The sequence below is a fragment of the Suncus etruscus genome, chromosome 4 (assembly GCF_024139225.1).
Source record: "Suncus etruscus isolate mSunEtr1 chromosome 4, mSunEtr1.pri.cur, whole genome shotgun sequence".
Taxonomy (NCBI): Eukaryota; Metazoa; Chordata; class Mammalia; order Eulipotyphla; family Soricidae; genus Suncus; species Suncus etruscus.
The window spans coordinates 144,488,616-144,560,704 of NC_064851.1; the positions used below are offsets into that span (position 1 = coordinate 144,488,616).

At 35.5% G+C, this 72,089-nt stretch overlaps 2 non-coding genes across 2 annotated transcripts; both read right to left on the reverse strand.

Annotated features, from left to right (window-relative positions):
* Positions 1-15,252: 15,252 nt before the first annotated feature.
* On the reverse strand, positions 15,253-15,420 carry LOC126008112 (U1 spliceosomal RNA). The gene has a single exon (XR_007495511.1). It is a non-coding gene; the product is annotated as a U1 spliceosomal RNA (small nuclear RNA).
* Positions 15,421-16,911: 1,491 nt separating this feature from the next.
* Positions 16,912-17,018, reverse strand: LOC126008415 (U6 spliceosomal RNA). The gene has a single exon (XR_007495748.1). It is a non-coding gene; the product is annotated as a U6 spliceosomal RNA (small nuclear RNA).
* Positions 17,019-72,089: the final 55,071 nt, after the last annotated feature.

A 72,089-nucleotide genomic window follows, 5' to 3' on the forward strand; every position in this document is an offset into this window, starting at 1 on the left:
GACCTCCCCCAGCCTGCATCAACCTGGGAACTTTGACCTGATTCAGCATTAATCTCTTCAAGGCGTGTCTCGCTGGGGCTGTGAGTTTTCTGTTGGAGTTGTGGATTGTGCTGGTTTCTTTGCTTGGCAGACACTTGGGGGCCTCCCCAGGCATCCCCTGACGGCTTGCCTCGGCTGAGGTGAGTGTTTGGGGGCCGGAGCGCGGCCGCTCCGCTGCGCTTCGCGGCCGCGCACTCCACCTCGCCAATGAGTACCACCACAACACGTAGAAAAACCCACAGCGTAAGCGAGACAATGGGGAGACTACGCAGACCAACTTCAACCATAGAGAATGAAGATGGAAACTCTGATGACCCAACAACGACCAACTACCTAAGCAGTCTTTCAGAAATGGAGTTTAGAGACGAAATATGGAGGTTGCTATCAGATATCAAAGAAAGTATAAATCAGAGCACTAATAAAAATCAAGAGAATATGAAGACAGAAATCAGAAAACTCCAAACTGAAATATCAGATCAGATAACAGGTCTGAAAAACTCAATAGACGAATTGAAGAACATAATGGATGAGTTTTCCAACAGGTTAACAGCAGCTGAGGATAGAATTAGTGCTTTAGAAGATGAGATGCATAACAACTTTACACAGCAGAAGAGATTAGAAAAAAACCTCAAATCAAATGATCAGACAATGGAAAATTTACTCAAAGAATATGAGAAGATGAAAATAGAAGTCTTTGATAAGCTCAACAGAAACAACTTCAGAATCATTGGAGTTCCAGAGACCCAAGAAGAAAATCTTCAGGAAGAATCAATGGTTAAGAACATCATCACAGAGAAACTACCAGAGCTAAAGAAAACATGTGACCAAATCCTGCATGCCCGAAGAGTACCAGCTAAAAAAGACCCCAGTAGAAACACCCCAAGACACATCCTAGTCACCATGATGAAACCCACCGATAGAGATAGAATACTGCAAGCAGCAAGATCGAAAAGGGAAATTACATTCCACGGAGCATCCTTGAAATTTACAGCAGACCTGTCACCAGAAACACTCAAGGCCAGAAGGCAGTGGTGGGACGTAGTGGCAAAACTCAATGAAATAAATGCTTCGCCAAGAATATTGCACCCAGCAAAACTAAGTTTCAGGTTTGACGGATGTATACACGGCTTCACAGATAAACAACAGCTCAAAATCTTTGCAGACTCAAAACCAGCCTTAAAAGAAAAACTGAAAGATCTACTCTAAAAACAAGACAGAACAAAAAACACACCAAACTTCTACACAAAGATGGCAATAAATCCCATGACAATTATTTCTCTCAATGTCAATGGACTAAATGCACCAGTTAAGAGGCACAGAGTGGCGAAATGGATCAAAAAACTGAAGCCAACCTTCTGCTGTCTACAAGAAACACACCTGAATAGTCAGAATAAACATAGACTCAAAATCAAAGGCTGGAGGAAAATCATTCAAGCAAACAACACCCTTAAAAAAGCGGGGGTGGCCATACTAATATCAGATGACACAAACTTTATACTCAGAAAAATTGTAAGGGACAAAGATGGATATTATGTACTAATCAAGGGATTTGTACAGCAAGAAGAAATCACTCTCCTAAACATATACGCACCGAATGAGGGTCCAGCAAAGTATTTAATACAATTGTTGACAAATCTGAAGAAGGATATCAATAATAACACAATAATTGTGGGAGACCTCAACACAGGCTTGTCAACACTTGATAGGTCAACCAAATGGAAACCCAACAAAAATATACTAGACCTGCAAAAAGAAATGGATGAAAGAGGCCTAGTAGATATATATAGGGCACTCTATCCTCAGAAACCTGGATACACATTCTTTTCCAATGTACATGGATCATTCTCCAGGATAGATCATGTGCTGGCACATAAAACATACCTCCATAAAATAAAAAAGATAGACATTTTGCAGGCTGCCTTTGCTGACCACAAGGCTCTGAAGTTAGATGTGAACTGCAAAGGGACACAGAAGAAAAAATTTAACACCTGGAAGTTAAACAGCCTCATACTCAATAACCAGTGGGTCCGAGATGAAATCAAGGAGGAAATCAAAAGGTTCCTGGAAACAAATGACAATAAAGACACAAACTATCAGAACTTATGGGACACAGCAAAAGCAGTACTGAGAGGAAAATTTATAGCTTTGCAAGCACACATCAGGAAGGAAGAAGGAGCTTACCTGAGTAGCTTAATGACACAGCTAATAGAACTAGAAAGTGCTCAACAAAAGGACCCAAAAATAGGGAGACAGAAGGAAATAACAAAGCTGAGAGCAGAAATCAACGAAGTGGAAACCCAAAAAACAATCCGAAAGATCAACGAAAGCAGAAGTTGGTTCTTTGAAAAAATAAACAAGATTGATAGACCATTGGCAAAACTCACAAAGCAAAAGAAAGAGAGAAACTTGATAACGCGTATTAGAAATGAGAAGGGGGAGATCACTACAGATACTGCAGAGATTCAAAGGGTATTCAGAGAATACTTTGAGAAACTCTATGCCACTAAATATGAGAACCTGGAAGAAATGGATAAATTTCTGAACTCATATAACCTTCCACGGTTGAATAAAGAAGAGGTAGCATATCTAAACACCCCCATCACTATTGAGGAAATTAAAACTGTAATCAAAAATTTACCCAAAAACAAAAGCCCAGGCCCTGATGGATTCACGAATGAATTCTTTCAAACCTTTCAAGAGGAACTACTACCAATTCTGGCCAGGCTCTTTTATGAAATCGAAAAAACAGGAATACTTCCAAATAGCTTTTATGAAGCCAACATCACCTTAATACCAAAACCTGATAGAGATGCTGCCAAAAAAGAAAATTACAGACCAATATCCCTGATGAACACAGATGCAAAGATCCTCAACAAAATCCTGGCGAACAGGATCCAGTGCCTCATCAAGAAGATCATTCACTTTGATCAAGTAGGTTTCATCCCAGGAATGCAAGGATGGTTTAACATCCGTAAATCTATTAATATAATACACAACATAAACAACAACAAAAATAAAAATCACATGGTCATATCAATAGATGCAGAAAAAGCATTTGATAAGGTTCAACACCCATTCTTGATTAAAACTCTCAGCAAGATAGGAATAAAAGGAACCTTTCTCAATATAGTCAAAGCCATCTACCAGAAGCCAGTGGCAAATATTATCCTCAATGGAGAAAAACTAAAATCCTTTCCTCTAAATTCTGGTACAAGACAAGGCTGTCCTCTCTCACCACTCCTATTCAACATAGCACTGGAAGTACTTGCTATAGCGATTAGGCAAGAAAAAGATATCAAGGGAATTCAGATAGGAAAGGAAGAAGTCAAGCTCTCACTGTTTGCAGATGACATGATACTCTACTTAGAAAACCCTAAAGACTCTACCAAAAAGCTTCTAGAAATAATAGATTTGTATAGCAAAGTGGCAGGATACAAAATTAACACACAAAAATCAATGGCCTTTTTATACACGAATAATGATAGGGAAGAAATGGACATTAAGAGAACAATCCCATTCACATTAGTTCCACACAAACTCAAATATCTTGGAGTCAACCTGACTAAAGATGTGAAGGATCTATACAAAGAAAACTACAAAACACTGCTCCAAGAAATAAGAGAGGACACGCGGAAATGGAAACACATACCATGCTCATGGATTGGCAGGATCAACATCATTAAAATGGCAATACTTCCAAAAGCATTGTACAGATTTAACGCGATTCCTCTAAAGATACCCATGACATTTTTCAAAGAAGTGGATCAAATACTTCTGAAATTCATCTGGAACAACAAACAACCTCGAATAGCTAAAGCACTCCTTGGGAAAAGGAATATGGGAGGCATTACTTTCCCCAATTTTAAGTTGTATTACAAAGCAACAGTTATAAAAACAGCATGGTATTGGAATAAAAACAGACCCTCAGATCAGTGGAATAGGCTTGAGTACTCAGAGAAGGTTCCTCAGACATATAACCACCTTGTTTTTGATAAAGGAGCAAAAAATCCTAAATGGAGCAGGGAAAGCCTATTCAACAAGTGGTGTTGGCACAACTGGTTAACCACTTGCAAAAAAGCGAACTCAGACCCCCAGCTAACACCATATACAAAGGTAAAATCCAAATGGATTAAAGACCTTGATATCAGAACTGAAACTATAAGGTATATAGAACAACATGTAGGTGAAACACTCCAGGACATTGAGACTAAAGGCATCTTTAAGGAGGAGACAGCACTTTCCAAGCAAGTGGAAGCAGAGATAAACAGATGGGACTATATTAAGCTGAAAAGCTTCTGCATCTCAAAGGAAATAGCGCCCAGAATACAAAGGCCACCCACTGAGTGGGAGAAATTATTCACCCAATACACATCAGATAAAGGGCTAATATCCAAAATTTACAAGGTACTGACAGAACTATACAAGAAAAAAACAACTAACCCCATCAAAAAATGGGGAGAAGAAATGAACAGACACTTTGAAAAAGAAGAAAGGCAAATGGCCAAAAGGCACATGAAAAGATGTTCAACATCACTAATCGTCAGGGAGATGCAAATCAAAACTACTATGAGGTACCACCTCACGCCACTGAGATTGGCACACATCACAAGAAAGGAAAACAAGCAGTGCTGGCGGGGATGTGGAGAGAAAGGAACTCTTTTTCACTGCTGGTGGGAATGCCGTCTAGTACAACCTTTATGGAAAGCGATATGGAGATTCCTTCACAAACTGGAAATTGAGCTTCCATACGATCCAGCTATACCACTCCTAGGAATATACCCAAGAAACACAAAAATACAATACAAAAAACCCTTCCTTACTCCTATATTCATTGCAGCGCTATTTACAATAGCCAGACTCTGGAAACAACCAAGATGCCCTTCAACAGATGAGTGGCTGAAGAAACTGTGGTACATATACACAATGGAATACTATGCAGCCATCAGGAGAGATGAAGTCATGAAATTTTCCAATACATGGATGTACATGGAATCTATTATGCTGAGTGAAGTAAGTCAGAGGGAGAGAGAAAGACGCAGAATGGTTTCACTCATCTATGGGCTTTAAGAAAAATGAAGGACATTTTTAACAATATCTCAGAGACAAGAGAGATGAGGGCTGGTAGGTGCAGCTCAGGACATGCAGCTCATCACATAGAGTGATGAGTGCAGTTGCAGAGATGACTACACTGAAAACTATCATAAAATGTGAATGAATGAGGGAAGTAGAAAGCCTGTCTCGAGTACAGGTGTAGGGGGGTGGGGAGGAGGGAGATCTGGGAAATTGGTGGTGGGAATGTTACACCGGTGAAGGGGGGGTGCTCTTTACATGACTGTAATCATACAACTATAATCATGTTTGTAATCACGGTGTTTAAATAAAGATATAAAAAAAAAAAAAAAAAAAAAAAAAAAAAAAAAAAAAAGATCCATAATATTTTCAATTAATTAATATCATTATTTTGAAGTGTTCTTATTATATATCGATTCATTATTTAAAAAAATATTAACATTAGTCTAATAAAGATAGAGTTTACTAGAGTTAGGCCATTATTAAACATAAGTAGGTTTTGAGAAGATTTTATTAAGAACCTGAATGTTTATTCATTACACTTTGACATTTATTAGTGGTTTTGTGATTTGACTAATTTGTATAAATATTGTAAGTAGAGAGGCTTATATTTAATTTTAATTTCTTGATGTTGTGCATGTACTTTTTAAAAGATGGATTATTTGAATATTTAGGGCATCTGAAAAAATACTTACTAATAAAACTTAGAATCATTAAAAAATAAAAATATAAACTAAAGTAGGTTTTGATGAGCTATGATGAGTATGGAAGATATAGGAAGGATAAAAAGCCAAAGGATGCAAAGTTGTCTTTTGTAGGATCATAAATGTAGTGACCTAATATACAACAATATTTAATACAGTCTATTAATTATAAAATAGTAATAATTTCACTATATTTCAGAAATAAGATAACATATATACATTTTAAAGGGTGGAGTTTGTAATATCTAGTGTAAATTAAAGGATAATTTAAATATCAGAGCTGTAAAGATTGACTGAGAGGTCTAAATAATTTACTAAATGACTATTGATTGGACACACAAAAAAAGTCATTCAAAGAGTGGATAATGGCAATCAAAATATAACACATATAGAAAACAAAAATGACAATAGGGGTGTGAGAGAGACAGTACAAATTTAGGTCTATAGTCTAGTTACAAATATGACTGAGATCCTGGTTTAAATGCTGACACTGCCAGGTGTAACCCTAACATCACCAAACCAATAAATAAATGGCAAGTAAATCCAACCTTATAAATAATTATATTGAATACAAATGCATGAAAAATTAAAATCAAACATCACAGAATAGTTAATATGAGTTTCTATAAGAAAAAATTTTATAAGAAGTTATATATGAAACATACTTTAAATTCAAAGTCCCAGAGAGATTCAAAGTTAAAGAATGAAGAAGATATTAGAGGAGCTCTGAAATGACTTGATTAAAATAGTAATAAAAGTTTTTTATTTTAAGTATCTATGTTTATAAAAATATGGAAAGCATTTTCGCAAATATTTAAACATATTAAAATCTAGTTGTATTATTTGCAAGTTCAAATGCTGCAATATATGTTTAAATTATATTGAGGGATATGGGAATATTGAAATCTGCTGTCGTACAAATCTTGTCATCAGATAAATAAATTAATTTTCATAATGTTCTAATTCAAAATCAAAATGTGTAGTGAAGTTATTATTAGAAATTTTAGTCTCCTTCTTGGTAGTTTATTTCTTGTTCTTTTTAAAGAGGCATTGTAGTATTATAATTAAGTTAGAAAATTTTGCAGCCACATTAAATATATTCTAACTCCAACCCTTGTCAGCAATGTAATCTTATAAAAATTTTCTTAACTTCTATATGCTTCCATGACCTCATATATAAATGAAGAATAATAATGTGTGTATCTCATAGTAGTTTTTTTTTTTTGAGGTATTGCATGTAGAATGTGGAAAACCATACCAGATACAAGGCAAATTTTACATAAACATGGGTTATTTTTATTTAAACTTGGAATGTTCCAAAAGCCTGCTATGGATAAATCATTATCACATCTGCCAGCACATTTCCATGGTGCTGGCACAAAATTTAGAGCTCCTGACTCATGTTGAATCTACATCTGGACATCAAGCCATTTTAGCAGTCAGCATTAGAGAGAGATTGAGTTGCAAAGAGGCAGCACTGAAGGGAAAACCTTACTAACAAGATAAAATGTGCTGAACTCAGCAACTTTGCCACACTGCTGATGAAGGGGAGAGAGCGTAAAATGTGAGAGATGGACAATCAGAGGAAAGTCTGTGTGTTGCATGTAATTTATTGCCTGCTGGAAGACTAGAAATGGGAAACTAGGTCAGCAGGATGACCATATGGCAATTCACCTACCTCAGAAATTCTTTGTAGGAGTAGCTTTGTACCCCATCCCTCTTTTGCCCACTTTTGTTTCTGAACTATTATGCCTAGTCTCCCCAGTGCAAGCAGCATTGATTTAATTCTGAGATGTTTATTTACTAAAATCACTCCTGCAATATCTCCCCAAAACTGATCATTTTCCCCTTTTCTTTTTTTTTAAGAAATATTTATTTGGGCCCGGAGAGATAGCACAGCGGTGTTTGCCTTGCAAGCAGCCGATCCAGGACCAAAGGTGGTTGGTTCAAATCCCGGTGTCCCATATGGTCCCCCGGGCCTGCCAGGAGCTATTTCTGAGCAGACAGCCAGGAGTAACCCCTGAGCACCGCCGGGTGTGGCCCAAAAACCAAAAAAAAAAAAAAAAAAAAAAAAAAAAAAGAAATATTTATTTAAGCACCATGATTACAATCAAGTTTGTAGTTGGGTTTCACCCCTTTCACCAATGCCACATTCCCACCACCCCTTTCACCTTTCTTCGGTCTAGTTAATAAAATGTAATACATTCAACTGAGCATGTTAGGGTGTAGGGTATATTTAACATAAATATTTGCACAGCTGTAACATTAAAGGCTACAGAGTGCCCTTATGACATTATTATGATGTCTACAACAGAGTTAGGTTCAGGTGTTATGAATGAAGATAAGTTGTCTTGTACATCATGGAATGAACAGCAAACAGTTCTTGAATTATTTAGTGAGTTTCAGGTAAGAACATAATTAAAAAAGGAAAAAAAGACAATAGCATATGCTCCAGATAACTGGAAATAAGATACTTGGTAGAAAAGATTTTGAGATCTTTGCTCAATGAGGACTGGATAGGTTAAGGAGAAATTGTTTACTCTGCAGAAGGCTATGATGGTGACCAACTTCAAATAGTTAATTCTGTTAGAATTACAAGGGTAAAACTGGTATCAATGAGAGAAAGTTACAGGGAGAATTGTATGAAGTCTGATAACTCTGAAGTTCTGCAGAGTGAGTCAGCAAGCTAGAGGCCCAGGAGAAATTATAGCAGAGGTTCAGTTTGAAGGTCAGTAGGTTTGTAACCCAGGAAGAGCTGATCTTTCACTTTGTTTCCAGAGGCAGGAAAAAAGATGATGTACTGCTGTGATGACTCTTGGGCAGAAATAAATCTCTTACCTAAGCTGCTGAATCTTTTTTTTTTATTCATTTAGGTATATTCACTGGATGTGACTCACGTAGAATAGAGGGCATTTCTCTATTCAGTTTGATTGCAAATGTTAATGCCATTTTTAAGTCCAAATAGAAAGAACCAAATGCTAGATGACATATCCAGGGACAGCATAACCCCAAGAAAACAGAAACTTACCATCATAAGTGAAAATTGTTTCTATTCAGTTGCATTCCAACTATGGGTACATAGCAAAACAAGCAAATTGTCTCACTTCAGAGATTTAGCTCAAAAGTCAGTTCTTCATAGTTTCTCCCATTCTGTGAGTGGCCTTTGTATCCTAGTCACTATTTCCTTTGAGGTGCAGAAGCTTCTCAGCTTAATATAGTGCCATCTGTTTATCTCAGCTTCCACTTGTTTGGGAGAGTGTTGTTTCCTCCTTGAAGATGCCTTTAGTCTCAATGCCATGGAATGTTTTACCTACTTGTTCTTCTACATGCCTTAGAAAAAAAACTAGCCCCATCAAAAAATGGGGAAAAGAAATAAACAGACATTTTGTCAAAGAAGAAATACAAATGGCCAAAGAAATACAAATGACACGTGAAAAAATGCTCCACATAACCAATCATCAGGGAGATGCAAATCAAAACAACAGTGATGTACCATCTGACACCAGAGACTGGCACACATCACAAAGAATAATCAGTGCTAGGGAAATGTGGGGAGAAAGGAACTCTCGTTCACTGCTGGTGGAAATGCTTTCTGTTGTATATGAAAATATTTCCAGAAGATTATTCAGTGACTGTTGTCCCACCTTGACCATCCAGGTGGAGATGCTGTTGAGAGCCGAATAAATAGTTTGGGAGCAAGGTGTTCAGAGTCTTTTGCCAGAGTTGGCTGACTGGCTCTAGGTGTGTTTTGGAGCTAGCAGTAGACTGACAAAGGACTTTCTTTACCCAACCTTTTACCCCTTAACCCTCCTGTCTGTGTGGATTATTTGCTGCAGATAGATATTACAAAGATCTCCCCCCCAAAAGGGGGGCAAGGGGATGGGAATCAATTTCTCATTCTGGGAGCTCTTTGCGGATACACAACCAACCAATAAAGGAATAAACTGAACCCAACAAATGGGCAACACTGTCTAGTCCAGCCTTTATGGAAAACAATATGAAGATTCCTCAAAAAACTGGAAATTGAGCTTTCATATAATCCAGCTATACAACCTAGGATATACCCTAGGAACACAAAAACACAATACAAAAGTGCCTATATTCACTGCAGCACTAATTACAATAGCAAGATTCTGGAATATAACTACACTGTCTTCTAACATGACAATGGTAGCAAGTGAGAGAAATAGAATGCCTATCTCACATACAGGCAGGGGGTGGAAGAGGAGGGACATAGGAACATTGGTGGTGGGAATGTTGCACTGGTGAAGGGTGTGTTCTTTTTATGACTGAAACCAAACTACAAACATGTTTGTAATTATGATGCTTAAATAAAAATATTAGTTAAAAATAAATATGGAATTCTTTGCAAAAAATGTAGAATCTTAAAAACAGAGAGAAAACCCACATCATGTTTAAAAGTTTCTCTAGTCTCAGAGATCAAGCACAAACATACATGTCATAATTGTCAATGGTGCATAGTACTTTTCAATTACAGTCTAATTTCCCAAAACAAATATAGGAGCAAAAGGAAAATTCTCTAAGAATGAATGAATTTAAAGTTCTTTTACTTTTGGGGGGGAGTCTGATCAAGTATCAGAAAAAAAAAAAGAAAAGAGAAACTGAGAAATGACGTATATTTCAATAAGATTTTCATCTGATCCAAAGCACAGTAAAACTTAACAGTTCTGACAGTACCTAAGTTTGCATTTAATCTTCATTTCTCTATTTCTCATCAGCTGTGCATGCAGATGCTGAAATCGTGTTTGTTTATCATGGGGCCAAGAAGATTTATGGTTGGGTGCATGTTCTGCTGTCTTTCCCACTCTCTTGGCACAGCTCTTGAGCTGCACAGCATGGGAGACACTTAAACATGTTTAATAGGGAAGATGGTCCCACATGCTCCCTGTAGTTTTCATCTGGTTATTTTTCAGCTTGTGCTTTGGTTGGAGTTAAAGTAATTACAAAGTTATTATTTGTCATTTCCATTATCTTTCAGGTCAGAAAGACATCTGTTGGAATTTAGCATCATCTGTCATTTTTGCCAGCTGGTGGTCAGCACCTGAGTGGACTTAAATAATGAGGGAACGAAATAACTGCATGTGCTTATAGGCGACCAGGGTGTATGTGATGTGGTGTCTATGTACCTTTACTCACATGTATGTGTGTGTATACACACACCTGGGAAAGAATTCATTCTTGTTTTAAAGTCTCAGGAAGTCAGCCTTATAGTAATGATTTCTGATAAAGAAACATGGAATGTGTATGTCTATAACATTCTCAAGTTACCAATATGAAGAAATATAGAAGAGTTAGATGAAGTATTTGGAGATCCCTTATTCAGGGGACATTTATTTTCTTCCCTATCACATCACATATAGTTCTTTATATAGAGTGAGAAGACCATCGAGGGTTGGAAAATTCTATCATTTAATGAAGACTATATTCTGCATATAATTTAGTGCTAGTTTCTTGAATCAGTAAATGTCTTAAAGTTTACAAATCAATTTACTTTTCAGCTCTTACTATTTTAGTAAAGGGCAAAAGTGGAAATATTGTCAGCTTTGTAGGCCATATAATCTTAGATTTGTATGCCATATAAAACTCTACTCTTGAGGACTAAAGCTGTCATAACCAATTGTGCTCTAAGTTTCCCCCTAAATTTATTGGCCATGGGATTGAGATATTTCATCCTGTAAAGAGAGAAAGACAGAGAGAAGAGGTAGGGACATAGAGAGAGAGACAGAGATACAAAGAGAATAAAAATCTTAAGCCAAACTATTAGATTTCTTTGTCATTGTTTTTATTACTTCATTATTTTACTTGAACTACAAACTTACTCACTTTCCCAAAGTTCCCACCTACTAAAGCATGCAAATTTTATTTTATATTATATTCTACAAATTCAATTTTGCTTTATACACGAGAAATTTGTTTATATATTATCTTTTACTCTTATGAAAATGAGTGACATTTAAATTTCTTGAGTAATTAGAACATAGTTTTAATCTAAGCAGTAACCACAAACAGATATTTTTAAATCACACCATTCATCAAGTGGGAAACAAATAGTTGTGGAGTGTGTTGGTAGTCCACATTTCTTTTAGATTGGAAGAAACCTAAACCTTAAAATAATAATCAATATTTGCAGCTCTGTGAATTTATTTTAAATGTCAACTCAGAGAATGAACATGCCAAACCAAAGACCATTGTTGAGCCTTTGGTATCTAAAGCAGTTGCCAGGTTTTATAGTGCAGAGAGTGACTTTGAGCTCAGTTTTTATAGATGTCTTTAACTTTTCTCAGATGTTGCTTTTCACTGGGTAAGTGTAAGGTATTTTATTCTATTTTTGTAGATTTGTTCTGCCAGAGAAGTTCTTAAGAGGCATAGGAATTAAGGATTTGATTAAACTTTTAATAGCTATTAAATAAAACCAAAGAATTGTCCTTGCATGTTAAAATTAGAAGAAAAGAATGAAAAAGATATTAAACTTTGATGAAACTCAACAATAAAGTAAGAGACTGAAAAGATAGCTTAAAGTGATAAGTGCAAACTTTGCATGCAGGAGGTCTGGGTTCAATTCCCAGCTTTGTAGGAAACCCTAAGCTCAGCCAGGTGTAACTCTTGCACACAGAACAGGTAGTCACATCTGAATGTCACCAAGTGTAGTCTAAAACAAAAAAAAAGAAAAAGGGGGGAGAGAAGAAAGCTAAGTGTGAACTACTTTAAACTTTGCAGTTAAAGATTAGTTCAGTAAAAATTTGGTTCTGAGGATGTTTTTCTAAAACAGAAAAATCAAGATATATAGAACAAGATGAGTGCCCTTTATCTGATTACCACTAATAAATATGTATATAAGATCTCATTTATCAGGTCTGGATGAATGCTTGGACACACTAATTGGAAATATTTCTCCAACATCTTCATATATATCATAAACTTCACAAACTTAACTACTTTCCATGGAAATCATGGACAGACTAAAATGCTTTATAAAAACATTCTTTTTATTAGGATTAGTAATTACTTGCTTTAATTAGAATATAGTGGCCAGTTGGTATCTAAACAAGATTTAATACCCTACATCACATATGTCCTCTTAAAAATGTCCAGATATAATTCTGGAGGCTCCAGCTTATCATTGGGAGTTGCTCTGGAGGCACCCAACACTGTTAGGGTAGCAGGGCAATCTCTAGCACCTATCAGAGCAGTCTTTCATCCTCAGGTCCTATCACTTAATTTTAGTACAGTTAGCTGAGTATTAGCCATAATTTCCTCCAGAACTCCTCTAACATACACTTAGGAGTGGTACAACCAATAATTAGATACAATATAAATAGTTTATGTATATATCTCAGAAGAAAATTGAAGAACTATGGGGCCAGTGAGGTGGCGCTAAAGGTAAGGTGTCTATCTGCCTTGCAAGCACTAGCCAAGGAAGGACCGCGGTTCGATCCTTTGGTGTCCCATATGGTCTCCCCAAGCCAGGGACAATTTCTGAGCACTTAGCCGGAAGTAACTTCTGAGCATCAAATGGATGTGGCCCCAAAAAACAAAACAAAAGAAGAAAAAAAAGAAAATTGAAGAACTATATGCATTTGTGCATTTAAAATTCCCTTAATAAACTCATCACATCTATTTACTCAATAGTATTAACTTGATTTAGTAAAAACCCCACATAAATTGACTTCTTATTAAGTGATCTTGGCTATACATCTATTATTGTGCATTCTAATAAATTACCTCCATATTTATTTATTAATGAGTGCATAAATATGTAAATAAAAAGATGATCATTCATATCAAAGACAGGCTTTGCCTGAATTAAAATTTGGTCTAGCAATAGGTTAATTGCTATGGTAAAGTATGGTAATTGGCATAACATGAATGTAATTGTAATATGATTACAATTGCAATTGTAATCAGATATAAAACATCAAGTTAAAATAATATCATCTAAAAATATTTGACATTTTGAGTGTTAACAATTTGCATAAATTTTCAAAAGTATATAAAACACTTTCATACACCAAAATTGGTCTAAATGGCAAGTTTTATTACAGTATTTTTGAAATAATGTTTATTTTCTTACTATTACAACAGGTTTCTATTATGTAAATCGTTTTGCTTATTAAAGATAGACCTGCACATATTCATCCCATGTATCTGCATGACTTTAAAGAAGCATCTCTAAAAGGGAATGGGCAAACTGATGAAGATTTTAGAATGATAAGCCATTCACATAAATATATCAGACTAAAATTTCTGAGAATAAAAAGACACAACTCATATTTTTGTAGTCTACACTGTACCTTGCTTGGCAAAATGACCCTTTATTGTTTCCATGGTCATTATTAAGATTTCCCCTGTTATTATTAGGGAGCTTTCATCTTATTCATGGCAGGACTTCAAAGTCCTATCTTAATAAAAATGTATGTAACTTCATGACATTTGGAATAACATAGGACAAAAGACATCTTTCATTCAAATGCCCAAAATGTCTGCATGCTAGGAATGTGAGAGAAAAGGCAGAGTGGCATAATTGAAAAATTAGTAACCCTGCCATAAAGATAGTTATTTTCCAGTGTCAGCTCTGCTGATAGTAACTTCTGGATCTGTGTAAATCCATGACTTCTCTCAGTTTTAGTTTATAACATACAAAATGTCATGGTTCAGATCTTGGTTTCTAGTGATATTATTCAAAAAGATGAAACCAGACCACTTAGAAAAATTATCTGATTAGACAACTGAAGGTGACTATAGGATATCTTATAGTACCTAAAGCAATGAGCTCAAATACTAGAAAGATAGTTTTAAGGGTTGGAATGATGCTGTGCATGTGGGAGTCCTGGTTTTAATTCCTGGCATTGTCTGGTTCACGGAACACTTCTATGAGCAACTTCTGAGCACAAGAAGAGAATAACCAGTAAACAACCTTGTATGGCCCAAAATAAAGACTTCAATTAACAGTAAGAGGCCCTGAAAAAGATTGCATGTCTTCAGACAGTTGCTTTGCACACTACTGACCCAACTTTGAATTTCAGCACCATTTATGATTTCCCTAAGCATTTCTAGGAGTGATCCTTAAGCAAAGAATTAGGACTATACCCTGAGCACCACCAGGTGTTCTCCAAAATCCCCCACCAAAGGAAACAGTATGATAAAATATGGGAACCTTTTGAAGGAGCCCCTAATGGCTGAAGTCAGATGAATTTAAATGGCAAAAATTGCATTGGATTATAATTCAAAGTATAAAATGTCCATCCATGAATTGATGCTATAAAAAAAACTAAATAAGTAGGGAATGGGGAGTAAGAGACAAACCTTTAATATGGGCATTTTAAAATAATTTATAGAGTTTATTCTCTAAGAAGGTGGAATTTAAGGGGCTATAACAACTACATGCAAATAATCAAAAGAAATCTTAGAACGGAAAAGGGAGGGGAATGAAACAATAAAATTTAAACTCAGTCTCCCACTACCACAAATTATGCATTGGAGTTTCCCAGGAAATTGCAGGGGTCAGCACATCCAGAATGCAATGGAAAAGTCTCACCTGGGAAAAACCAGCTTTGTGATCATGGTATCTCCCTTGCCAGGTAACTATGTGTAAAAGCTTCTTAATCTTCCAAAGCCCTCACCCTGAGAAGTGCAAAGACTTTTAGTAGTTAACACATGTACCTACATTAAAAATTTAGCAAAATTCTTAAATTGTTATAGCTGCTTATCTGTACTCATAAATAACTAAGAGTAGCTATAAAAAAGAAGCAAAAACAAATCCATTTTTCATACTGTTTATTCAGATTTTGACACTTAAATAGCTTACTCTATAGGGGAGTGTTCTCTCTTTGTTAAACTACGAATTTCTTTTAATAATATGATAGTGACTTCAAGGGTTAAATTGTGGCAACAGAAATAAATTTTGCCTCAATACAGAAAATCAAATATGGGGAAAGGCTTCTCATACAAGCAAACAAAATGAAAAATGTATGCCATGAAACTTTTCCATTTGTAAATGATTATAAATAGAAAGAATTTTTGAGGCTATAAATTTAGAAGTATAATTTGACTTTGGACATCTTCCAACATTTCTAATTTCTTTTGGTGGTTTTGCTTTGTGACATTCCATTGTGCTGTCTTTCCTTGTCATCACTATATCCACATGGATCTCTAATTTCTCTACTCCAGGGCATGTTTAGCCAAACCCTGTCTTCCCCTGAAATATTACAAGGATGAATAAGTCACGAACTGTCAGGGGTCTTGTGACATACAACTATTTATATATGAGGATATTATTGAAATTTTTACCACCTGGTTGGTGAAAGCCAAAATCCCAGAGCAGCAGTCACATTTGCCATTCATGTCAAATAGATTGAAAAGCAATGCCCAGTGAAGCAGGACACATTGACTATAAAAGAGTAAAAGAAATATACACAATTTTTCCCTAGTCTCAAAACAATTCTATGTAATGTTAAAACAGATAAATAAGGATCTTGAATGCACATATTCAATTATTAATTTTTATATATTCCTTACAATAATATTTTTGTTGTGGTTTTGCATTATTTTGTTTTGAGTTAATACCTTCATTTCATAGATTTGTTCAATTATAGTTTACTAGATCTAAACTGGTTATAAGACTAATTGTAATTTACTTTAATATCATCTTCATTGTTTGTTTGTTTTCTTATAAAACACTTCTATTTGGGGACTGGAAAGAGTACAGCTGGTAGGTTTGATCCCCAGCACTCCAAATTCTGCCAAGATTGAGCCCTGAGCACGGAACAACCACTGAACACCTTCGGGTATTACTCAAAAAGAAAAAAAAAAAGAGCCACCTCTCTATATTTGGAGGCAGACAGCAGTACAGCAGGTAGGGTTCTTAATTTGTACATAGTTGACCTGAGATCTATAGTCACATGCACCATCTGGTCCCCAAACTTTACCAGCACTGATACCTGAATACAGAGCTAGTAGTAAGACCTATGTAAGACCTGCTGGATATGGCAAAAAAAAAAAAGTTCACTCTATTTTATAAAAAAATTTTTTTAAGAAGTATCAAATGTCTTTAAAATTCTTATTATTAGCCTTAATTTTTTTAAATATGGAACACTTCACGAATTTGCATGTCATCCTTGCGCAGGGGCCATGCCAATCTTCTCTGTATCATTCCAATTTTAGTATATGTGCTGCCGAAGCAAGCACCTTAATTTATTCTTAAATGTATAACTCTATGTTAAAGATTTCTTCTTCACACTATAATCAGAATTGCTAAGGTATTGACAATAAAATTGTATAGGTTTAAATCATAAAATCAGCACTTTTAATATGTTTAATTTACTTTATCTTAAGATTTTATATTTGCTACTATATACATGCCTGCATGTAGATGTGTTGTGGGCATTTTAAGTGCTAGAGAATTGAATTCACATAATTTTTCTTTTCATTTTGATTTTCTGATGTTTTTGTGCTGTGATGATTAAGGTGTAATCACTGTAAGAGCATTAATCAGCAGAATTTATTTTTATGGATAAAGTTTCCATCTTTTTCCCCGCTACAGATTTCAATGATATACCCACCCACTGTGTGTGTGTATGTGTGTGTGTGTGTGTGTGTGTGTGTGTGTGTGTGATATTTAAAGCAAAAGTTAAAGCAATAATAGTTTGTAATGATGGTCTCAGCTGTTCTGGAATAATAAGGATTTCAAACAGTTTCCTGATTTTTGTTTTACTACTGATAACATTTAAACTCAACAATAAAGCCAACTAAAACTATTTTTTTAATTCCCATTCCACAGTAATCAATCTGATGCATTTAAATCCAAGTTTCTCCCAATCATGCACATTGTGCTATTAATGCTTCTCAAAACCTCTCTTGGAGTCATGCCTACAATACTTCCTTGTCATTTCCATCATAATAATGATGTCACTATTTGAAAGTTTTCAGGAAGAAAACTTGCTAAAATTTGTGCTGGTTCCTTTTTTTTTTTTTTTTGCTTTTGTTGGTTTCATTACTGTATTGTCATTGTTGTTTCCTTTCTTCTTCTGTGCTCCGCTTTGACTTTTTTTCAGAAGCGTGATTATTGTGTGGTGCATGTGTCTATTGCTGCAGTGTTCATTGGATTTCTAGTTTGATTTTTCTTTTTGTATTGTTGTGGTGATCCTCATCCTCTTTCCCTTTCTTCGTCTCAAAACTGATGTTTAGTTCCTCAAGAAGGACTTTGCCCACTTTTGACCTATGGCATTTTTACCCCATTCTATTTCTTTCTTTTTTGTTTTGTTTTGTTTTTCTTCTTTCTTTTTTTCAAACAGAACCACCTAACTGGTAACCATATCGCTCTGCCCTCAAATTGAGAGGGAAATAACAGAGGGTACCAAGTCCAAATAACTGTCTGATCATTAAATAGTAATAAAAATGATCAGACTTTATCACCAAACCCAAAGCCAACGACAACAGAATCGATACCCAAGCTACAACAAGCTAGATACAGAGGGGATCACTTATACTAGCAGCCCAGGGGTGTGGGGGTGGTAAGGGAGGAGAGTATCGGAGGCATGCTGGGAATGGGAAGGAGGGAGGTCAACTTTGGAGGTGGGAATTCCCCTGATTCAGTGTTAATATGTACCTAAAATATTACTATGAAAGATATGTAATCCACTTTGATCAAAAACAAAAAAGATAAAAAATAAAATAAATATTTAAAATAAAAACAAAACAAAAAAAGAAAACTTGCTCTCTCAGATAAAGATGCCCTTCACTCAGGTATTTTGTTATAGTGAGAAGTTCTGTTATTAAATACTAGAAAATTAGAAATGATAGGCGACAGTGGGATGTACAATACCTTACGATTATTAGATTGCTGTTGATTCCCTTCTTCAGATTTAACAGTTACTTTAAATAGTTTGATATTCCTTCTTTTGATGTGTAAATGTTGAGTATTGCAGTACTCAGGGGTTACTCCTGGATCTACACACAAAAATTGCTCCTGGCAGGCTCTGGGGACCATATTGGATGCTGGAATTTGAACCACGGTCCTTGTGCATGCAAGGCAAACACCCTATCTCCATGCTGTCTTGCCTGCCGATCTCTTAAAGTTTTAATTCATTATTCATTGTACAATATATATTTCTAACTTTGGTACCGTTTCATGTCATCAAGTTAAAAATATTAATCACTATTTTTGCCATTTTTTCTTGATTTATAAGGTCTATCATTTTTCAGATTTAATTTGCATTTGATTCAAAGATTTTTGAAATTTAATTTTGAGATTTGAATTTGATTTATACTACATATAAATATATGTAAATAGTCAATAAATTAAAACAGGATTTTAAATGTTAATATTTAAATTATTAACACAGACAAATGAGTTACTTATCTAAATCTACTCGCTACATCTTGTTCTTTTATAACAAGATTGAAATGCTGGTCATGCAAATGATGATGACAATGATGATGCTAAAACTCAGGGCTCGAGCAATAGCACAGCTGTAGAGCATTTGCCTTGCATGAAGCAGACCAGGGATGGATCTAGGTTCAATACCAGGCATCCCCTGTGATTTCCCAAGACTGCCAGGAGTGATTTCTGAGTGCCAAGCCAGGAGTATCCCCTGAGTGCCTCCAGGTGTTTTCATAAAACAAACAAACAAACAAAAAAACAGTATGAAATGAAAAACAAAATAATACATGATTGACTTAATCTTTATTTCAATCTCAGAAGCTACATAACAAGAAGAAAGATTATTCTTTGAAATTGACTCAGGAAATCTTTGTGTTTCTTTATTCCAAAATAAATTTTATCTCAAAAGGAATGCAGAGAAGTCAAGTATAACTGTTTTGTGCTATATTCCTTCATTTCTCTCTTTAACCATTTAATATTCATTTTTTTCTTATGTCACTCTGATTATCAACACCACCATATATTTCAACTTTCTTATATAGATATATTTTAATCATAATTAATTTTATTGCCATAATCTACATAACCTAGCAGTAATTGTTCAAATTTTACAAAAGAAAGAAAAAACTTGGACTGATAATAAAATAATATCTACTACAGAAATTTAGGCAGTCATGACATATACCTATGATTCTGTGATCATAATTATGGTCACAGAAGTGTTTAATTCATTCATTCTTTTTTAAAGTTTTTTGTTTCTTTGTTGTTGTTGTTGTTGTTGTTGTTTTATCACACCCAGCAGCACTCAGGGATTACTCCTGTCTTTGTGCTCAGAAGTAGCCCCTGGCAGGATCCTGGGACCATATGAGATGCCAGGAATCGAACCCAGGTCTGTTCTCAGTTGCCTGAGTGCAAGGCAAAAGCCCTACCACTGTGCTATCTCTTCGGTCCCCTTTATAAAATTTCTAATTGTAGGGTTTTCATTCAGCAGTTCTCAAGGAGTCATGTAGTAGCAAGTATTGTAACCAGGACTTTGTACATACAAAGCATATGCTAGTTGCACTTCAGCTGTGTCCCATATCAGCATTTTTAAATTAATCCTTGCTACTAACATCTATTTGATTAAGATGATTTCATAAATTAGAGAATGTGGCCATATTCTTGTACTAGGTCTATTTGAATATTCCCTCTAAGTTTAATTTTCATACAGTTATATTGTGCTGCTTCTTTATATGGGAGCCACTTTGGCATATAAGTCAATGCTTTCTAATCTTTATTTCACTTAAATTGTAATAAAGAAAACTACTCAGTGCTTCCTAGGACTATGCAGTATGTTCTCAAAAATGCTCTAAAATACTGTATTGCTAAGTGATTGGGAAAAAAGTTGATGCTTGTGTAATGTTCTATTAATATTTACTTGGTCACACTGCAGAAAATCTATGTGATGCTTCACAAGAAATAAAAAATTGTGGGTAGTTAAAAGTACACTTTTGCAAAATTAGAGTGTATCTAATAGAATTCTTTCTCATTGCTTCTTGAAGTTTATAAGATTATCACATACATATAAATTGAGAATATTAATATAGTTTCAAAGGTTCTCAGTTTTAATTTATTTCCTATGAAGTTCAAGAAATATCATTTAGTTACTGATGTGAAGGCTTTAGATGGAAATTGAAACTGTATTTAATTCCTAACTACAGATAGTTTTCAAAAAAATGAAAAGGCTATAATCTTTAACCAAGCTTTTAGCTTTGGGAGGAAAACACAGAATATCAAAGAAAGGAGAAAGTCACTCTAGAAGAATTTTATCAATCTCTGGGGTCATATTAGAATGTACCTAAATCATAGATTCTTATTTTTAAAACCCAGATTACAAAAATTATTTAAATCTAAATTACAGTGGTATGATCATATACTTTAAAGATTATGCTTTCCTAGTATGTCTTATCATCTGACCTCAGATGTTCAAAGGTTTTTTTATTTTTAACGAGGCTGAGATACTTTGTAAACAAAGTAGAGATGCTGATAAAATGCCTAAACTTTGTGACCTTTTATTTCCCCAATCTTAGATTGTCATGCAGTGCAGGTGTGGGGTTCCATATATTATGACCAATTTTCTTTAACAAGGAAATACAGCTAGTGTTCATTAGTCTCAAATGCATGCTCCTCAGTGATTTGTCTCCCATCTTTATTTCTTCCCTGAAAATTTAAAATTGTGTCTTGAGGTTGGAGCAACTCAATTCAATGTGAGTTGGGCAGAAAAAAATAATGAAATGGGTTTTGTATATATTCATTAAAAGAAAGAAAGAGGCTTAAACAGCTTTGTGTTCCTTTTCAAAAATACACTTTGGTTAAAATTAAGTTAGTGCTAGAAAAAAATTTTAAAAACAAATGCAACTCATTTTAATAAGCACGTATAATTAAAATTATGAAATGACACTTCATTTTCATTAAGATAACTCTCCATTCTTTAAGAAGAGTTGGAGATCAAAAGTTGAGAATTAAAAACAATTAATGAAAAGACACAATTTTTGTTTTTATCCCAGTGAATTAAACCCTTTATTACTTAAAAAATGCAGTTGTTTTGATTGACAGAGTCAAATCTTTGTGCAGAAGTCTTTGTTTATGAAGGTAATTTACAAATAAAAACATATTTTCACATTATTGCCAATTAAGCTGCTTAAAAGTGTCTTAGTCCTATTAGTTAGAAGAGAACTCATGAAGAAATATTATAAATTAATATAAAGTCTAACTCAAACTAAACCAAAATAGCTCATAATTGAATTCTGATATAATTTTAACCAGTCATTTTGTCCATGTAACTTGGAACTAATTCTCTAGGACTTGCATATGAAAAAAATAAGACCTCCTATAATTTAATTACTTCCTGCCTCTTGCCCTTTTTTTCACTCAATACACAAATAAATTAAGCACACTAAAATTCTCACCATAATTTCCTTCCCTCCCCATGAACACAGGTTTGGCTATTGTCAGAAATAATTGCCTTTTTTCTTTTAACATGCATCAATAAACTGAGCGACTGTGAACTGACATTGGATAGAGGAGAGGAAAGTTTCAGGTTCAGAGGTTTTTTTTGTTTTTTTGTTTTTTTTTTAAAGCAACTAAGTGTCCCTGCTTACATTAGCTTTAAAGAAACAATACCTGAACCACATATGTATTGAGCTGGTGTTAGCAAAAGTAGCTTTGCAAACTGAATCAGTTGTGATGCATCATATATTCCTGGACCCAGAAAGCATGTCCTTCACTTACTCTTTGAGTTGGGAGGACTGTTATTGAAGGTTGCAGTCTAACAAATACCCATTAGGTATGGCAAGGAGAGAATCATTGGCATGTCAGCAGTGTTGATCATCAAGGGCTTTTTCTGTTTCAATGTGGATACTGTGGAATCATTCTATTGATTCTAATAAAAATTCAGCTGTTTTTTCAAGATAAATGAGCCCTAAGTACTTTTACTAAGAAAAAATAAAGAAAGGAATAGAGAATAAACAAAGACCAAATTTATACCCACGTGTCCTTGCTAAACTTGAGTAAAGGACATTTAAAATATTCACCATCAGAGAAATTGTGAGTGCTGCCTGTGTGTGTCTGTCTCCTGTCCTGTCGCCTGAACCTCTTGGGAGTGGGCTAAAAAGAGGCTCCAGAAAACTGGCTCTCCCAGAGGCTCATTCAAGGGCAGGAACACCAAGCAACTGCTTTATAATGTAAAAACTGGCTATAAGCAGTACTTTGCATAAGTAAGGTCCCCTGTATGTGACATCAGGCTGGGAAAAATCTACCCAACTACACCTGCAAAGTGGGGGCTGACCTTGAGAAATTGTGAGTGCTGCATATGTGTGTCTGTCTCCTGTCCTGTCGCCTGAACCTCTTGGGAATGGGCCAAAAAGAGGCTCCAGCAGAGCATGGCCACTCCGATTTGCTACGTGGCTGTGTGCTCTTTCTAATGAAAGAATGGCATTGAAACGAGAAGAAAAAAATCACACTAAGAACTGTGCTGCATTACTGAAGCCCAGCATTTCTCCTCATACTGTCTTCTCTGCTGTATGCTCGGGCCTAAGATTTGATCCTGTTCCAGGCTTCATCCACAAAGGACACCCCTTCCTTGGAGGCATGTCAACCCACCCATAAAGGGTGAAGCCAGAGGAGTGTGTCCACGTATAACATTTAGCCAATGAATACCACCATAACATGTAGAAAAACCCACAATAAAGAGTGACAATGGGGAAACAATGCAGGCCAGCATCAGACATAGAGAAGAAGATGACAGTTCTGATGACCAGAAAATGACCAATCGACTAATCAATCTCTCAGATAAGGAGTTTAGACAAGCAATATGGAAGATGCTCAAACTACTCAAAAAAACCATGAATTGAGTTGAACAAAACATTAATAAGAAACAAGAAAATATGAAGACAGAAATCACAAAATTTCAAACTGAAATAACAGGTCAAATAACAGGCCTGAAAAAATCAGTAAACAAATTGAATGACAAAATAAATAAGCTCTACACCAGGGTAAGAGAAGCTGAGAATAGAATTGCTGCTGTGGAAATGAGATAAATAACAACTCCATACAGTCGGAGAGATTGAAAAAAAAAATTAAAGTAAATGTACAGACAATAGAAAAATTAGTCAAAGAATGTGAACAGATGAAAATAGAAATTTATGATAAGCTCAACAGAAACTACTTAAGAATCATTGGAGTCCCAGAAAATCAGAAAGAAAATTTTCAGGAGGAATCAATGATTAAGAACATCATTAAAGAGAAACTTCCAGAGCTAAAGAATATATGCGATCAAATCCTGCATGCCTGAAGAATACCAATCAAAAAACCCCAGAAAAAATACCACAAGACACATCCTAATCACAATGACGAATCCTAATCACAATGACGAATCCCACAGATAGAGATTGAATTCTGAAAACAGCAAGATCAAAAAGGAAAATTACATTCAAGGGAGCATCCTTGAGATTTACAGCAGACCAGTCACAAGAAACACTCATGGCCAGAAAGCAGTGATGGGGCATAGTGACAAAACTCAATGAAATGAATGCTTCACATAGATTACTGTACCCAGTTTGAAAGAAGAACACATGGCTTTGCAGACAAATAAGAGCTCAGAAACTTCACAGACTCAAAATCAGTCTTAAGAGAAAAATTGAAAGATCTAATTTAAGACTAACCAAAAGACACACCAAATTTTGATATAAATGGCAATAAATCCCAGGACAATTCTTTCTCTCAACATCAATGGACTAAATGCACCAGTTAAGAGACACAGAGTGGCTAAATGGATCAAAAACTCAATCCAACCTTCAGCTGCCTACAAGAAACGCACCTGAATAGTCAGAACAAACATAGACTCAAAACAAAAGGCTGGAGAAAAATTATCCAAGCAAACAACACCCATAAAAAAGCTGGAGTGGCCATACTAATATCAGATAATGCAAACTCTACGCTCAGGAAGTTTGTAAGGGACAAAGATGGACATTTTATATTAATCAAGGGATATGTAGAGCAGGAAGAAATCACTCTACTAAACATATATGCACTAAATGAATGTCCAGCAAAATATTTAATACAATTGTTGACAAATCTGAAAAATAATATCAACAACAACACAATAATTGTGAGAGATCTCAACACAGCTTTCTCAACACTGGATAGGTCAACCAGACTGAAACCCAACAAGAATATACTTGACCTGAGGAGAGAAATGGAAGAAAGAAGCCTAGTGGATATATACAGGACATTCTATCCCCAGAAACCTGGATACACATTCTTCCACAATGTACATGGGACTTTCCCCAGGATAGACTACATGCTGGCACATAAAACATACCTCCATAATATCAAGAGAATAGAAATCTTGCAGAGTACCTTCGCTGACCACAGACTCTGAAATTATATGTGAATTCTAAAGGGACACAGAAGAAAAACTTTAACACCTGGAAGTTAAACAGCCTCACAATTAAAAACCAGTGGGTATGAGATGAAATCAAAGAGGAAATAAAAACTTTCCTGGAAACAAATGATAACAAACACAAAATATCAGAACTTATGGGACACAACAAAAGCAGTACTGAGAGAAAAATTTATAGCTTTGCAAGCACCATCAGGAAGGAAGAAGGAGCTTACCTGAGTAGCTTAATGAAACAGCTCATAGAACTAGAAAGTGCTCAACAAAAGGATCCAAAAATAGAGATACAGAAGAAAATAACAAAGCGGAGAGCAGAAATCAACAAAGTGGAAACCCAAAAAACAATCCAAAAGTTCAATTAAAGCAGAAGTTGGTTCTTTGAAAAAAATAAAGAAGATTGATACACCACTGGCAAAACAACAAAGAAAGAGAGAGAGAGAAAATTGATAACTCGTATTAGGAATGAAAAAGGAGAGATCACTACTGATATGCAGAGATTCAAAGGGTAATCAGAAACTACTTTGAGAAACTCTACGCCACTAAAAATGAGAACCTGGAAGAAATGGATAAACTCTTGGACTCATAATCTTCCAAGGTTGAATGAAGAGGATGTAGCATATCTACACACCCTATCACTATTGACGAAATTAAAATGGCAATCAAATGTCTGCCCAAAAGCACAGGTCCAGATGGATTCATTACTGAATTCTTTCAAACTTTCCCAGAGGAACTACTACCAATCCTGGCAAGACTCTTTCATGAAATTAAAAAAATGAAAACACTTCCAAATAGCTTTTATGAAGCCAACATCACCTGGATACCTAAACCAGGCAGAGATGCTACAAAAAAAAGAAAATTACAGACCAATATCTCTGATGAATGCAGATGCAAAGATCCTCAACAAAATCCTGGCAAATAGAATTCAATGCCTCATTAAGAAGATCATCCACTACGATCAAGTAGGTTTCATCCCAGGAATGCAAGGACAGTTTAAAATCTGTAAATCTATCAACATAATACACAATATCAACAACAAGAAAAAAAAACCACATGATCATATCAATAGATGCTGAGAAAGAATTTGATAAGTTCCAACACCATTCTTGATCAAAACTCTCAGTAAGATTGGAATGAAAGTAACCATTCTCACTATAGTTAAGGCCATCTACCACAAGCCAGTGGCAAATATTATCCTCAAAGGAGGAAACCTAAAAGCCTTCCTTCTAAATTCTGGCACAAGACAAGGCTCTCCTCTCTCACCACTCCTATTCAACATAGCACTGGAAGTACTCACTACATCGATTAGGCAAGAAAAAAGTCAAGGGAATCCAGATAGGAAAGGAAGAATTCAAGCTCTCGCTATTTGCAGATGACATGAAACTCTAGAAAATTCTAAAGACTCTACCATAAAGCTTCTAGAAACAATAGACTAATATAGCAAGGTGGCAGGCTACTAAATTAACACACAAAAATCAATGGCCTTTCTATACACCAATAGTACTAAGAAAAAAATGGACATTCAAAAATAACCCATTCACAACAGTGCCATACAAACTCAAATATCTTGGAATCAACTTGACTAAAAACGTGAAGGACCTATAGAAAGAAAACTATAACTTTGCTTCAAGAAATAAGAGAGGACACGCAGAAATGGAAACACATACCCTGTTCATAGATTGGAAGGATTAACATCATCAAAAAGGCAATACTCCCCAAGACATTGTACATATTTAATGTGATCCCTGTAAAGATACCCATGACATTCTTCAAGGAAATGGATCAGGCACTTTTGAAATTCATTTGGAATAATGAACACCCTTGAATAGCTAAAGCAATCATTGGGAAAAAGAATATGGGAGGAATTACTTTCCCCAACTTTAAAGTGTACTACAAAGCAATAGTTATCAAAACAGCATGGTATTGGAATAAACACCAGCCCTAAGACCAGTGGAATAGGCTTGAATACTCAGAAAATGTTCCCCAGACATACAATCACCTAATTTTTGATAAAGGAGCAAGTAATCCTAAATGGAGCAAAGAAAAGCTCTTCAACAAGTGGTGATGGCACAACGGGCTAGCCACTTGCAAAAAATTGAACTTAGACCCCCAGTTAACTTCATGTACAAAGGTAAAATCCAAATGGATTAAAGACCGCAATATCAGACCGGAAACCATAAAATATATAGAACAACACGTAGGCAAAACATTCCAGGACACTGAGACTACAGGCATATTCAAGGAGGAAACTGCACTCTCCATGCAAGTGAAAGCAGGGATAACAGATGGGAATATATTAAGCTGAGAAGCTTCTGCACCTCAAAGGAAATAGTGCCCCGGATACAAGAGCCACCCACTGAGTGGTAGAAACTATTCCCCCAATACCCATCAGATAAGGGGCTAATCTCCAAAATATACAAGGCACTGACAGAACTTTACAAGAAAAAAACATGTAATCTCATCAAGAAATGGGGAGAAGAAATGGACAGACACTTTGACAAAAAAGAAAAACAAATGGCCAAAAGACATATGAAAAAATGTTCCACATCACTAATCATCAGGGAGATGCAAATCAAAACAACTATGAGGTACCACCTCACACCACAGAGATTGGCACACATTACAAAAAATGAGAATGAACAGAGTTGGTGGGGATGCAGTGAGACAGGAACTCTTATCTATTGCTGGTGGGAATGCCGTCTAGTTCAACCTTTATGGAAAGCGTTATGCAGATTCCTCCAAAATCTGGAAATCGAACTCCCATATGATCCACCTATACCACTCCTAGGAATATATCCTAGGAACACAAAAATACAATAAAAAAATTCCCTTACTTACACCTATATGCATCGCAGCACTATTTATTTATTTATTTATTTATTTATTTATTTATTATTTATTGCAAGACTCTAGAAACAACCAAGATGCCCTTCAACAGATGAATGGCTAAAGAAATTGTGGTACATAAACACAATGGAATATTATGCAGCTGTCAAGAGAGATGAAGTCATGAAATTTTCATATACATGGAATCTATTATGCTAAGTGAAATAAGTCAGAGAGAGAGAAAGATGCAGAATGGTCTCAGTCATCTATGGGTTTTAAGAAAAATGAAAGACATTCCTGCAATAATAATTTAAGATACAAAAGAGAAATGAGCTGGAAGTTCCAGCTCACCTCATGAAGCTCAGCACAAAGAATGATGAGTTCAGTTAAAGAAATAACTACGTTCTGAACTGTCCTAATAATGAGAATGTATGAGCAAAATGGAAAGCCTGTCTAGAGTACAGGCGGGGGTTGGGTGGAGAGGAGGGAGATTTGGGACATTGGTGATGGGAACGTTGCACTGGTGATAGGTGGTGTTCTTTACATGACTGAAACCCAAACACAATCATGTATGTAATCAAGGTGTTTAAATAAAATAAAATATATTAAAATAATTTAAAAAAACTAAAAAAATATTCACCATTTTTTAGTATAATCTAGAGTAGTGATTATAATCTCATCATGTTAACTTTTGAGAGAAACAAAACAACAGTTCACTTAAGGTTTTATTATTTTTTCATTAATATAATGGAAGGCAAAAATAATTATAGAGACTCTATAGAGACTCTCTGAATTATGAAAAGGACTGTTTTTTAAATGTAAGGGAATTAATTTTGGGGCCTGAACGGTGGCATGGAGCACTAAGGCATCTGCCTTGCCAGTGCTTGCCTAGAACGGACCTTGGTTCGATTCCCTGGAGTCCCATAAGGTCCTCCAAGCCAGAAGAGATTTCTGAGCGCTTAGCCAGGAGTAACCCCTCAGCATCAGCGGGTGTGGCCCTCCAAAAAGCAAACAAACAAACAAACAAAAATGTAAGGGAATTGATTTCAAAGTTGTTAGATGTGCCAGAGAGTTGGTACCATTGTAAGGCTTTTGCCTTTCTCGCAGCTGATCCAGGACAGACTGTGGTTTGAATTTTGCCATCCCATACGTTCCTCTGGACCTACTAGGAACGATTTCTGAGCACAGAGGCAGAAGTAAACCCTGAGCGATGCCAGGTGTGACCCAAAACAAACAAACAAAAAAAAAAAACAAAAACACCAAACCAAAAGTTGTTCGATATAAATCCAAAAGAAAAAAATAAATGACATCAATGGAAAAACTAGTAAAAATAAAAACACATTTGTCCTTTAGATGTGAGTTTCTCATTTATACAAGTGTACCATAAACAATGTAAGATGAGAGACTTGGGGAACTGAAACTGAGTGAGGGAGATATAGGGATTCTGCAACTTTTCTCTACATCCAAAATTATCACAAAGATGTTTGATTTATTTTATTCCAAATAAATGTGATAGGCAGATTATACAGAAATTGGACCAATCATGAGAGGCCTAGAAAAAGGAAAATCTTTATATCAGACTTGCCAGCTTTATCTTATCTTATTTTATTTTTATGCATTCTTTCTCATGTCACCTGGGACAGCTTTTTGATTGCAACCTATGGATCAATCCTCTGTCTGATGATGTATGTCCTCTATACGAATGTCTGTTTAACTAACATCTGCAATGTATATTGTCCTTCACCTCCTTTGCTTACCACCTTACAAACTTTTCTAGTCCTTCACTCTCTCACCGCCATCTTTTATTACCCCACATTTATCCCTTTTTTACCCTCAGTTCTTGGCTCCTCATAAAGCAGATAATTCTCCCCAGTCCAGCTGCCAACCAGCTCCCAAAGTGAAAAGATAGACTCTCAGCCCAAAAAGAAACCAATACACTTTTGCTATTGATTTGCTCTTCACAGCCTCCTTTGCTCCACCTCCCTTCATTGTGGATCTTTGCTTGCTACCTGATTCGGTTTCTGAGAATTCCCCCTGCTGGAGGACATTTCCTGATATGTGACTACTGGGAGCAGTTTTTCAGACTCTACAAGGCCAAAACACATGTCAAAGCAGTGCTCTGGATTTTACACCAACCTTGACTATTTCTAAAGACTTAATATTTGATATTTCCTTAGATGTATTCCTTTAACAGGTATAATCCTTATTGAATATCCTCTTATATAGCAACAATTTCTCCCATTTTTTTGTGATTTGTTTAATAAGAAATTCTGATAGAAAAGTCTATCTTTAGAGTTCATGTTAGAACCAAGTTACAGGATTTGTTTGACTTGTTCCCTTGGCCTTTGCATAGGCACATTAAAATGGGAAAATATTACATATGCAAACAAGTTCTTATCTAATAGTGATAGAAGCACACAAATTTTATAATGCAATGGGGCCTTATACCCTGAACATTGTCATAATGACTTGGCTCAGGCCTCAGAAGAACAAACATTGTCCATTCATCCCTGAATCATGGACACCATCTATGGAAACAACCAAGGTTGGCTACACCATCACCAGGAAGGAAACCTCTATCAGGGAAGATCCTACTGCTGCCCTTGCATCTATTTATTTTAAAGAGGGTTTTTTTGACACCCAGACGACTTAGCAATAGCAACTACATGCTTTCAGGGTTGGGTTCTCAACATTGCTTTCAGGGTTGGGTTCTCAACATTGACCTCTAATGGTGAAATGGAACCAGAGAATGCTCCACATCATCCTGACTTCGATGTAGGATCTGCACAGAAAGCAGGATCTCTAACTACAGAAACCTGACATCAACAACTGCGATTGTGTGAAAAACTTTTAAAGGAACTACAAAGAATGACTCAAAAGTTAGAAAACTGAGTATGCCTGAAGCCCAGTGTTGGTCTTATTCCAGAATACTTCAGGGTTAAGGTTTCCTGTATTGAGGCCAAATGCTTCTTCTTTCTATTTCTCCCATATTTTGCTGGGCCTATCCAAACAACAACTGCCACACACACACACACACACACACACACACACACACACACTTAATTACTGTATTTTTTCTCTTATATTTAAAAAAAAGAGCTTACTAAACATTTTGCTATTTTTTTTAATTTTTATTTTGATCATATTGGCTTACATATCTTTCACAGTAGTATTTTAGGTATATATTAACATTGAATCAGGGAAATACCCATCACCAAATTTGTCCTTCCTCATCCCTGTTTCCTTCCTGCTACTCATATCCCCCACAATCACCCCCTGGGCTGCTAGAGTAGGTGGTCCCCTCTTTGTCTAGCTTACTATTAGTGATCATATATCTGTTTGGTCCTGGTACCCTCTCTTGTTTCCCCTTCTATTTGAGAGGCAGAGCTAGATAATTGGAGTTATGTGGTTTTGTTTGAAGGAAATAAAAGCAATAGAATAAATAGAATAATAAAAAATAAATAAAAAAATAAAATAAGTAAAAAAGGCTGAAAATGGGTGGAGCCCTTCTTGAGGCTTTCAACCTCAGTTTGAGAGAGGACATGAAAAAGGTAATTGAAACACCACAACAATACAGAAGAAATATCAAATAGTCTCGGTTCTGAAATCAAAATGAGTTAATCGGTGATACAATAATTTTCACAATTATACTTGGTACTGAACTTTTTCTTCTTTCTTTTCTCTTCCATTTTTTTTAAGTTTTCTTTCTATTTTCTATTTTTTAAATAACTTTGCTTTCTCTCATCTTGAAACAAATATATTATGATCAGTTATGTCAACTATGTGATGCACTTTCTTTAAATAAATTTAAAAAATAAAAACTAATGAAATAAATATAATGGCCTTGTAACCATATGTAACATTAAAATTAGAATTGAAAGATAATGCTGAAAGTTAGGAATATTTGTGAAAGTGTCAAGGATCTCAGGAAGTGTATACCAAGATCATAATTGTCCAGTGAATGAGACACCAATCATATTTAAATCTCATGGTAAGGTATATTTTAAATATTGTCAAAGTAAACTCAAAGAAAGCTGATGATCTTCTAGGACAAAACACTCCCTTCTAGTGAGCTTCAGTTTCCCAGGTGACTAAAGAGAATAAAGATGCTTGTAAAATAAAAATAATCTTTTAAAAAGCAGTTAAATCTATTATATACTCCTTTCTGTGGTAAAAGAATTTTCCTCAACATCATGCAGCCGCAGAGTCAACCTGGCATTGTATAGAGGTAGAATGGACAATTATCCCCGTAGGGTGATGTGGGCAAAGGCAAAAGACAGGTGTGCCAAAAAAAAAAACACCATCCTGAACTGGATTAGCTGTTACTTTTAGTTGGGCTCATTTCCAAAGAACCTCTTTTAAAATGTTGGTTTGAAACTTTACATAGTTCAGAGTATACACAAGAACCCAAGGTTATTTCCCAGTATGATTTAGCCACCTGTGTACCACTGGGTGTGTTTCTGATGGAACATAGCCCTGCTCTGCTCAGTAGATTCACATACTTAGACCAAACACCAAATCTTCAGGCCTGCAAAATATCTCTGGAAGTGCCCTCTAGGTTCCTGATTTGTTCTTGGGAGCCCTTACCTAACGGCGTAAAATGTTGGGCTGAAATGTTAGTATACTATAGAGGGTAGGGTGCTTGTCTCATATTCAGTTAACCCATGCTTAGTCCTCAGCAAACCATATGATTCCCAGAAATCTACCAAGAGTAATCCCTTAGGGTAGAGCCAGGAGTAATTTCAAGCATAGCCCAGGTGGCTACAAAAAGTAAAATGTTTCTTCAGAGAAAGAATATATCAACAAAATTTTTTCTGTTCATGAAGCCAAATTAAGAAAGATTCAGAATCTAAAATTATTTTTTTATTCATGCTAATTAGGAAAGGAGAATCATCCTGAAGATTAGAGCATGATTTATCCTCAACTGGTATGTTGCCTTTCACTCATTTAGAAGTTAAATCATACCCAAGTTCATTCTTGATGAATTTGGAATGGAGGAGCAAATTAGTACCAGAAATGTTCTATTTTGACAAAGTATAGTCTTGAAAAAAAAAAAAAAAACAGCAGAATAATGCTAAAGAAAAGAAAAGAGAAAAAGACAGATTAGCCTTAGAAGCAATACTTTGTAGTACTAAATACTTTTTACTAAATAATAAAGACTTTGTAGTACTAAATAAAAGTGTGATTGCCTATAACCTTCATTTATAACAATGGATCCCCTTTTCTTTTCTTTGGGCTTTTCAACAAATGATGCAGTGCCTCAGGGAACCAAATGATGCTAGTGAGCTACCTGGGGTGTGTTGCCTCTTTGGTCCCTGGATTTTCTTTCTCTTGGGAGAAACCTCTTGCTTTTTAATTACTCAAAAATGTATAAATCAGGCAGAACCTTCCCCAAGTAGATCAGATAGCAGAACTTTTCATAACAGCAGCTGCAGCAGCCATGGCCCTGCCCTGGGTGCTCGTCTGGGGCTTCCTGGGCTCGATCTATGTATGTGTGCAGCGAGGATCTCTGCTGGTATGCCAGCCTACAGAAGCCCGCCTGGCACCTGCCAAGCTGGATGCTGGGACCAATCTGCTCTGCCATGGGGTATGGCTCTTACATGGTCTGGAAGGAGCTAGAGGGCTTCTTGGATCTGTCACTGGGCCTCTATACTGGGCAGCTGGAACTTAACTGGGCATGGCTCCCATCTTCTTTGGTCAGTTGCAAATGGGCTAGGCGCTGGTGGACCTTCTTTTGACTGGGGCACAGTAATGGCCACTATACTCGGCTGGCATTAGGTGAGCCTGCTGGTCACCACTTGCTCTAGCTGTACCTGGCCTGGCTCATCTTCACCCTGCCTTCAACTACTGCAGCTGCCAGGACAATCATGCCTGGCATGGGGGTCTCCGCCTCAGTTTGAAGGGACCAGAACACCCACTCCCCGGCATTGACTGTACCCCAGCAGGTCAGAGCTGGAAGGGATCCCTAGCATCCCAATAGTCCTCACTGGACATGAGCGTGGAGAAAAATCGCCAGCATTGTTTGAAAATAAATTTCCTTACAATGAAAAAAATGTGTAAAACAGCAGAAGAAAACAATTAAAACAATTATAACTTCAGTTGATTGCAAGGTAGACGTTGTTACTTAGCTGAGCTGTTCGATTTTCTCCCAAGTAGTAGAAGACCTTCAACTCAAGGCAAAGTCCAAAACTGGTTAATTAAATTCTTACCTTTCTAATTAGAATTGAGAATGGCTCTTAATTATCCATTTCATTAAAATTAATTATTATTTCAAGTGCATAATTATAGATTATTGTCATAGATCAAGGTGTAATTTAAGGTCAACCTGCACAGTTTTATTTTTTCCTTTTCTTTTTTTACAAAACACAAAGCAGACAAGCAATTAGACATTTATTCAATTCAGGACTCGGCATTCTCAAATTAAAAATCATAATTTTCTATCTGCAGTAAAATAATTTTAAAATTCCAATAATTTTTCAAGGGCAGAATATTGATATTTACTTTTTTAGAAAGACATGATTTGCCCCGGGAGTGCTTGCAAATGTTACCTAAATTAGCTATCTTCATAATGAAGCTGACAGAGTCAAAATCGATCATTCTGAACAGTTTCTATAAGTAGCAATGACAATTTTGATCTTTTCCAACAGTTTTTACATAAAGAGATACCATTACTCTCTATCTCAAATTTCATTATGTTAATAATCAACCAGTTATCAAGGGACTTAAGAGTAAAGAGTTTAAGAATATTCTAGGGCCCGGAGAGATAGCACAGCGGTGTTTGCCTTGCAAGCAGCCGATCCAGGACCAAAGGTGGTTGGTTCGAATCCTGGTGTCCCATATGGTCCCCAGTGCCTGCCGGGAGCTATTTCTGAGCAGACAGCCAGGAGAAACCCCTGAGCACTGCCAGGTGTGGCCCAAAAACAAAACAAAACAAAACAAAACAAAAACAAAAAAAAAACAAAATCAAAAACAAAAAGAATATTCTAAATCTCGATTTAGATGGGGTTATAAGGGAATATACCGTATTTTCCAGCATATAAAGATGACTGGGCGTATAAGACGGCCCCCTAATTTTCCAGTTAGAACATAGTTTTAGGCCTATATTCACTGTATCAGACAGAACGTTCCTGTGCTGCATGTGCTGCATGTGTTCCTGTGCTCATGTAGCACAGTGAGCCAATCACAACAAGCAAAGGTTTATAGGTTATACTGTAATAGACTTCCTCTCTGACTCTGGCCAATCTGAGCAGGCTTTTGACAGTGTAGATTCTGGTCCAAACATTGTCTAATTTGCATGCATAAAAAGCCTGCTTGGATTGGCTGAGTTAGACAGGCGGTCCGAGCAGCCTTGCAGTGATTGGTCCCTTATCATAGGCACCTTTTCTGGCAATTCCCTGGTGGCGTCAGTTAATATCTCCCACTACATGAACCAAACAACACCCCATCCTCGGACCCTAGCACTGAGCCACCAACACAGTTAGCTGGGTTTTGCCAGAAGTGGCCCCCAGATCTCCTGAGTACTGTTTGGGAGATCCCCAAGAAAGAGATTTGGAAACTCTGATTTTTTTTGTTTGTTTGTTTCATTTAGCGGCATATTGAAATATTTTTTGGGATATACTCAGCATATAAGATAACCCCCGATTTTAAGTTTACTTTTTTTTGTTTCAAAAGTCATCTTATACGCTGGAAAATACTGTATATAAATTCATTGTGTAGAATAATTTAGTCATGCAGCTTACTATATCTTTAGTATAAATCATGAAAATGAAAGAAAAACAAGAATATTAGGTACATTGGCTGCATTAAAAATGTAATATTGTCTAATAATTTTTGTTTGTTTTGTTTTGGGGCCACACCCAGTGACACTTGGGGTTACTTCTGGCTATGCACTCAGAAGTCGCTCCTACTTGGGGGATCATATGGGAAACCAGGGATCGAACCTAGGTCTGTAATCCATCAGCTGTATCCCATATGGTCCCATAACTAGCCTACCAGGGGCAATTTCTGAGTGCATAGCCAGGAGTAACCCCTGAGTATCACTGGGTGTGGCCCCAAAACAAACAACCAAAAAATTAAATACTTTTACTTGTATTCAAATTTTCAAAATTTTGGTATTAAGTTTGCCAATGCATATGTATTAAAATGTGAATTTAGTACACTTATGAAATTAGGTTATTGTACTTATCTCATCTGGTTTTCCTGAGTTTCAAAGACTTTTTTTGAACCTAGTGTAGATAACTATTCTATAACATATCATACTATATTTCAACTACCAAATTTGTTGTCTATCTCATCAACTAGACTACAGAACAGATATGTGTGGCATGTTTATTCTGGTGTTTAGAACAATGTCTAAGAAAAAAGCAAGAAATTCTTGATGATTTTTAAAATTAGTACTATAAAGATAAAATTCACCTATCATTGGACTGAAGAACTAGACAGGTGCATGTGCTCTGTACATTCTCAACTTGAGTTAGATCCCTGGTACCAGAAATGGTTCCCTAAGCACTTTCAGGAGTGAGTCTGGGCACAGAGCTCTGCTATGCTAGGTATGGCTTGGACCCTAAACAAATAAAACTTATGTATCAGAATAATTACCAGTTTTTAAAATATTTTTTGATAAATTTAACAAATGATCCAAACATTTAACTTCAAAAACCAACAAAAATATAACAGTTCAACGACTCTAAAAGAAAACTTCATAAACTAAATATGTGGCTCAAATAGTAGCGACCATACCCAACATATGGAAAGAGTAGGGTTTCATCTTTGGCAATACCAGTAAATGATAAAACATGTCCTCTGCAATCAATAACTGCCTTCAACTTATGATCCCAGTAATCACTAGTCTGTTTTCTGCCATTTTATTTTAGCTTTTCTAAAATTTCATATAAATAAAATCATAATGTATGTTTATTATCTTTCCTTTTATTTTGAATAGTGTTATTTGGATTCATTCATTTCATTATTTTATGTCAGCAGTGAATAATTTATTATTAAAATACATATTAAATTTTACAGATAAACCAAATATGCTTATTCATTCAACAATTGCTGAATGTTTAGAAGATTTGGGTTCTTTGAATCATGAATAATTTTTTTGATGAATTAGTATGAACACATATATATGAGCATGTGCTTTCATTGCTCTTGGTTAATTTCATGGTAGCATGATAACTGTGTTGCATGTTAAAGATAAGCTTAAGCTACTAAGAACAAGGCAATAATTTTCCAAAATTGCTCTGTAAATTTGTATTTTCCATTTGCAATATGTGAGAATTGATATACTTCTTATACTTCATTTGTATTTGGCCATGCTAAAAAGTGTGTTATCACTTCAAAATGGCTTAACTCTATTGCTTTTCATTTTGGAAATTTTCCTAATGCTGAGAGGTTTGAGTACTTCATGAAATTCTCATTTAAGTACAAGGTTGGGGGACATGGTGCTGCTTAAGAACAGCAGACCTGTGGGCCACCATTGTCATAAATTGTGGTGCTCAGGGAACCTTGTGGTCCTGAAGTTTTATAAAACTCAGTTTCTTGAGTATGTAAAACACAAACTTCTGGTACTTGATCTAGTTCTATGGTCACTGATTGCTCTATGTAACTATGATTTTAATCATGAGGAATGCTGATAGTTATGTTTTGTTATTTATACATATTGACAGATATTTAGTGACATGTTTATTAAAATATAAGGTCCCTTTAAAATGTTGGTTATTTGGGGGCTGGAGAGATAGCATGGAGATAAGGCATTTGCCTTGCATGCAAAAGGTTGGTGATTCGAATCCTGGCATCCCATATGGTCCCTTGAGACTGCAAGGAGCGATTTCTGAGAGTAGATCTAGGAGTAACCCCTGAGTGCTGCCGGGTGTGACCCAAACCGCCCCCCCAAAAAAAACCCCAAAAAACAAACAAACAAAAAACACAAATAAAATGTTGGTTATTTGTATTGAACTGCAAAAATTCTTTGAAAGTCAAGAAGATCCAGGTCCTCTGTCCTAGGATTTGTACAAAAACCAAACTACTAATTACAGAAGACTGATTACAACAACCATGATGGAGCAGAACTTCTAGAACCATAAAGTCTCTATCCTAGACTTTGTCCTATAACCTGTGCAAATACCAAGATCTCTTACGACAGAGGCCTGATTTTATTATCCACAACTGAGCGGAAAGTTTCCTGGCACCATAAAAAGACCTTGCAGTATAAAAATGAGCATGCATGGGGTCTGTAGTTGGTCCCATGGCAGTATGCTTCAAGGGCAGAGAAACCCTGTATATCCTAGGCCAAGTAAATTCCCTTTCTAATTTCCCCAATACTCGCCGTGCCTATGCAAAAAAAAAAAAAAAGGCACAAAACCTTGCTACACTAGCTCTCCTTTCTTTTTTTTTCCTTTAATTTTTGCTTCTTTTTTTTTTTTTTGTTCTTGGGTTGTTATTTTGTTGTTGTTGCTATATCCCTGATTCCATACTACTGTGAAAGATTTATAATTCATTTTGGTCATAATAAAAATTATTAAAAATAATAAATAAATAAAGAAAGAAAATAAATTGGTTTATTTTCCACTCTAAAAAAGAGACAAACACCATTAACTTAAAATTTTAAGAGGTTGACATCTCTGGGGAGAAATGTTGTAAGCAAATAGATGGGGAGATCCTGGTAAAGAGCTTTGTGAAAAACTGCCTAATCACCAATCCTGAAGTACCCAAAAACTTGAGGACCCAGCTCTTTGATATTAAGTACTGAGTAGAGACTGGAAGAATGAGCCACCTTTGAGAGAGTAGTAGGTTCCTTTAGAAAAAGGAGAATCTAATGGTGATAATAAGAATCCAAATATATAACTTTAAATATCTAAAGCTTTTCCCCTTGATAATACTTTCCTAGTAAGAGCAGTTTAAAAATATTTTGAATATAAAACTAACTTTGCAAAGACAAGTGACACATCACCACTTCATACCCTCATGTTCTTTCTTATAAACGTCTCTCACTTTTTTCTCTCTCTTTCTTTCTCTCCCCCCCCCCCCTCTCTCTCTCTCTCTCTCTCTCTCTCTAACACACACACAGTCCTCTAATAAATTTTTCTACAGAGAGAAATGCAAAATACTGTATTTCATGCTTTGCAAGCACGAACTTTACTTTAAAAATTGTTTAACTTTAAAATTGTTTTATTTAGTAGTATTTTGATAAAAAGTCTCATTAAGTAATTAGGTTTTACTTCATTAGCTTTACTTCTTGGTTTATCTTTTATTTTTAAATCTCTAACAAAGACATTGATGATCTAATATTTAAGGATTTTATAATTTGTGCTTTATTTGCAGTATTATATTTTTCAATTTTTTATTTACTTATCAGGTTCCATTTCTCCATCCACCCAACCTAACTGAGAGTTCTATATATTTTGATGGGTCCACTATCCCAGTCCAACCTATGATCCAGAGTATTCAAGATTCAATCAAGTAGAGCATATATTGAGAGCCACAATTAAGCACAGTAGAGTCACAACCAAGCACAGTTGGTGACCCTGGCCCAATTTACATTCCTATTTTTATACCCAGATTAGAGAATGTCCAAATGGGCTTGGCAACCTTTGCAGGGATTGACTACACATTACAAAGTTGCTTATAGGGCTCTAGGCAATTTGACAGCGGAAAAGCTACACCTAAATAAGGGTTCTATAGTTGTTGTAAGCAGAATGTTGGCTGGAGTGGGAGGTAATGAGTAGCTGTTTAGCTAACCAATTGGTAGCTGTGGTAACTTACTGCTTCATAAGAGGCCTATAGTGCCATCTGAAGCCTGTCATGGCTTCTGTCTAGTCCTTTAATTTTCATTTACTTCCTAAACTGGAATATTAAATAAAGTATTAAATTTATTTAATGTTTAAATCATGATTCACACCTGACTTTTTTTTTTTCAGTTTATGTTTTGGGGACATACCCAGAAATGCTAAAGTTTTTAGTGTTCAAAGGACTATGTGGTGTCAGAAACCAGATCTAGGACTTCAGCTTTTAAATGATGAACTCCAGTCTTTTTGTTTATTTGTTTTAGCTTTTGGGGGGGCCACACCCAGTGACGATCAGGGATCAGGTTTTACTCCTGGCTCTGCTCTCAGAAATTGCTCCTGGCTCTGGGGACCTTATGGAACACCTGGGGATCGAACCTTGGTCCGTCCTAGCGTGTTTAAAGCAATTGCCCGCTCTCTTGAGCTGGAGGCTAGCTCTAGCCTTATGGGGTTTGGGGAGACCCCATGTGGAAGGCCTTCTCCCTAACTTGGGTGCGCTGGGAGCCTTAATAGGCCCCCATCCTTCCCCTCTTCTGCCCCCGGCCTCCAGGCCTTCTGGGGTGGCAGCTCAGGCGGCCAGACAAGGTGGGTGTCAGGGGGTCCCTCCTGGATGGGTCCCAAGCTTTCCCCACCCTTCCCCCAGCTCTAGGGTGGGAAGGGCACAGGCTGTAGGACGGGAAGATCCTGGCTTCCGGCTTTCTATCTATCCTCTCTTGAGCTGGAGGCTAGCTCTAGCCACATGGGGTTTAGGGAGATCCCATGTGGAAGGCCTTCTCCCTACCTTGGGTGCGCTGAGAGCCTTGATAGGCCCTCAGCCTTCCCCACTTCTGTCCCCGGCCTCCAGGCCTTCTGGGGTTCCAGCCCAGGAGGCCAGAAATGGTTGGTCTTAACTTGGGGTGTGCTGAGATTTGCTCTGTTGCGCTGTTTGTCACTGGCAATTTCTTACTAGTCCACATATGGAAAACCACAAGGGGGCTAGCCCCACTGCGCGCACTGCATGTATTAAGAGTATCCTTTATCTTTATGTTATGTTTTGCATATCCAGAATGTCCATTTTGTTTTCTTCCCTTTCCCACACCCTTACAAAGCTCATTTTTACTCCTTAACTCTATCAGCACCCCCAAACATCACTAACTCACATTACTCTTTTTAACTTTAGTACTGCACAATCCTAATCACAGACCAAAGCCGTGCATTGTGTGTGACAACCCCAAACTGTTTCAAAAGACATAAAATGGACACATATTTCTTTCTAATATTTTGTGTTTTTTCTCTGACAGCTATAAGTCTTACTAAATATTATCTTATACAGTGATGATTCTAACCACTTTTTATCTTCTCTTTATGAACTGTTCAACAAGGAATTTTTTTTGGAAGAGTCCCCCAGTTTAATGCTTATGATTGAACCATGTCATGGGGATTGTTGGACTTGTTCTTATGGCCCCCATATGTGCCAATAATGCCATGTGGCATTGCTCCTTTTTTGCATAGGCACATTAAAATGGGAAAATACTATCCATACAAATAAGATCCTATCTAATAGAGATTGGAACACACAAATCTTGTAGTGCAAAGGGACCTTACACCCTGAACATTGACATAACGACCTGGCACAGGCCTCAGAAGAAAGGGCATTTTCCATTCACCCCTGAACCAGGGAAGCCATCCACGAAACATCCAGGTTTGTCTATAGCATTACCTGGAAGCAATCCTCTACCACGGAAGACCCTACCACTGCTCAGACTCGACCTGCTCAAAAGAGACTTCCCTTAACACTGAGAAGACTTAATAACAACAAGGACCTGCTTACAGGACAGGGCTCTCTGCATTGCCCTTTAATGGTGATGTGAAACAAGAGGATGCTCCACATCCTGACTTCAATGTAGAATATGCAGATTTCAGGATATTTAATACAGAAACATGATACCAACAACAGAGACTGTGTGAAAAATAAAAATGTGTTGGCATTACAGACAATGTCTTGGATTGGATGATCTAGCTTGCCTGGAGCCTAGAGTTGGTCTTATGCCAGGAAACTTCAGGAGTAGGGTCTCTTTGTATTTAGTCCAAGGTTATTCCTTTCCATGCCCCTCATATTTTGGTGGGCCTATGCAAACAATAATTGCCACTCTAACACCGTTTTTACTGTGCTCCTTTGACTCTAATTCTTAAAAAAAACACTTAAAATTTGAGGTTAACTTAAGCTACTATGTACATAGAAATGTAAAAAATACTATGCCTCTAATGTTTAAGGAATTACATAAGTTTTATGGCTTTAGATTGCCTTGTGTGCTGTTAAGAAATATTATAATGTGTTACAATCTGGGGACTTGAGGGACAAAGTAATTGTGCATGGATTCTGTTTTATTTTTTATCTTAATGTTCTTTGGCTGAAAGCTCAAAGATAAGATATCAGGAAGGGGACTTCTTCTGAGAATTATGTTATGGGTGATTGTCCTTCCACTGTCACTTTACCTTGTCTTCTTTCTTTGCATCTTTGTTCTCATAATTAAAAATAAAAAAAAGAAAAAGAAAAGAAAAAGAAAAGAAAAGCAATTGCCCTACCACTTGTGCCACTGCTCTGGCCCCCCCTTTTTTTTTTGGTATTTTCTGCCTGTCCATTTCATTTATATTTTTACCTTGTTACAGCTAAAGAACTTTATTTAAGATATTGAAACTGCCACAAAACAAAAGTCTTTTTGGAACTTCCTTTCTTGAACTGAAACTTTTGAGTGAAGGCAACATAAATCCACTCTGCTAGATTCTTAACTTGATTACTTATACAAGAATGATAAATTGCATAAGTAAATATTATCAAAAACTTGTCAGACCTTCTGTTTGTCTTTTTAAAAAACATTTGTTTTCCCAGTAACCCCTTTCTTTTTGTAAACATTTCACTCTTAGGTTGTATATAAACCACTTTAACATATGTTCATAGAGATCCTTTATCCCAATGGTACCACATTCAACTATAAAAAACCATGTCCTTCTCCTGCCTATCTTTCAATTGTCAGTTATTTGTGTATGTCCTCAACCGATGGACCTAAGATGGTAAAGGAAAAGCTTTTCCTTTCAACTTAATATACTTCAAATAATATTATAGCTCCTTATATATGAGATAAAAAAATGGTTGAACAGTATATTTTGCTCTCTTCTATAATTTTTGATATTGTCATACACTCTAGTTCTGCATATCAAACATTCTCTAACTTTATGATACTTTTACTACAGAGAATTGTCTTCAGAAAAGATTATAATTGAAGGGGCAGAAGAAACAGTACTGTGGATTAGGCACTTACTTGCATGCAAACAACCTGAAATCAATCCCCATTCTCACATATAATTTCTTGATTCTCACCACAAGTGATCCTGAGTAAAGTAAAGTTAAGTAAAGTACCAGGAATAAGCCCCTCAGCATAGCAAAGTGAAACTCTCACCCCAAAAGAGGAAAATCTATTTCCTATTACTTGGCTAATTTTTCTTATTGGGATTATATTGTATATTCTGCCTAAAATTTATTTTAGCATTTTATGTAGAGCTAGTCTGCCATAAAGGAATTTTCTCAGTTCTTATTTGACTGAGATATGTTTATTTTAGTTTCATTTAAAATATTTTATTTCATAGAGAACTCTAGATTGATTAACATGTTTTGTTTATTTTTTAAATAGTAATATTTATTGTGACCAAAAAGTGAATAACAAATCTTTCACAGTCATATTTAAAGTACATAGATGTAATTAATCAGGGCCATTTTCACCACCAGGGTTGTCCTCCTTCCACCCCTTTTCCCAGCATAAATATTTTCTTTCATTATATCTGTCTTTATAGTATTATGTTCAGCATGTTATCATTCTTGTTCAACTTTTTACATGACATATATTTTCTTTATTTTTATAATGTATCTCTTTAATCACTTTTGTTTTACAATTTGTTTATGCTATTTCTTGGCAATTTTGGACACACTTGTCATAGATTTGTAGGATTTCTTGGGACTGTAAACTTTTGACTTAAAAAACTATTATTTTTCTCTGTATTGCATTTAATTAAATTTCTTTTGCTATCTTCAGGTTTTCCTGTCTTAGAGTAACCAAGACATTGTTAAACATATCAAGTATATGAAGAATATCAAGTATATTAACCCTGTTCAGTGTATTGTATTTTAAATATCAGGTTTCTAAGATCCAGAAGTTTAGTTTTATTGTGTGACATTTACTTCTCTCTCATATTCACATGATTTATTCTTGAATATTTATTTTTAAAATATTGGATGTTTTATTCTTAAATATAAAATAGCTTTTTAGATCTATATCTTCTAAAATATTTCTGTGTCAGTTTATCTTGAATGTTTTCTTTACCATATATATTATTTCCTATTATAATTTTTCTACTTGTTATATTTCTTGGTGACATTTTTATATGATTGACACTGTGAAAGATATATTTTTTAGGTTTCTGGGGTTTATTTCATTCCTTTAAGTTATATGCTGTTAAAATAATCATTTTAATGTTAAAATGTTTAAATATTAATTTAGTGAAGAAATATTAGTAAATAAGAGAGTACCACTTTCACATCAAAGTGTCAATCACTTGGTGTCACATTCTATAAGAGCCTTTCATTTTACTTCAATTACTTCAATTTCTTTTTTTTTCCTTTTTTTTTTTTTAAATTATGACAACAAAGATGCAAAGCATGAGGACAGGGTAAAGTTACAGTGGAAGCACAATCACCCATAAACAGAATTCTCGGTAGTTCCATTGATGATATCCCAGCCTTGAACTTTCAGCCAAAGAACATTAAGAAAAACAAAACTGAACCCATGTACAATACAATTACTTTGTCCCTCAAATCCCCAGTTGTAGTACATACTATTTCTTAGCAGCACACAATATAATCTAAAGGCATTAGACTTATGTAACTCCTTAAACATTGAGGGCAAAGTACATTTATCTAGTTCCATGCACATGCTTACTAGTTTAAGTTAACCTCAAAAGTTTTAGTGGGTTGTTTTTCTTAAGGATTGGAGTCAAGGGAACATAGTAAAAAACGGTGTTAGAGTGGCATTTGTTTGCATAGGCCCACCAAAATATAAGGGACATGGAAAGAAAAATACAAGGAGACCCTAACCCTGAAGTTTCCTGGCACAGGACCGACTCTAGGCTCCAGGCAAACTAGTTTGTCCAATCCAAGTCATCGTCTGTAGTGGCAATACACCTCCATTCCTCACATAGTCTCTGTTGTTGGTATCATGTTTCTGTATTGAAGATCCTGGAGTCTGCATATCCCATATTGCAGTCAGGATGGTGCAGAGCATCCTCTCGTTTCACCTCACACTTAAGGGGCACTAGAGAGAACCATGTCCTGTAGAGCAGGTCATTGTTGTTGTCAAGTTTTCTCAGTGTAAACGGAAGTCTTTTTTTAGGAGGTCGATGTCAGACCCTTGGTAGTGTCTTTCCTGGTAGAGGATTGCTTCCAGCTGTTTCTATAAAAGACATTGGATGTTTCGTAGATAGTGGTGTGAATGGAGGATGCCCATTCTTCTGAGGCCTGTGCCAGGTCATTATATCAATGTTCAGGGTGTAAGGTACATTGTACTGAGATTTGTGTGTTCCTACTTCCATTAGATAAGAATTTATCTGTATGTATAGTGTTTTCCCATTTTAATGTGTCTATGCAAACAAGGATCAATGCCATGTAGCATTATCGGCGCATCTGGAGGCAATAGGAACAAGACCAGCAATTTCCATGACATAGTTCAATCATAGGCATTAAACTGAGAGACAGTTCCACCAACAATCCTTACTGAACAGCTTACAAAGAAAAGACAAGATGAAAAGTGGTTAGAAACATCATGGTAGAAAAATATATAGAAAGAGTTATAGCTGTTAAAGAAAATACACATAAAATATTCAAAAGATATATGTGTTCAATATGTGTTCAATTTATGTCCTTCTAAATAGCTCTGGGATTGTTAGATCCACTGTATGTCTTTGGTCTGAGATTAGAACTGTGTGTTACTGAAGTTAAGAAGGGTAAATCTGGGGTACTGATGGTTGGGAGGAATATATGTAGCGCCCCTGCACGGTTTGCAACATGTAGACTGGTATGAAATTGCCAGTGACAGCCTGAGTATAGCTGTGCAGCTGAGCAACTATCTGCAACCCCCCAGATCAAACTGCACCCCCTAAACCAATCTCTGGAGCCGGCCTGGAAGTGGGGAAAACCCAGGGTGCCCCATCAGGTCCTCCCAGGAACCCACCTGGAGATCCGGAGGAAAGAGGGAGAGGGGGGTCGGGTGACCCAGGTACAGGCCCCCCTACCCTAGGCCGGGCCAAGAGGCCTCTGGAACATACGGAGGTCTGCCAAAGGCCAGCCCGTGCTGGCTAAAAATCCTGCTCCAGGAAGGGAGGAAGGCCCTCCCAGGCCTGAAGGACAGGAGTTCAAGCCCCACCCTAGGCCAATCTCCGGCCGGCCTGGAAGTGGGGAAAATTACTTCAATTTCTTAATAAAATAACCTCAGTTCTGTTCTCAGAGTCGACAGGTTTATTTTCACCAGACTTTTAATATTCCTTTCTTTCTTTAGCAAACTGCCTTTGAATAAGCTCAGCTGGTATTTGTCCTTCATCTTTGTTTTATTTCATTTAACATTACAGCATATATCTTTCATTTCCACCTAAGTTATAGAAAAATTTGACTACTTTTTATTCTAAAGACTATTCTAAATACAATCTTTTCTTATAGCTGAGAAGTATTTCCACTGTGTATGTCATAACACTGTATATATTATAACTTTGCGTAGACCACAACTTTTTTTTATCCATTCACCTGATATTAGGCACTTGGATTGTTTCCAGATCTTAATTCTTGTAAATAGCTCTGAAATAAACAATATGTGCATGTATTTTTAATTAATATTTTTTGGTTTCTTATAGTGGAAATACCTAGGAGTGGAACTGCTGTACCATGTCATAGTTCTATATGTAGTCCCCATACTAGTTTCATTACAGGATAAAAAATATGTATATTCTTACCAATTTTACACAATGGCTCCTCAAAAAAAAACCCTCCTGTATTTTTGTCAGCACTCCTTGTTTTTGTTCTTTTTAATATAGGCTAGTTTCATTGGTATGATATCTTTTTAATTTTCATTGTCATTCTGACATTCATTTCCCTGATAATCAAGGCTAGAGTTTGTTAGATTGGATTCAGACTGTGTTCAATAAGTCTTAGACTGACTCAGTTTTACTCTCCAAGTGACTGAGATCATTCCACCATATCATATGTGATCTTCAGAATTGTTTGTCTTATAAATTTTACATAACTTTGCTTATTTACTTCCCTAGTATACCACACATTACAGGGGACTCCTTACCTTACTCAGCACTTAAAAGATTTTCAGTCTAATTGCTTCTTGGTATTCTTTTTTCATGATTTTGCCTTTTTTCACTTGGATCTCAATCAACCTCTTGAACACAAAGTGATCATTGAACTGGAAATTATCCAGTTCTAAGTCTAAATTCTAAAATAATCTTAGAGCTTATCTCATGTTTGCAGGAAACATAGTCTTATATTAATTACTGTTCACATCTTACAACTACTGTTTTATATTTTTTCCAGCTTCTAACACTCAAAGCTGAGAAGGTAATATATTTCCAATATTCATTCATATTCAATATATTATGTTGAATGAGTAAAAATATTGATAATTTATTATACATCTATATAAATCTAAGAGTAATAGTTAAGAAGTTTAGTAAGATAGGAATGAAAGCATATTCTAAAAAATGTGAAGCTGAGATTTTGATTATGCTAGCTTGTATAAAGCCCTGCAAAGAGGCTAACTTAAATAAATTTTAAATACAAAAATGGGAGAGAAAATAGGTATGGGAGAATATGTTAAAAAGTGGCTTTTCTAGGGGCTGGAGTGATATCATAGTGGTAGGGCATTTGCCTTACACTCGGCTGCCCAGAACGGACTTGGGTTTGATCCTTGGTATCCCATTTGGTTCCCCGAGCCAGGAGCTATTTCTGAGTGCATAGCCAGGCTAACCCCTGAGTGTCACTGGGTGTGGCCCAAAATCCCCCCACCCCTAAAAAAGACTGTCTAAAAGGAGTCTCTGAAATTTTGGTAATTTAAAGAAGTTCTATGTTGATTGCTTAATCAAGAATTATTTTTCATGTTATCTTCAAAAAAAACTTTCTTTAAATAAATGTGTTTTTAATACAAAGTATTATGATTTTCACCATACAATTCCATTCTATTATTTTTATAAAATAAATGGGTCATTGATATCTTCTTTGGAGAAAAAAAACATGGTGTTTATAAGTGAATGTATATTCTACAATACCAGATATTTTTTGAATTTTGGGTCACACCTGGCAGCACTCAGGGGCTACTCCTGGCTCTGTGCTCAGAAATTGCTCCTGGCAGGCTCAGGGGACCTATGGGATGCTGGAATTCGAATCACCATCCTTCTGCATGAAAGGCAAACGCCTTACCTCCATGCTATCTCTCTGACCCCTACAATACCAGATATTGTTCCAAAAAACAAAGTTTTACCACATCATGTGTTCTTTTCTCACTCTCATCCTGTGTAATAGTTAGAGTCTTGTAGCATTTTTCTACATTGTGTCCAGTCAATATGAAATTGTTAGAAATTTTAATAATTAATTTAATCATAGAATAATTTAATCAGAAACTACTGGCCTTTCTTTTTGTACATGTATGTGAAAAGAAAAAATGACAATGATGTATTAATCAGAAATTCTTTGACATTAACAGAAACCTAAATCAATCATAGAAAAATATGAATGGTGAGTAAATATTGGATGGCTTAACATTCTGTTTTTCTTTTAATTTACTTTAAAGAGATCACATCACATTGTTGACATAGTTAATCATAACACATTTGTTTCCAGATAAGTGGGTGCAAAATTACCTAAAAAATAAATAAAATAAAGAAGAAAGAGAAAAGGAAAACAAAAGAATTACAATGACAAATCTGTAAAAATTATTGTATCTCCAAATAGTCGTTAAGTCATTGTCAGAAGGGTTAGCAAGTACTTGTTACTAACTGACCATTCTGTTTCTGAACATTAGGTGACTTCAACTACATATTTGCATCTAAATTGATGTGTTCCTATAAGGATGACAGCATTAAACAAAAAATGAAGGTGTGACACAATCTAGGAATTCCAAATACTATTGCTGATACTGTGGCTTTTGTAGAGTGTGTTTCTGGCTGCCAGGTCTTCCAGAAATACAAGAAGGGTGTGGGAATGGTGCTCTCATACACTACAAAAAAGTCCTAGTGATATCAGCCCAAATACTAGCATAACTTGGTTTTGGTAAAATTGGATTGGTGTCTCTGCAGGGAGTCATAGAGGAATGATAAAGCAGAATCATAGACAAAGAAGAGATCATAGGTGATGCATACAGCAGGTGTGGCTTTGACAGGGCAGGAACTTGGCTGTTTGTTTACTCCTCTGGAGTTTGGCAGCTTTACTTTCAGGCATATCCAGTAGTGAGTAAACAGAGAGCGAGTACTTTCTTGAAGTCACTTGGCCTGGTTGTGTGGCTCTAATGATTCAATGATCACTTCCAGCAGTATTGAATATTTCCAGACACACACAGCAATGCTCATGGAGTCCTTCGTAATAGGGATTCAACTTCGGCCCCCATCTTCAAGGCTTATGCTCTAGTACTTTTAGTTTGCTCCACATTTACAATGTCTCATTGTATATTCATATGTATATATATTTATATATGTGTGTGTGCATGAACAGAAGATATAAGCTTATAGTTTGAATTCACACCATGAGAAAATAATCATTTAATGGGGTCCGAGAGATAGCACAGCAGTAGGGCTTTTGTCTTACATGCCTCCGACCCGAGATGGACCCAACTCGATTCCTGGCATCCCATATGGTCCCCTAGCCTTCCAGTGGCGATTTCTGAGTGTAGAGCCAGGAGTAACCCCTGAGTGCCGCCGGTGTTGCCCCCAAACCAATCAATCAACAAATAAATACATTTTTAAAAAAGTAAAATAAATCATTTAATGGATCATAACCATGAATACAAAATGTATAAACTATTAGCATTTTAGAAAAGTAAATTAAGGCAAAAATCTTAAAAATCTTACTTTAAGCAAGGATTTCTTGGATACAACTCTACAAGCAAAATCAATAAAAGAAAAATTAGGGGTCAGAGCAGTAGTACACGCTGTAGGGCATTTTCTTTAAGTGCTAACCTAGTTCAATTCTCCAGAATCCTATATGGTCCTCCAATTTCTGAGTGGCAATTTCTGAGTGCATGGCTGGGAGTAACCCCTGAGCGTCACTGGGTGTGGCCCAAAAATGAAAGAAAGAAGGAAGGAAAGAAGGGAGGGAGGGAAGGAGGGAAGGAAGGAAGGAAAAGAAAGAGAAAAAGTAATAAATTACACTATTAAAAAGTTTCATTTTTAAAATACACCATTATAATTAAAAAGCAAATCACAGGCTTATAAACTCTGAAATTATATACCTAATAAAGCTTGTTTGAATAATGTAACATTTACTTTCTTGAATTTAGTAAGATGACCACATCAATTAAAATATGAATCGAGTATCTATATAAATCAAAGATATAGCCTTTTTTTTAATTGATCGATTCCAGAGACTTTTTCCTCTTCTTGGTGGCCACCATCTTGCTGCCTCAGGCCCCGGCAGGCCCCAACCAAGAACAGCCGCCAAGATGGCCGGGTCAGATATAGCCATTTTGTCATGTGCTTGTTTTTCTTTTCTTCCTGCTGCCTCCCATTGGCTAAACCTTGCCCTGTGTGTATCCAATCCCAGAACCCCTTAGCACTCCACCTACTGTCCCCTTGCCACTGAGGTTAATCACTCTTCCTGTGGGGGTTGCGTAGTTGCAGCCTTTCACCAAACTGCACCTGCACCTCGGTGGCCATTCTTAGCCTGCACTCCTACACCCTTCATCTCTAGCTATACATCCACAGGACCACCAAATCGGGTAATATGAAGATGTGGGGAGTCAGTTGAGTAGCGTAGGGTTAAAGGAAAAAAATAGAGGGAGCAAAGCTGTCTGCTGAGGGACAGGCATCTAGGTGAACAAGAAAATGACTGAAGTAACACACCTGAGAAATATGAAATAATGAAATCTGTTATATCCATATAGATATGGAGAGTCATGCTGAATAAATGAGTCAGAGAGAGAAGAACAGACATAGAATCATTCCATTCCTTTGACAATGGCCCAGCTTCACTACTTATCTATGAGTCTCTGCAAAGACATCAATCAAACCAAAACTCAAGGTATGCTGGTATTCGGGATAACATCACTAGGACTTTTTTTGGAGTGAATACAGCCACCTTTCCTCCATCTTCTCAAAATTCAGAAAGCCCTGCCAGACAAAAACATGTGCACAAAAGCCAAAGCGTCAGCAATAGTGCCTATATCATGCATTAGTTCCTTCCTTCCTTCCTTCCTTCCTTCCTTCCTTCCTTCCTTCCTTCCTTCCTTCCTTCCTTCTTCCTTCCTTCCTTGCTTCCTTGCTTCCTTCCTTCCTTCCTTCCTTCCTTCCTTCCTTCCTTCCTTCCTTCCTTCCTTCTTCCTTCCTTCCTTGCTTCCTTCCTTCCTTCCTTCCTTCCTTCCTTCCTTTCTTCCTTCCTTCCTTCCTTCCTTCTTCCCTCCTTCTCTTCCTCATTCTGTTTTTAATAATTTTTAATAATTTTTTATTTTTAATAATTTTGTTTACATTTACCTAGAAACAAATGTTTTATAATCAACTATGTCAAGTTTGTGATATATGGGTTTTAAATAAAGTAACATATTAAAAATCAAAGGTATATTTTCTAATTAACTACCATCCACAAAAAATTGGTGTCAATAGTCATATGAACTCAGTAGATATTTTTATCAAAGTGTTTGATTATATCAATTTTTTGATGTAAACTGATGGAATCATTTTGGAAATATATCTATTTCATAAAAATTTAAGATAGGCCTATTAGACAATTTATGTCTTCTGATGCTTATTTGAAATACTTCTAATACTTATTTGAGTGAAATTCTTCCAACACAGTACTTAAAATTGTTACAATACATACCTAAGTAAAAACTTGTTTATATAAAGGTTTGCATGATCATTTAGCATATTTTATAATTAATTATAGAGACAAATTTAAGTGATTTTCACTAATAATACTTATAAATACATGATATAATGAATTAAAGGAATATAGTATAGATATAAAATGAATGCACCTCAAAATCATGATACTACATGAAACAAGTCAAACTCACAAAACCAGTACATTTATGTTCTGTTAGTATAAAATATCTATTTAAAAGTGTTAATAAGAAGAGAAAGAACATCAATGAAACCTGAAGCTGGAAGTAGGAATTAACTGTAAACATGCACCAGGAAATTTTTGGGAGTGATTAAATAGTCTAAAATGGACATGTTGTACTGATAACTCCTAGCTCTAAAATCTAGAACTCATTAAATTGTGCAATTGCAATAAATATACAATTATTTTTTAATAAACAATCAAGGTGATGTTATACTATCAAGAAATAGGTGTAATTAAGATGGTGTCTGTAGCTTAACAGATTAAAATAAAAGTAGTACTTTTATTCACAAGTACATTGATAAACAGGCTTAGGAGGAAAGGATGGATGGAAGCTTAATTATGCAGAAAGACCAAGATCCCACAACACTACATGACTCCAAAAATATAATTCTGAAGATTCATAAATATTTTACTGAATTAAACCAATCTGAGATGTTTAGGACACCATGCCCATGGGCCTCCAAAATTCTCACTAAATTTTGGTAGCTGCTCTTGGAGGTTCTACCCCTACGGACTGTAAACAGTTTTCCCCACTAGTTTCTAAAAACTGTCACTTAGTTGTCTGGAGCATCCCCCTTTATTATTAATTGAGTTGTATGCTTATTTTAACATAATTTAAATTTCCCTCAATAAAATGTGTAATTATATGTATATGATTGGGTTACAAAGTATTTAAACCTCTTTTTTAAGTGTGTTCTGGAAGAGATTTCTGTTAAGGGTCTAGAGAGACAATATAGAGTAGAAGGCATTTGCCTGCATACAACCAAAACCAAGTTCAATTGTAGCTCCACAGAAGGTCCAAGAAACCCACCAAGAATAACCAGATTAAAAGTCATGGATAAGCAAGCATTGAATATGGGCAAGGCCTCACCCATGCTCCAAAAAAAGTCTCGGGTCATTAAAATAATTTTTACTCCTTAAATATCTCTCTTCCTTCTGTCTCCCTTCCTGCATCACTCTTCATTTCCCACTCCAATCTCTTCCACTATCTCTTTCTCTCCTTATCTTTCTGATTTCCCCTCATTCTCTTGTGGTTTTTGTTTGGTTGAGTTTGGACTTTGAAGGGCCAGGTTGAAAGGTGCTGAAAATTAATGAGGACTCTGTACTCAAGAATCATTCCTGGCAGTACATAAATGACCATATGAGATGTTGAGGATTAAAGAGGGTTCTCCATTTTCTAGGCAGCTGGACTATAGCTTTGGCTCCAGTCTCTGTGTCTGGTTTTATAAGAATTTTTAATAAAAATTTTAATAATGTATCCTTTATATATAGTTTATAGGTTGTTTGCTGTTTAAGAGATTATACTGATTCAAAGTTCTAAATAAAATGCTCTATTCATTAAAAAGAAGTTAAATCTCTTCACATAAATGGAAGTTAATTTGTAGAAATCAGACTTTATATTATGATCTAGAATGAATAATAATGATATTAAAAGCAAGCATTCAAAAAACACTAGTGGAACATGAATATAGCCAGTTCCCTAATAACTATGTGATTCTTGATTTGTATACCAGGCAGCAGTCTTTATATTTCATCCATACTTCTGGAGGGTGTGCATTAGTGTGTATGTTTGTAAACACTTACGCATTTTGTTTGTTTTTGGTATATACCTGGTGATGGTCACAGTTTTCACCTGACTCTACACTTAGAAATTATTGGTGGGATTAGAGGGCTAATAGACCTCAGAAATCAACTGTCCTCTCAGTTAATTATTCCAGAAAATATCTCTAGTTATCTTGATTTAGGTTATTTGATTTAGTGTTCCTTGTCCTCAATAAGCAATTATAATCAATACGTAATTAATAGTCGTGAGGTTTGCTCTGCAATATTATATATTTCTTTAATATGCTCATTATTATACATATATATACTCAGATGTACTTTTCTTCTCATATTGAATATTTTAATCTTTATTACTTTTTAAAATGATTCTAGGTAGATAATAATTTTTTATTTTAAAGTTGGGGAAATTAATACAGATGTTAAAAGAAGCATAAAGGTTATAGAAGCCAAAATCTCTCAGTACCAGGATTTATACCAGGTTTACCAAGCATTTCTTCCCTTCTCATAGTAAAGCTTCTTCTGTTATTGTTTATCTTCCACAAGCATTTTAATTTTAAATAATTTCTATAATTTCAATCTGAGGATTGCCTCAAATTTTTATTTTTAATTAAATTTATTTATTTTAGAAGCTGTAGTTTACAGATTTGTTTATAATACCGTTATTTCTGACATTTAATTCCAACATCCATCTTATCACCAATGTGACATTCCTTCCATCCTGGTCATCAGATTCTCAACCTTCATAAAACCTGCCATTTAGCAAGTATAAATTATTTATTTATTAATGCTTGACACAACTAAATGACAATTATAGAAATAAAAAACTGCATGAAATATAAATTTGCTAAAATTGTTGTAAATAGAAATGGGGTCTATGTCATTGTCTGAAGGTGAATAAGCAATATAATGTGAGTTAAGCATTGTGTTGTGATTTTGGTTTTTGAGGTTATGTGGCTTTTTAATAATAGTTTCACATTCAATTTGATATATTTCTACTGGGAAATCAGTATTAAACTTATAAGGGTTTTGCATGGTGGCATAGTCCACGACTTTGAGGATCTGGGGAGCAAATGGGTAAGCTCATATGACAATAGTAGTGGTTCGTAGAGGCCCCCTGAAGGGACTCAGTACCATCAACTGTGATGGTATCAACAGTATGCCCATAAATTTTTCCTGCTAGGTGGGCCTCACTTGAGATTTAGATGACTCTATGATTTTGATTAATTGTACAGACACGCAAAGGCTTTGGGTGTGGGTATGGTTGCCAGGAACTTCTGGGGAGAGGTGGCCCAGATCTCAATTTTTCTAGATTAAAAATGCTAATTTTGAACTAGAGCACTAGCACGATGGTTAGGGCATTTGCCTTGCACACTGCTAACCCTGTTAACTCTTCGATATCTTATATGTTTCTCCAAGCCTGCCAGGAGTGATTTCTGAGTGCAGAGGCAGGAGTAATGCCTGAGTGCCACCAGGTGTGACCCAAAAAAAGAAAACAAAAATGCTATTTTTTCTGGTCTTATCTAAAACATTGATCTGTTTCTGAAATAGGAATAACTGTATATTTTCTTTTAAATCTTGCATTATTACAGCTTCTATGTGAGTTCATTTTTTCTCAACAACACTAGCTCTCTTTTTTCTTCAGGCGTTCTAATGTCTAATTTTCAACAGTTTTTCTCCAAATGAAAATCACTATTGCTATGGTAAGCATTTGGAGTTTTATTATTGATTTATGCCTTGGGTGAAGAGGTTAATTAAATGTGAATTTTAAGCCGACAACATGATTAGAAGAGAGAAGCAACCAGAATTCATGAATACTTCCAGAGCCATTAAAACGATTTAAAATGAACAGTGACTAAAGGGGGAAATGGAGGTGGGCTAGGGAAGTAGCCTTGTTCTCTGTTATTTGAGATTAGATTAATGAAATTCTGAAGAAAAACAAAATTTTCCCAAAGCTTTTATTTTGCATTTTATTAACATTAGCACAAAATAAACACATTATAAGTAAATGACATTTTTCCTATGCTTTGTTTTTCTTTATGTTTCATATTGTACTAGATAGCCCTGAGATTACCAACTCAATAGACCAGACTACAAGAAGCCAAGTTTTTATGACTTTCTAGCCCTTAACAATTCTTCAGGATGACTTTTGAGCTTAAGAAGGATACTCACACTCAGAATTTTTATGCTACTTGCTTAAAAAAATACACACAACCTCTTGAAGATAACAGCTTGTAAACCTGAATTAAGAGTGGATTTTATTTGTAAAAGTTGGAGAAAAACAGGGCTAGAGCAATAGTACAGAGGATAAGGTACTTGCCTTGCAAGTGGTAGACCCCTGTCTAATCTTTGGCATCTCATATGGTCCCCCAAGTATCACTAGAAGTAATTCCTGAGTGCAGAGCCAGTAGTAATGACTGAGCACCACTGGCTGTGGACCCAACATAAATGAAAACACAAATTCAAACATAAGTTGGAGAAAAGAACTACACAAAACTAAGTATATTGGAAATTGAGAAACTTGGTTTGCTATCACCTTATAATTTATTAGAATTTGGTAGCATTAAGTACCATTTGTATCTGCATCCTCTGTCTTCAAAATGCCCTGTACATATATATATTCATCTATAAACAGTAAGCAAAGTGCTACAAGTTTAGAATATTTTAAAACATAAATGACAAAGTTATTATTGACATAAAGAACACAGTCAAACTGTTTAGATCAAATACGATAGTTATTCATGAAAATTGAAAAATGACAAAGGACAGGTGCACAGAAATTTAATAGTTCACACATATAAGAATATCATCTAACTTGAAGTCAAATTAATGGTTTACAACATTTATTGGTAGTTGCAAAATAAGTATGCTAGAAACTGCATACTGTGTAATTTTATTTATTGCATTTAACTTGCAATGGGCATGGTTCTTTAATAAATAGATCATAACTACAATGCAGGATGTAGAATTAATGCTCATATTAAATTCTACAATAATACCTCAGAATCAATCTTAGAATAATAAAAGAAAAAGTCATTGCATTGTGATTCAATTCAGGAACTATCAATGGTGCCGAGATAACAGAAAATATATAGACTTGTATACTGAGTTGGAATCAAAGACTCAGCCAAACAGAAGTTAGAAATCAGTGTAAGAATCAAATATTTCAGATGTAAAGAATTACAAATTCTAACATAAACAACACTAATAACGGTCTGAAGAATGGAAGAGAAACATTTACTTATTAAATTGTGACCCAGTCCCTAAAGCACTGTGAAAAGTCAAGTATCTCACATGAAGAAGCAAATGATAGTCAGGTTACAGAAAACTTTCAGTCTTTTGTCTTAAAAGCTGCAGCAAAATCAAGGCTTATCATCATAACATCTAAGTTAAGCTAAATACTTCATAGTGGCCTAAGGTACATGGAATCTAGAGAGAATTTTGCCATCTGGAGAGGTTAATTCCTTTTTTCTTGGCCTATAAAATGGTAAGGATATCAATATCTTTTTCCAAGTTTTCTTCTCAACTCTTCAAATTTCCTTGTGTCTACATGATTGTCACACACTTGTTTATAACTATGTTATAAACGTATGCGTTTTTACTCTTTTTATTGGGCTTTACTTCTAGTGCAAACTTCATAGAGTCAATAGAATGGAGGCAGCAGCCAGGACCTTGGTGCAAGGTAAGCTATTGACATTTGGGGTCTTGTAATTTTTTGTTTTGAAGGCTGTCCTAAAATTTGCAGAATGCTTAAGAGCCACCACTGTCCTTTATTATTAGATTTCTGTACAATTCCCTAGATAGACAAAAATTGGCTTTCCCTGGCTGAGAAACAATTTAGTAGATGTTACCTTTACTACATAGGTCTCAGGGACTGAACTTTCAATCTAACTAAACTAAAACTATATACTTAGTAAGATATTAAAGGATAATTGAAAATTAAAGATTTTTGATAATATTTTTATTTAAGCACCATGATTATAGACATGACTATTGTTGGATTTCAGTCGCCCCCATATCCCTCTTCCCACAAACCTTGCCTGTATTTGAGACAGGCATCCTACTTCTCTCACTCATTAAGATTCTCGTGTTAATTAGTAGTGTAGTTATTTCCCTAACTGCACCACTACTCTTTGTGGTGAACTTCATATTGTGAGCCCATCCTTCCAGCTCTCACCATTATTACCATAATGCCTTCATTTTTTTGAAGCCCATAAATCAGTAAGACTATTTTGTTTCTATATCTCTCCCTCTGACTTATTTCACCCAGCATAATAGTTCTATGTATATCCACTTATAGGAAAATTTCGTGACTTCATCTCTCCTGATGGCTGCATAATATTCCATTGTGTATATATACCACCATTTCTTTAGCCATTCATTTGTTGAAGGGCGCCTTGGTTGTTTCTAGAGTCTGGGTATGTTAATAGCGCTGCAATGAATATAGGTGTGAGGAAGGGATTTTTGTATTGTATTTTTGTTTTCCTAGGGTATATTCCTAGGAGTGGATCATATGGGAGCTCAATTTTCAGTTTTTTGAGAAATCTCCGTATAGTTTTCCATAGAGGCTGGACTAGAGAGCATTCCCACCATCAGAGAATGAGAGTTCCTTTCTCTCCACATCCCCACCAGCACTGATTGTTCTTGTTCTTTGTGATGTGTGCCAGTCTCTGTGGTGTGAGATAGTACCTCATTGTAATTTTGATTTGTATCTTCCTGTTAATTAGTGATATGGAGCATTTTTTCATGTGTATCTTGGCCATTTGAGGAAGTTTCTGTTCATTTCTTCTTCCCATTTTTTGATGGGATTAGATTTTTTTCTTGTTAAGTTCTATTAGTACCTTGTATCTGGGAGAAATATGGGAGGCATTACTTTCCCTGATTTTAAATTGTATTACAAAGCAATAGTTATTAAAACAGCAAGGTATTGGAATAATGACAGATCCTCAGATTCAAAGAATCTTGAACATTCTAATAATGTTGAATCTTCAAACATTTAAAGAATGTTCCCTGGTATTCAAATGCAGGGGCCAGAGCAGTGGTGCAAGTGGTAAGGCATCTGCCTTGCTCATGCTAGCCTAGGATGGACTGTAGTTCAATTCCTAGCATCCCATATGGTCCTCCAAGCCAGGAGCTATTTCTGAGTGCATAGCCAGGGGTAACCCCTGAGAGTAACCTGTGTGTGGCTGAAAAACAAACAAACAAATGAACAAACAAACAAAGAAAGTAAAAAAAATCCAAAATGGAGCAAGAAAAGCTTCTTCAACAAGTGGTGTTGGCACAATCGATTAGCCACTTGCAAAAAGCGAACTCAGATCCCCATCTAACACCATGCACAAAGGTCAAATCCAAATGGATTAAATACCTTGATATCAGACCTGAAACCATAAGGTATATAGAACAACATGTAGGTAAAATACTCCATGACATTGAGACTAAAGGTATCATCAAGGAGGAAATAGCACTCTTCAAATAAGTTGAAGCAGAGATAAACAGATGTGACTATATATTCTTTCTTTATTATGGCATTATTTATACAATTTGATTACAGGCATAATTGTAGTTGGGTTTCAGTCATATAAAGAAAACCCCTCCCTTCACCAAGGCCCCAGATCTCCCACCTCCCTACCCCCCACAGCCTGTATTTGAGACAGGTTTTCTACTTCCCTCATTCATTCAAATTGTTATGTTAGTTGTCAGTAAAGTTATTTCTCTAACTGCACTTACCACTCTTTGAGGTGAGCTTCATATCATGAGCTGGACTCTCTAGCCCTCATCTCCATTGTCTCTGAGAATTATTACAAAAATGTCTTTTATTTTTCTTAAAAATCATAGATGAATGATACTATTCTGTGTTTATCTCTCTCTCTCTGACTTATTTCACTCACCATAATAGATTCCATGTACATCCATGTATATGTTGGATGTACTTCATCTCATGACCTCATCTTTCCTGATGGCAGATTCCTAAAAAAACTGGAAATTGAACTCCCATATGATCCAGCTATACCACTCATGGGGATATACCCTAGGAACACAAAAGCACAATTCAAAAATCTGTTCCTCACACCAATATTCATTGCAGCACTATTTACAATAACCAGACAAGATGCCCTTCCACAGATGAATGGTTAAAGAAACCATGGCTTGTTTATAAGATAAGACTATATTAAGCTGAGAAGCCCTGTATATCAAAAAAAAATAGTGCCTAGGATATAAAATCCACCCACAGAATGGGAGAAACTATTCACTCAATACCCATCAGATAATGGGCTAATATCAAAAACTAAAGATTCTAATGCAGAGAAAAAAATTGTTCATCTTATTTCTAGTTGGCATTGTTTTCAAGACCTAGAATTTTGTCCTCTGGAGTCTTGAACAGGAGGCCTCTCCTGGTTCATGAAAAACAAACTGCTCCTTTAATTAGAGGAATATGTTTAGCCAGAGCTACACATGGCACAAAACTATGCTTAAACGTATGTATATATCTAGCAGACTGGTCTCGATGGAGTCGGGGCTAGAAAAATCAAGTTCTCCCTTTGTATTTGGTATGCAAAATTATTTTTCCAGGCTCTGAGAGTTGACAGTATGAATATAGTATGTATTCTGAGGAACCTTCTGCTCTACCCAAGCATATGACCTCACTAACTATCCTTAACAGAAACTTGCTTGAGAACATTATGCACAAAATACACATAAAGCAGCAAGCAGCTAGCATTCCCCAGCATTTTCACTTTTGAATTGTAGAAACAAGAGGCAATTTCTTCCATTTGCACTTAACATTTGTTTAGATTTCTCCCCCCTGGAGAAATTAAACTACATGGTGACAAAGACTAACATAATTTTAAAGGATGAGACTTACAGAAGAGAGAAACTTCTTATCAGCAGAAGGAAGATTCTAAATTTTGAAGTCATTCAGGTATGTTGGTAGGAAGTACTTTTCAAATCCTTGTAAATATTTCAAGCAGAAGAAAGACGACATCATAAAGGAGAGTCAATGCTTGGATGTGGGTTAAATGATAAATTAGTTATAGGATTCTCAACATTCAAACAGAGTGGAAATTTGTCAATTCAATAACTAAACATCTCAAAATTTCAAGATGACCTTACTTCAGGAAATGGACAACTTTATCTGATTCCCTTGAATAACAGGTGAGTATGAGGTGCTCTTTGTTTACAATTCAAGTTATTAAACTATGAATATTATTTTTTATGATTTTTTTATGATTCAGTTATTAATAGTAATACAGAGACCATTAATTTCTCTTATGTGTGTATGTCAGTGGACATATTTAATTTATAAGAAGTCCTGGTTATTTTAAAAAATTTAAATAATTATAATGGGGCCAGACAGACAATTTAAAATGTAGTGTGGACCCAGTTCAATCCCTTCATTGCATATAGCCACTAAAGTATTTACAGAAGCAAACCCTGAGCACAGAACCAGGAATAAGCCCTGATGACTGCTGGGTATGGCTCTGAAATCCCTCACAAAATGAATAATAATTATGAGAAAAATGTAAAAATGTGTTTATTTACATATCTAAATTAATAAATATACAAAAATAAGGATATATATAATTTAAAACATTGTAAAGGACATATCTCTCATTATATATCTTTACTATCCTATTTGTTGTTCTCTTTCTCCCTGATTGATGCAAAAAACAGCATTATATTCCTCTGTGCTTGGTAGGCCATGAAGTATAGGGTTAGCTAGGAAGGCTTTCACAACCTCAGCTTTCTAGTGCATAAGGTGGCTGTGAGTGTCCAAGATTTGGGTAAAGAAAAATGAAGCATGTCGTTAAAACCCTACAGATGTAATAAGATAGTAAAGAAAAATAGGGCAGATATTTGATTTTAGCTGGTTTAATTCTTGCCTAATTTAGAGCAAGAGATTTAGAAACATTTGATACATTATTTTCCAAATATTCTTTCCAATCTACCATACATTACCTTTTATTTTAGTCTAGACCCAACAATGAATTTGGCTTCCTGAGCAATATCTGCAAATCTTTTCAACAATACTCCATGGAAATCAGCAATAAAATATTACTTTTTCTTCTTGCCCAGGGCTTTGAGTGCTCTAAGGGTTTAGTGTTTGCAAGGCAAAGACCAGTGCTGGAACCATTTCCAGCCATAATGTGCAACTGATAGTTGTTTTCTTGTTTCTTGTGTGAGAAAAACGTGTTTTTGGTTTTGTCGATTTCTGAGACTAGTTAACTTTAGAAAGAACAGGGATCCCAGTATACATGCTCACAAGATAATTAGAGAGAAGCATAGACAGAAACTTCCCAGAGAAAATTCATAATCAGAAATGTTAAAATTGAAAAGGAAAACAGAGGAGCAAGACTGTATATTCTAATCTCATATTTAGGAACACTTTTCATTGTACCACTGATTCATAGTCTTTTTTATGTATGTGGTTCGGGGTCTACATGTAGTGATGTTCAGGGATCACCCCTGTAATACTTGGAGGACTTTGGGAGATGCCAAACCTAGTCACCCATTTATACCACATGCACCCTACCTACTGTACAATCTCTCTAGCCCCTACTTTATAGCAGAAATCTTGTGCTTAAACACAGCCTTTATAGTTTATTTGGGCAGCTTAGGTCAGAAACACTCGACTTGAATTGAGTTACCTGAAATTGAATTACTTGCAATGGGTGTCTGCTTCAGTCACCAACCAGATAATTACTAACAGTCCCTATCTTTTAGCATGCGTTCCTTTATTGAATTGGATTAACTACAGCAAGCAGAAATATCTAGTAACAAGATCAATTTGGAAGATTTCTAAACTAAAGAAATATTTGACTCTTGATCGTCATCATAAAAGTGAAAAAAAACCTTGAGAGAAAATCATTGTTCAATCACAGTAAAATCTCATTATTTTAACTTTCTCCCACTGAAGACATTGACATCATTTAGTAAGCACTCTGAAACAATGACCTCTGATACACTAGTAATAGTATGTTTTCTCTTTTATGATTCACCCAGGAAGTCTAAACAATTATTCAAAATACATTACTGGACATTGTAAACCTCAAGCAAAACCAGTTATCCTAATAAGAAACATTCAGAAGCCAAACAAAAAAGAGGGGCAAAATGGAGTGTGCAACCATAGAGACTCTTCTCAAATCAAGGAAGGTGATGCTTTCAAGTTATTTCTGGAGAATCCCCTTCCTCAGTTCCTTTGAAATGTGAAACCTCTTCAACACCTGTTAGGAGATGCAAAGTATGGTGGGTCCTATAGATTGCTAGGTTATCTATCTGGAGTACTCTTTAGTCTCCAACCTCACTAAAATAGTGTTCTGAAACCTAATTTTGTGATAAGCACAACTTTTTAGTCCTATTGAGAGTTGTCACATAACACAGGACTGTTGTGAATAGTCTCAGTTATGATAATTCTCATATATGATCAACTTTGCTGGTCTATAAAAAATACTTGATCTTCAAAAGATAAAATCTAAATTAATTTACTTAGGAATTTAACCTGCTTTGGACAAGTTTACTATTAGATAAGAGACCCAGTGTTTATGTAATATATAATAGAGAATAGTAATCAATCCTTATAAAATAAAAGATAAATCGCGATCATTTAGAAAATTTCTTTTACTTTTTCTATACATACATATATTTTTATTATTGGATTAGAAAAAATATGCTTCCCTCAAATCCACTTGTATGGTAGTTTTTCCATATCCATATATAAGATCTTCATTCTGTACATGTTTGAATAAATTTTCCATGAAAAAAATTAGTAAAGTAGAACCAAAATTCTTTGATTGACCCATTTAAATTGCAGGGTAGTCATTGATTCACACACAAGATGAAGAAAGCTGCCTTCTCAGGTGAGTGTACTACTATACTGCCTATTTTTTTGTGGTAGATTCAATAACCAACCTAATAGCCAGGATCCTAGGGAATGGAATTTGCATTGCTGTACTTTCATTTTAGTGACCATTTTTAGAATGTGTTAAAAATATGTCATAAAAATAGCTTCAGACTACTCTAAAGGAAATTTCAAGCAGGAATCCTAAAAGTGTTTTTTAAATTCTTAAGGATTGGTGACATTAATGCAATAATTTTTTTTTTTTTGGTTTTTCGGGTCACACCCGTTTGATGCTTAGGGGTTACTCCTGGCTAAGCGCTCAGAAATCGCCCCTGGCTTGGGGGACCATATGGGATGCTGGGGGATCAAACCACGGTCCTTCCTTGGCTAGCGCTCACAAGGCAGACACATTGCCTCTAGCGCCACCTCGCCGGCCCCCAATGCAATAAATTTTAAGAATTTTCAAATGTACTTTTGCTAAACGTTTGTACTGATTATGTGTGCATATAAAATGAGCACATAATTTCATTTACCTACTGAAAAAATCTTTGTGTTGTAGGACCCTGAGGTTTCTTCTTTCCCCATGAAAGTTTCTGCTTTTGCTAAAACCGCTTCTGTATACCCCCTTTGTTAATTTGTTAGCCTGTGGAAATATTGCCTTCAGATAAGAGTTGGAGACAAAAGGAGACACAAGACCCAGAACATGGCACCCATGTCTGTACACTCAGACTAGGCCTTGTAACATCTGAATTATGTATCTTGTGGCATTTGAATGATGTATCCCTTTTATTTGTTTCCTGGAGCTAAACATTCAGCTCTGAATCATGGGCATGAGTCATTGGCCATGGCTTATATATATATATATATATATATATATATATATATATATATATATATATATATATATATATATATATATATATATATATATATATATATATATATATCCTTACTACCCTAGTCTCGGGGTGCTTGACTGGAAGCCTATTCTCAGGTGGAAGTCTTGGTCTCTTAGCTAGTTAAGCATATAAAACCCTGCTTTGTGATTTTCATTGCCAAATGGTCTTTTTGTCTTATCACTGAGCTCTTAGCATGAACCCAACAGTTTGGCCACATTTCTTCTGGTATAGTTAAATAATAATAGAAACAAATGAGTACGTTCCACCTTTAATCTGCTCCATAGGACAAATTTTAATTCAAATTTTATTTAATTGACTGGTTATATAAACTTGGACATGTTACTTACCCTGCCCAGATTTCAGATTTTGCATTTCAGTAAAAAAAAAACAACCAGAAAAACAAAACAAAAAAAACATAAAATATTTTTAGAATTAAAATTAAAGGAAATGCCACAAATAAATTGCCTAAATTTTATTTACCATTTAGAAATATCTTTATAACTTAGTACTGTTACTTTATTATCACAAGCTTTTAAAATTACTAGTCATTGATTTTTTTGAGGAAAATTTATTAGAACAAAAATAAATTTATTCAATATATTGAAAATAAATCTATTGAATAGATGGATTGTATATTATAATTATATATATTATATATGTGTAATATAATATATATTCAATCTAGTCAACATGGCAGGTTGACATCCCTACCACTGAAAGCAGTTTAATCGAGTCCAGAGTGTCCAAGATAATATTATTCTTATTTCATTCTCAAATATCCATAATTTGGGCTTACTTTCCATATGCATTTTATCTTAGTCTCAACATGTCTAATGTTTTATATGTAACTTCACCTGACTTCTCACTGTCCTATTTTGCTGTGAATATTGTAATTGAGGAGACTTCCAGGAATTAGAATAGAAACTGTCTGAGGTCTTCTATTTGCTTGGTTTGCAGATTATTCACAAGAGCCCATCTGAACCATGACAAGATTCTGAGTCTGGCAGCAATTGTCAGTGCCGAGAGAGAAAGCCAAACTGAGCTCTGCAGTTTAAAATGTATATCCTGAATTGTCAAGGTTGTTAAATTTAATGTGTTTGACTTCAGAAAGGATTTGGACCGATTTTGATAGACAACTACTAACCCAGGCCTGGAACTCAATTCACCTCTGAAATGAGAAAGGTCCCATTTCTTTTCTTGTCCTTTTCCTCCCCCCTCTTTCTGGGCTTCATTTTTCTACATGGTGCAAGGTCCAATCACCCAATAGACACATGATGGTGCGGTGCGAATGAGCACAGGGTTAACTCACTCCAGAAAAATGTCCCCTTTTTGGTGGAGAGGTAGATTCCATTCCATTTCAAGCTGGACTTGAAATCAATATGTCATTATAAACACATACGATGCAGGGAGAGACAGGAAGTGGACACACACCCAGGATAAAGTAATTTGGAAACATTAGTTACTTTGAAATGTGCTGCACGCCAAGGAGACGTGAACATTTCACAGTGGATTTCTTTGCCTCAATCAATGTCCTTTCTTTTTCTCACTGAAGCAGTTTTATAGACAAGCGTGGTTACTTACTTGGGAAAGGTTCAAATTCCAGTAGCAGTTGCTGACTGCTTGTCTAGCGCCCACCCTCTCTAATCGTTAGCTTTTACCTGCATCCCACATCAATTGCCTTGGGGAGAAAATGTTGGGAAATTAGAAAAGTTAAAAAAAAAAGGGGGGAAATGTATGCTTCAATGTATCCTACAAGTAATAGTCTTTTCACTCAATTGTTTTTCAGTAATCTAAGTATCCTGAGAGTAAACCCTCTGATAATATTTCTATCCCTATTACCTCACAAGTAAAGCAAAATAAGCCAATATGACAAGCATGAAGTGACACATAGAAACTAAGAAATGGGTCAAAGAAGGATTTAGAAAATTCTCCCTTAGTTTTTCATGCCCTTTAGTCACTTTCAATTTTTTTTTTCTATTTCTACTAAGCTACTTTGAACCATTCCACTTCAGTGCTTTAACTTCTAGACTTTTGAAACAATAGCTATCTGGCACCCCCGTTAACAGGTATAAAAAGTGAGAATTTTTTTTCCTCTTCAAAAATCCCCTCCAACTCTGTCATCAAACCTAACACAAATTCTATGAGCTGCATCTTTTATAGTATTAGCTATTCTGACCTACCATACATAAGGGACATTTCAGTTTATTTTCCAAAAATGAAAATACATGTATGCCTCGCTGACCTAATTTTCTCATTAGTTTGGTGTCTGAGGTTTAGATTTTAGAATTTAAATGAAGTTCAGAAAACTGGTCAATGTGGGGATTGAATCCGTAACCCCAACCTCATTAACATCATGTTCCAACTAATTGATTGACCTGGTCCTAAACCAGGCTGGCTCCCTTTGCTTTCTACTCTTAGTCCTATTTCGAATACAATTCTTAAGAGTTAGATGAATGAATATATTTAGGCTATTTTTGAACAATATTTAAAGGAATACATGTAGCAGTTTGTTAAAAATGCTTTTAAAATATTTACATTAAAATTCATGTGGAAAAACTACTCACCTAAGAGTTAAATTTTTGTCTGCATATAAAAACAAACATTGAAGACATAAATCCATAAAGTAAAGATTAGCTTGAACCCAAATAGACTTGAATCCTTTATCCTTGTTACTTGGAAAAATTGCATGCTTATAAAATTAGTCAAGACTTCAGGAGGCTGTGGAGATTGTTCACTGGTGAGGGGTGTAGGATTCTGAGGTTCCCTCTTTTCTCATGAAAGTTTCTGCTTTTGTTAAACTGTGTCCATATAACCCCCTTGTTAGCTTGTTAGCTCGTTGGAATGTGGCCTTCAGATAAGAGTTGAAGACAAAGGAACATGGCACCCATGTCTGAAATACAGCACCCATGCCCCTGTACTCCGGATGGATCTTAACAGATCAGCTTTGTAACATCTGAATTATTAATTGTGGCATTTGAATGCTGTATCTCTTTTATATTCTTCCTGGGTCTGTACATTCAGTTCTGACTCATGGCTTAAATATATTCTCTCTGCCCTAGACCCTGGGTCTTTGACTGGAAGTCTGTTCCCAGGTAGAGTTTTGGATCCTTAGCTAGCTAAGCTTTGTGACTTGCATTGGCCGGTGGTTTCTTTGTCTTATCACTGGGCTAATAGCACAAACCTAACAAGGGCACAAGTTTTGCACGCACCTGAGTTCAATCCCCAAAACAGTTGTCAATGGCTTTCCAAACCACAGCAATTGCTAAAGCATTGAACTATTTGATCTGTTAGATTAGTATCATGAGAGTGGTTCCTGTGTATATAGAGCATTGTTTGAGAACCTCCTACACCTCCCAAATAAAGAAATTTGAGCTATATGCAAAGATCTGAAAGTCAAAACAATGTGTTAGCATACTATGCTATTCTTTCTGTCTAAATGATCAAATTAGAAATCCATGTATTTACTTTGGAAAATTATAATTTTGTTTTTAAAAAAATTAACTATTTAAATTCCAATGATTTACTTTCTTCTTCCAAAGCCTTCTCCAATATAATCCTGTAAATCAGTTACCCCATTATGTTATCCCAGTATATGATATTATTATAATTATATATCTCATTTTCCCTTTGAGAACTCCATACATTTTAAGTGAATTGGCAGTTTAGTAAATTTCAAAAATTGTTCTTTAATTTCAGCTTCCTCTTTCTTTAAAAGTAAATTTTGGTAGGAGCCAAAGTGACAGTACAGCAGGTAAGGAGTTTACCTTTTACAAGCTAACCCAGGCTCAATTCCTGGCATTCCATATGGCTCCTTGAGCCAACCAAGACTGATTCCTGGAGGCCAGAGCTATTGTTCTGTGGAGAGAGCATACAGCCAACCCAGGTTTGATTCTTAGCATCCCAAATGGTCCCCCTGAACCTGCCAGGAGTAGTTTCTGAACACAGAGCCAGGAGTAAATCCTGAGTTCTGACGGGGTTACTGGAACCAAAACAAAACAGCAATTAAAAGAAGAGTAATTCCTGGACACAAAGCAAGTAGTAAACTCTGAGTACTCTGAGTAAACTCTGAGTGTGTGGCCCCCAAACAAGCAAGCATAAAAAGTAAGACTTTATCTTTTCTTTGTAATGTTACTTTATAACATATTTAACTGTTAGGTGAGCAGTATTATTGTGCACTTGTATATGTCACATTATACACTAGAAAAATCTAGTTTTATCTGCACCAAACACTTGATTTTCTTTACCTATTTCAGTCAGCCATCAAGTCCTTATCCTTTTGATAAATTCATTTATTATCTGTATCTGAATGTTTGTTTTTGTTTTGCTTTTTTCTTCATTTTATTTAGTTTCTTTATATTCCACATGTGAGTAAAATCACAGATTATGTAAATTTACTAGTCTGACAAATTATCTAGCATGATCCCTTCAGATCCATGTTCTCACAATGAGGTTTAATTTTCTTTAAAAAGCTAGATTTATTTCATTATGTTTGTGTTATTCTTTAACTATTATTCCATTTTCAATTTTATTGAAAGGTGGTAAAATAGAAGAGTCCGAGGCTGAGACAGATTTGACCAAGCAAGTTCTGACAGTCTTCTCCCAATGCTACCAGAGTCGCACCTACCTCACCTGCAGTAGGATTATAGTTTTACCTGGAGAAAAATGGTATAGTTTTGGAAGAGGTAAGTGCTGATGTGTCCTTAATTAGGTTAAAGATTTTCTGTCAACCTTGCAATCAGATTAGGTGGGGTCTCCCCATGGTCAGTCCTTGTAACTTATGGTATGAGCTGACATCCTCTGTTCTCCTGGAGTCAGTTCTGTGACTTACGATATGGACAAACTTCCTGCTATTTTCGTACTGTTCCAATCATTCATTATCCAGTATGTTCAATCGTGACCAACCATTCTCCTGGTGAGGTGGGGATTGCCTGATTTCTAAGCCCAGCAAGACTTACATTTATAGTATGTAACCAATCAGTTGATGAACACAAATTATTTCCATATTGGTTATTGCATATAATGCTGCCATGAATACACTCTAACATATACTTAGTCCTTTTGAAATTAATATTATTTGCTATGTGGCAGGAACTAGACTAGAATTATATAAAGATTAGTTGGAGAAGTGAGACATACATACACATTTACAAAAAGATAAACTATGATGACTTCTACTTAGATGACAAAGGAGACAGTATCTTGCAGTTGAGAAAAAAAGAAGTTAAGAATGAACCCATAAATAATCTTGCCCATTTAGAAAGATAAAACGAATTGAAATCATCCAAAAGAAAAAGAAAAGGACATAAATTGTGAAATAAATTAGAAAAAAAAAGAACATGATTGAAACAGGCCTTGGTTTGTGGAGAATAGAGCACAAGAAAAACAGATGAAATAAAAATAAGCATTAGGTTAAGGGTCTTAAAGATTTAGATTATGTTTTATTTAGATGGTAAATAACAATTTAAAATAAAATACAAAAACATCAAAAATTATTTTCTATCTATAAAGTAAATTTATAAATGTGGAGATCAGAAAAAATATCATGGCACTCCCTTACAGAATTATTGTTCTGATTCAATGACACAATCTTTAATTTGTATAGCATCATCATAATTTTTACATAGCAATTGCTGTATTACGTTTTTTTAAATATCACTATTATTAAAAATAAAAGTACATCAACCTATATTATCCTTATAATAAAGGACAGATTGAGTTAAAAAAGGTTTTTTTTATTCTGGTCATAGAATCTTTCGCTGTTCAAAAGCTTCCTAGTTTGATTTAGTCCCATTTGTTTAACTTTGCTCATGTTTGCAGATTACCAAAATAAAAGGACACCCTAGACTGGGAGACAATATTTACCCACTACTCATTTGACAAAGAGTAAACCTTTAAGATATATAAAGTACTGGTTAAACTTTACAAGTGAAAACAAAACACCACATTAAAAAATAAGCAAAAGACAGAAATTTCCTCAAAGAAGACATACAGAAGGCCAAAAAGTATCTTAAAAATGCTCCGAATCATTTTTCATAAGGAAATACAAATTAAAACAGCTATTCCAGACCATTCCACATCAGTAGGTTGAACTGGAATATATTATAAAGAACAAAAACAACCAGTGTTATGGCAATATAGAATAAAGGAAACTCTAATCCACTGACGTTGAGATTGTTGACATAATTCAATCTTTTTATATTAAAAAACTAGTAATTAATATTCCATATGATTCAGAAACTCCAGTTCTTGACACCTATTCCTAAAACCCCAAAAATCTATCCAAAAGAAAAGACTTTTGCACTCCTATTTATTGCAGCACTATTCAGAATAGACAAAATCTGGAAACAATCTATGTATTTAAAAGCAGATGACTGGATAAAGGGATCATGGTGCATATAAATTACAGAATACTACTCAGCTATGATGAAATCATGGGTTTTGCTACTACATGGAATAATTTGGAGACTACTGTACTGAATGAAGTGAGCAGAAGGAGGAGAAGAGACTCAGAATGACTTTTAGATGTGGGATACAATAAAACATAAGAAAACAGCAAATTCAAATGAAGACAATAAAAACAGAAAATTTGGTCTTTAAGAGAAGCATCTTACTGTAGAGGGTGGGTATAGAATTGGACAAGGACACTTGTGGAGATCAACAGGGTACTCTGGTGGAAGGTGTGCTATGGGAATTTTTTAGGCATGAAACTCTGCCATAATAATATTATAAATTATGGTGCCTAAAAAGGATATGCATGTATATCTATGTATATATGTATATGTTTATATTATATATATGTTCTGAGTATTGTATATTAGTGGTAGTAAAGACATTAAGAATGGTATAATTAGGGACCGGAGCAGTGGTGCAGGGGTAAGGTGTTTGCCTTGCATGTGGCTGACCTAGGACAACCATTGGTTTGATTCCCCAGCATCCCATATGGTCCCCCAAGCCAGGAACGATTTCTGAGCACATAGCCAAAAGTTACCTCTGAGAATCACCCACTGTGGCCCAAAAACTAAAAAAAAAAACGATATGTTATAATTAAAAATGTAACAACAGTATAGATGTCATGGATGAAGGTCAGAAACAGAGATCAAGGGATGGAGAATTAGTACAGCATGTAGGATATTTTGTTAGCCTTCTCTCAAACTGGGTTTTATCTCAGGTATTATGAAAGTTACCTAAACCCTGCCAGAATTTATTCCTGAATATAGAGTCAAGAATAAGCCTTAAGCACTACTAGAGTCATCACAAAACAACAATAAATCAAAATTAGACAAGGTCATGATGTATATAGAGATGTACAAAGAAAAAACAATTGATTATTAGGATAATTGTTTTAAATTATTTTTCATTCACATAGTCTTTTAATAAGTACTCTATGGGTTTCTATAAGATCATTAAAATATATTAACTTGCTTTCAAGTGAAGGGACATTGACTATAATTTATAATTATTTCATTATGGAAATTGGCCATATTGAAGCAAAGGATATCTATCTACCTGGTCCCCAGAATAAGCTTCAACAAAGTTCATGTTAAAAACCAAGTATTTTCAGCTCCTTAACAACTATCAGGTCTTGTCTTGTAGACACAGAAAAAAACACATATGATCACCTATACTTGTTCAACGTATATGTGCACAAATATTTTACTAGATGCTGGTCTCTAGCATATTAACCAGAGAA